The sequence below is a fragment of the Eutrigla gurnardus genome, assembly GCF_963514095.1.
Source record: "Eutrigla gurnardus genome assembly, chromosome: 16".
Classification (NCBI taxonomy): Eukaryota; Metazoa; Chordata; class Actinopteri; order Perciformes; family Triglidae; genus Eutrigla; species Eutrigla gurnardus.
The window spans coordinates 1,545,134-1,614,621 of NC_139927.1; the positions used below are offsets into that span (position 1 = coordinate 1,545,134).

Here is a 69,488-nt window from a genome sequence, read left to right on the forward strand (position 1 = left end):
TCTGACTGACTTTTTCGTGAATTTTCGACATGCTATAGCATGACCTTTTTTTAACAATATGATCAAGGCTTTTTTTTTTAAAGACTATTTTCTTGCATAGACACCTTTGTATTTAGTGGTGGATAGAGAGGAAACATGGGAGAGAGAGGGGGATGTGACATGTATCAAAGTATCTCCAGCCGGGATTCGAACCTGAGGCTGCTGCATATATGCAGACATGGGTAAATGGCATGCACTCTAACCACTCAACCACCTGCCTGCCATGAATAAGCCTTTTTATAACTATTTTGCACTCACTACACTCAGATTTTGATTGACACGAGATATAGAAGCATATGTTAGGACTTTTACATCATTTTTCCAACATTTTATGAATTTTGTCGATTTTTCACTTTTTTTCCGACATGCTATAGTATGACTTTTTTTTTCCCTGAAAAAGTTGACCATGGCTTTTTATGGCTGTTTTGGACTCAGTACACTGAGACTGTCAGGTACGAGACAGGAAATGACACTGATATGGAAATTTGTGATAGTGGATATGTTCTCCAAATGTTTGCAGGCAGTACAGGCAGCTGCTTCTATAGTGTTATTTCACCCACTGACACTTATGGTGTCACATGTCACACCAGCGCGACATCTTAGTTGTATGACTATCCTACTGTCACAGCCACATCTCACTATAGAGAGATGCACTACATTAAACCCATCAGCCCTGCTACCAAATGAAACAGATGGAATAGCACATGATTGTGTAGGAGAAACTAGTGCTAGAGTTTTACCAAGACCAGATCTCACCGATGTACCACTTGATGCTGCTGATATTGTGATATTTGTAGAGGACTCATGTAAAAAGAATCCTGACGGGACAAATGTAAGTGGATATGCTGTAGTAACATCTGACAAAGTTTTGAAGTCAGGCTCCTTACCGTCGCATTTCTCTGCGCAGGCAGCAGAACTTGTTGCACTTACAGAGGCGTGCAAAATAGGGAGAAATAAAGATATAACTGTATATACAGATAGCCAGTATGCATTCTCGACACTTCACGTGTTTGCAATGAAAGTGTAGACTCAACGTGTTGTGAGACAAACATGATATTTATCCATCTTCTTGTGGGTGTGTTTGAAATAAAGGAGCCACAAAGACAGAAACGGGGATTTGGGAGAGCCTCGACGGAAAGCCTATACTACCAAAAAATGTATTTAGATTTGCTGCGATATTGAGTCATGGGATTACCCATGTCTCAACAGGAGGGATGGTATCCACAACAGAGAACATTTTTACTACATATGGATTTCACAATTACACAAAAAAAAATGTGTGCCTCATGATTGATATGCTCTAAGCATAATGCTCAAGGTAGACTACGTCCTAAACCAGGTAAATTCCCAGAAGTGACATACCCATTCCAATGTATCTGTATGGACTTTATTGAATTAAACAGAGCCGAAGGAAAGAAATACTGTTTAGTGATAGTGGATATGTTCTCCAAATGGGTAGAAATTACACCAACAGTGAACAATGATGCAATAACTGTGGCCAAAATTTTGGCTACAATAATAGCTCCAAGGTATGGTTTTCCAGAAAAGATTTATTGTGATACGGTCCTCATTTTAGGAATCAAGTAATATAAAAGCTATCTGAAATATTTTCAATCCAACTCAGGTTCCATTGTAGTTATCATCCACAGTCAGCAGGACTGGTGGAAAGAAACAATGGAACTATTAAAGCAAAACTGAGGAAGGCTATGGAAGAAACAGGGAAGAGTTGGGTAACATGTCTACCAGCTGTAGCATTAAGCTTACACATTCAACCTAATAGTACAGGATTATCACCATTTGAAATATTATATGGAAGGCCATTTAGGGTACCGCTAATAGATACAAAGGGAGATGATACAAGATTGACTGAAACAATCGTTGACTACATGTCAAAAATGATGAAGAACAAAAGTGTTATGTCTACAGTATCTCCTCCTACAGATCCAGCACCAACAGGAGGGCCAATAAACCCAGGAGATTGGGTGTTTATCAAAGTCCTGAGGCGGGAGAATTGGTCAGCTCCCCGCTGGGAAGGACCCTATCAAGTGTTACTGTCTACACCAACAGCAGTCCGCATAGCTGAAAGACAGACTTGGATCCATCTCACACACTGCAAAAGAGCACAAATACCACTGTCAGATAAGTAGAAGCATTCACCATGCCGGATTTAAAGCTATGCTTGATGACTGTTTTATGTGTGACCACAATTGCATTCCTTATTTCAAATATAGTGACACAAGGCCAGGTATACGATAAAATGAGGGAAAGAGCTGTAGGAATACAATCCAGGTGGGACACTAGTAGAGGTGTAGTGATAATAAAATGTACTGAAGGGATGAATTGCATTGCTCAGATTGATGCATGTCAGGTTTTCCCCTGTTCAGGACAACACTTTCACTGGCCGGAGACAGAAAGTTATATTTGTGTCACCACGGAGGTATGCACCACATATAGAAAAGCGTGGGGTAGAACTGTTCATATAGGTGGGTGTGCGTGCGAGAAGTGGAGTTGGGTAATTGCTAATACAGGACCACAGGATTGGGGATACAACCCAAATTCTAACTTGAAAAACCGACTGAAAATGATCAAGTTACTTGCAACACAAGATATTTGCGGAACAATTGTAATCCTGTAAACGTATGCCCTAGAAACAGGATTCACAGACTCAAATGTATGGCTACAATGGATCGTTCACACAGCTCGAAACAGCAAGTTATCTTCTTCCAATTGTCTAGCATGTGCAGCAGCCAGGCCGGGGTTAGGCACAGTGCCTTTTCCCCTTAATCCAGATAATGATCCAAAAGGTTTTCGTTGCATGCTAGAATTATACAAATCAGAGAGTGATACAAACTGCACCACTTTGAAACTTCTGTTCCCCCCAGTGTCACCACAGATTAAACCACCTTGGTTTACGCCATACACCGGGAATTATACCTGCTTGACAGGAAGCAGAGGTACTGTGTCAGTAGGAGTATTGACAACCTGTAAAACCATCATTGATGTAATTAAGGGCGAGAGCAATGTCACTGATGACATAGTGAATGATCAAACCATGGCCAGAGCTGATGTATGGTGGTTCTGTGGAGGTAAGATACTCAGAGCAAAATTACCAACTGATTGGAAGGGAACTTATGCTATGGTACAATTATTAATGCCGACATATATTTTACCATATGACACGACATTAGAAAAAGTGACGACACATAATTCACGAACAAAGAGAAATGCACCAGCAGGATCTTTTGACAGCAGAGTTTATATAGATGCAATTGGTGTTCCTCGAGGTGTTCCTGATGAGTTTAAAGCCAGAAATCAGGTTGCTGCAGGATTTGAATCACTCCTGGCTTGGTGGGTAACCGTTAATAAAAATGTGGATTGGATAAATTACGTCTATTATAACCAACAAAGATTTTTAAATTACACTAAGGAAGCAATTGGGGGCATACATCAACAGTTAGATAAGACTAGTTTAATGGCATGGCAGAATAGGATGGCGTTAGATATGCTGTTGGCTGAAAAAGGAGGAGTATGTAAAATGTTTGGAGATATGTGTTGTACGTTTATTCCTAACAATACAGCACCTGATGGCAGCATCACTAAGGCGTTGAATGGATTAACCTCTCTATCTGCAGAGTTAGCTGAAAACTCTGGTTTTGAAGATCCTCTGACAGGATGGCTCCAGGACATTTTTGGGAAATGGGCAGGCTCTATAAAAACTATGATGTTATCTGTAACCGTAATGATTACCATTCTAATCGTTTGTGGATGTTGTTGTATCCCCTGTTTGAGAGGACTGTTACAGAGACTCATTGACACTGCTGTGACTAAAACAACTATGCTGTATGAAAGGATCCCCACCACCGATGATCACCGAGGGGACTATGAGAATGCAGCACAAGAAAATGTTACTTCTGATCTGACAGATGATGATTTATATGGTAACCTCTTTGATGAAGATAAGGACACCACGGACTAAGGATGTGTTTATTCTACTGATTATGATGAGGCTACAGAAAATCTAACTGAAGTTGTAGTTTTCTGAATTGGCCGACTAGAGCCACTTAGGAGAAAAATATTCACAGCATTTGTACATATTGCAGGTGACCCCATTGCTTTTGTTCTTTTTACGTGCAAGGGATAGTTTAACTAGGTAGGGATAGGTCCGTAGCCAAGCCCGATAGGTTGACTAGCTTGGCGAGGACATTTATGTTTTGTTTTTGGGGGCAACAATGTAATCAAAATGCTTTTGAATTTATGCTTATTTTTATATAATTTCTGTGCCTTGTTAAATGGAGTACCTGCGGGTGGTTGCCGGGGCAGCGGGACCGTGAGAGAGTTTCCCTTTCTAGAAGGATAATGGATAATAAGAATGTTTTGAACTGCCTGATAGGGTTTTCGCTCTCACACTTCACAAAATGTATGTTATGATTATGCTTAGAATCAGCATAAACAGGAGGGATATGATATGGAAATTTTGTACTTCTTGATGAGAGATATCTGAACTGAAGACTTACACATGAGAAGGTTTGGTGTGAATGTAAATGTGACCTGTGACCTGTGACCTGTGGCCATTTGGGTGTGTTTTGCAACCCATGTGTGCCTTGCGACATAGTTGTGGTTTATGACCCAGGTAGGGTTTGTGACCCATGCAAGGTTAAGTTAAACATTTGAGTTTACGACTTCCATCCCTGTGAACTGAGTGAAAACACACCCACAAGAAGATGGATAAATATCATGTTTGTCTCACAACACGTTGAGTCTACACTTTGCAACAGACCAGCATGTTGCTCTGTGAATTCTCCTCTTGATCAAGATTAAATCCCTGTTTGGACCTTGAGCTGACTCCGATCTCCTTCCTCCAGTTCTATACCAACGGGTAATTATTATAACAGACACGAGCGGACCTCCCGAAGGCTGCGTGGAGCAGACGTAGGGCGGCCCCCCGTCGGAACAGGAACGGGTGACGAGCGGACCTCCCGAAGGCTGCGTGGAGCAGGCACAGGGCGGCCCCCCCGTCGGAACAGGAACGGGTGACGAGCGGACCTCCCGAAGGCTGCGTGGAGCAGGCGCAGGACGGCCCCCCGTCGGAACAGGAACGGGTGACGAGCGGACCTCCCGAAGGCTGCGTGGAGCAGGCGCAGGACGGCCCCCCGTCGGAACAGGAATGGGTGACAGGCAAACCCCCAATAGGCTGCGAGGAGCAGGTGTGGGACGGTCCCCTGTGTGGGCGGAGGACGATCCTCCGCCGGGACTGGTGACGGACGGGCCGCCGACTGAAGACCACTGGAGAGTGTTGACCGGGCCGCCGACTGAAGGCCACTGGCCAAGGCGTGGGCTGGTTGCTTGGCTGTGACCGAGGCGTGGGCTGGATGCTTGGCTGTGGCCGTAGCGTGGGCTGGATGCTTGGCTGTGGCCTGGGCTGGATGCTTGGCTGGAGCTGAGGCCTGGGCTGGTAGCATGGCTGGAGCTGAGGCCTGGGCTGGTAGCATGGCTGGAGCTGAGGCCTGGGCTGGTAGCATGGCTGGAGCTGAGGCCTGGGCTGGTAGCATGGCTGGAACTGTGGCATGGGCTGCTAGCTTGGACGGGCGGGCCTCCGCTGGAACTGGTGACGGACGGACCCCCCGTTAGAACCGATGTGAGCAGCATCGGGGCGGCTCGCTTCCTCATGCCGCACCTCCTCCTTGAGGCCGGCAACCGACGAGCCAACTGCCGGTTAGCCAGCTGGATGCTCCTTGGCCCTCCCAGGGCCAGACGAGTACCCCTAAACGGGTTCGGGCAGGAGCTGGGAAGCTGTGCGGTGGCTGAGACATGGTCTGGTGGCATGGCTGAGACTGCGGCATGAGCGGTTAGCATGGCTGTGACAGGGGCTGGTGGCTTAGCTGCGGCTTGAAAAAACAGTTCGCTAGCAGCAATTTGGCGTGTCCTGCTAGCAGGATTGGTAATGAAGGAATGTATGACTCTAAGCCCATTGACTGCTGGGTCCTCTTTGGGTTGGTTCATTCTGTCAGGTTCAGGGCAAAACGTGGACTTGAAAAAGAGGGGAGGCGAGGACCCAAATGCAGTTAAAAAAATGAAGATTTATTTAAATAATAAACGAGAACCAAAACTAAGACTAAAACAAAGTATCAAACAAAGAAACCACAAAGGCAAAAACGACCATTAAAGAAACACTTACAAAAAGGAACCAACAGGGGAAACACACAGACTATATACACAGGGAGGCAGGGAGCTGACGAGGAACAGGTGAAACACATCAGGGCAGGCATGGTAATCAACACGAGAGGGTGGGGGAGTCAAGACAGCGGAAACAACAAGGACCAGGAAGTACGAGACAGGAAATGACACTGAGGACAAAATAAAACAGGAAATCAAAACCAAGGAAACAGAACATGCCAAAAACACAGATCATGACAGAGACTAGGCGCGTCAAGCGAGATGAGCGATTTTTATGCTTTTTTAACAATTTTAAATATTATTTTATGAATATATCCTGACTGACTTTTTCGTGAATTTCCGACGTGCTATAATATGACTTTTTGGGGGGGGGGGGGGGGGGGATATGACTAAGCCTTTTTATAACTATTTTGCACTCACTACACTCAGATTTTGAATGACACGCGCTATAGAAGCATATGTTAGGACTTTTACATCATTTTTACAACATTTTATGAATTTTGTCGATTTTTCACTTTTCTTTTCGACATGCTATAGTATGACTTTTTTTTCCCTGAAAAAGTTGACTATGGCTTTTTATGGCTGTTTTGGACTCACTACACTGAGACTAGGCGTGTCAAGCGAGATGAGCGATTTTTATGACTAAGCCTGAGCGATTTTTATGCTTTTTGAACTATTTTAAATATTATTTTATGAATATATGCTGACTGACTTTTTCGTGAATTTCCGACGTGCTATAGCATGACCTTTTTTTAACAATATGATCAAGGCTTTTTTTTTTAAAGATTATTTTCTTGCATAGACACCTTTGTATTTAGTGGTGGATAGAGAGGAAACACGGGAGAGAGAGGGGGATGTGACATGTATAACTAACCCTAGGCTAACCCTAACCCTATAATAATAATAATAATAATAATAAGTGTAAAACTTATGTTGAAAATCTTCTAGCGCATAATTTTTTTTATAGCTTTGGGACTTTTCATAGTATCGAATGTGGATATCGTATCATTTTGAAAAAAAAGTGGTATTAAAAAGTATAGATACTTTGATAATTTTGATAACAGTTGACTGAACAAAAATAACAAATGACTGAATACGGTTTATTTTAGTTATGCAGAACAGCTGCACTGTTGAAGACTCGGGCACATATGATGTTGAATATTCTTTTAATAATTTTGTTTTTAGATGGCAGTTATGAAGGACTTTCGAGCTATTCCAAATATGGAACATCCAAACAGGAAATGAGGAACAATAGAACAACACTGGCTCTCCAGATACTGCAAGCATCAGGTTTGTAAGGATAGTGTTTGTCTGTGGTGTGGAGAAATACTAACCTAAATACACTTTACAATTTATACCATTTTTACAAGCGGAGCTTAATGGAGCTAATATTGTCACAGTGTGTAATGCATGTTAAGAGCTGATTTAAATACATACCACAACTACAGAAAATGCTGGGGTTTCAAATTATTTGGGTCTCTATATATTTGTGGTTAAATTATTAAAAATAACAAATTTTTCAGCTTTTGCAGTACTTTGGTGACACACACAAGTTTACCAATTACAGACCAATCTCAATAATGCCACAACTGTCAAAAATCCTAGAGAAGCTATTCAACAATAGGCTCGACAACTTCATCAACAAACATAAATTGTTATATGACAGCCAATACGGCTTCAGAAGGAACCATTCGACTGCTCAAGCTTTAGCAGAGTCTGTGGAAATCATTACCGACGCTATTGACCAAAAACAATATTCCATAGGAATTTTCATAGACCTGAAAAAAGCATTTGACACCGTTAACCATGATATTTTAATAGCTAAACTGGAGAGATATGGCCTTAGAGGTGTAGTACTGCAGTGGGTCAAGAGCTATCTACACAAGAGATCCCAATATGTTAAAATCGGTGATAACACATCTACGAACTTGGACATAGTCTGTGGGGTCCCACAGGGGTCAGTTCTGGGTCCAAAGCTGTTTATATTATACATAAATGTAAAGTGTCAGATACTCTGAAATTAATAGTATTCGCGGTTGACACAATATTTTCTGCTCGGGGAGGGACTTGAACCAACTTGTGGAAACAGTAAATCAGGAAATGGCTAAACTTCAAGTGTGGTTTAATATAAATAAATTATCACTAAATCTTGGTAAAACTAAATACATGCTATACGGTAAGAGAGGCTGCAACAACAGTCCCAACATTCAAGTAAACGGAGTTAATATTGAGAGGGTCTGTGAGAATAAGGTTCTGGGAGTGATTATCGATGACATGTTAAGTTGGAAGCCACACATAGCACAATTAAAAAGGAAGTTGGCCAGAGTGTGTCCATACTTTGGAAAGTACAAAAAATACTAAATCAAAAAGCACTTCATCTGTTATACTGCGCACTAGTCTCTCCACACCTGCAATACTGTGCAGAGGTGTGGGGACACACATATAAAGGCTCCACACAGCCCTTGTTAACTCTCCAAAAAAGAGCCTTGAGAATCTTACACTACGCCAACTACAGGGCACACACAAATCAGTTATTTATCGAATCGAAAATACTCAAACTATATGATTTAATAAACTATCGCACAGCACAAATGATGTACAAAGCATCAAACAGAACTCTCCCCCAGAACCTGCAAAAATTCTTCACACAGAGAGAGACACAATGTTAGAGGGGACTTGATTTTCAGGCAAAGGAAGGTACGAACTACGTTAAAATCCTTTTCCTTATCGGTCACAGGCGTTAGACAATGGAATGTGTTAGAAGAAGTAAAAAAATCAGCAACACTAAGTGGCTTTAAGAAGAAGTATGTATATTCAACACTTGACCGGTACAGATTATTACATGGGAGTTGATAAGGGTCTGAGGCATGAAACACACACGTAATCTGTATGCACTGGACTTCAGCTCTCTGTACCACCTACTGCTGTAACATAGTATGTCAAATGTCACAAGTGAAAGAAAATGTTATGTCAAGCGAAAAATGCAAAAGACAAGAAAAGACTATGATGTTGATTTTTTTATTTTATTTTTATTTTCTATTTTTTATTATTATTATTTTTCTTTCTTTTCCCCCCTGTGGGTAATGGGGGCGGGACTAGATAAGCCTCGGCTTCTCCCGCTTTCCCTTTGGGCCATGTGTATTTTTTACTGTGTGAGCAAGATGTGTGATGATGATTTAACGGACATGCCCGAAATAAACAAAATAAAAAAAGAATTTTAAAAAAGACTGCCCTTGCATGGACCTGTCGGTCACTGTCGAGGGCATCACAGTATTACCTTCCTCAACTGCGAGGAACCTGGGTTTAATCCTCGATGACCAACTATCCTGCACCCCCAACATCACTGCTGTGGCCCGATCCTGCAGATTTGCCCTCTACAATATCCGCAGGATTCGGACCTTCCTCACAAAGGATGCAACGCAACTCCTGGTCCAAGCACTGGTCATCTCCTGCCTTGACTACTGCAACTCTCTCCTGGCTGGACTCCCAACCTCGGCGACTTAGAGGGTTTAATGCAGTTCCAGTCTGCTTTCCACCAGATCAACCGTCAGAAATCTTTCCACACCTGCTAATGATAATAACAAATAATAATTCTGTCTTTTTAGTCCCCTAACCCAACTAGACACACAAACTCATGAAGAAATACAGGTCATTAGGAAGGAGGAACTCCTTGAAATGAGGACAACTGGACCATGGTGCACTATGGAAGGAAGCAGAAGTGTTTCCATGAACACACCTGGGACCAGGGTGATGGGGACGCAATTCTTCAGATAATTGAGTTTTATTAGTTATCGTTCAAAAGGAAACATAGAGACATTAATGTTGGCAACCACAGAGACATACCACTTTAAAATCAGGAAGTCCAAGAGCTTCAAATTAAGCTGAAGTCAAAAATTAATGAAGCAAAACAAGAAAAGTCGAAGGTCAGTTCAAGGTTAGATGAAAAGGTCAAAAGTCATCAGGTTGGGGAGAAACGTGTGGCATCGTCTCGTCGTCTCTTTTGACTCTGATGCTCGAAGAACTGACGGATGTCATCAGGAGTCACAACCTATCAGAGAACAGTAACATGACATCATCAGGAATCAGTCACAGCCTATCAGAGAACAGTAACATGACATCATCAGGAGGGTTGGTCATCTTCAGACTCACCTTTCCTTCTGCGGCAAATCTGTGTAGGAAGTCTTTCAGTTCAGTTTTCATGTCATTGTACCCTGAAACAACGACAACAGATAGAGCTGTAACTGGAAGACAGGTGGTTCCATGTGCAGTACTGGAAGTTTTAGTTTCGTCTTAGAACTGGTGCTTCTGTGTGTTCGTTGTACGAGTACTCTTGTGTACCATGGATGATCTCCAGCTGCTGCACACGGTTGAGGTTGTCCAGCACTGACATCAGAGGGTCTTGTCCCTGCTGTCTCTGTTCATTGCTCTTCCCTTTGTTCTCATAGGCCAGGACGGTGTCCGTCTCATCCAACAGGAAGGACAGTCCAGCCTCAGACAGGTTCTCCTGTGACGTACACAAAGACTGGTGAGCACTTCAGCTGTTGTCCTTTGAAAAACCCTGACACACCAATCCAACGGCCGATCTTCGTCAGAAAAGGCAGTCGGACTGATCAGTGGGATCCCGTCTCCCCGACACGGTCAAAAAAGTGCCTCGCACACACCTGAACGACTACCGGCTCGAGCGTACGTTTTGCGCTTGCGCGTTACGTAATGTCTCCATAACAGCAGGTGGCGCCAATCTGTATTGTCGCCCAAAAAGAAAAGAAAACCAGAAATGACGGAACATCTCTAGACCCAAACACAGAGCATGCATGTGCATGTGTTACCATCGTCTGCGCTTTATCTGGTTTGTTTACCATCACATCCGGTCCTCTCGTTCACTGATTCGCTCATCAAGGGCTAGCACTCCACCGATAAGATTGGTCAGACTGAACCACTTGGTTGTGGCCGATTCAACACATGGAATCCCGGCGGCTTTGACGACGGCCGATGGCACAAAACACACCGAACAGACTTTTGTCACCGAAGTTGGCAGACTGTCCGATGGCCAATAATCGTCTTGGTGTGTCAGGGCCTTTAAAGAGTATTCAGACAGGTGAGTCTTACCTGGCAGGTGTTACAGGAGCAGAGTTTGGAGCGCCATGCAGACGGCCAGAACACGGCTCCTGATTGGACTCTTTTCTGACCAACCGCCTGCAGCTCCTTCAGTTTGCATTTTAGTGTTGCCTCCTCACGGCTTCGCTTACAGCTAGGCTCCATGATATCGTCACCCTGAGAAATGATTGATTATTAATTGATCGGTGTGAACTGTAAGGTCATTGTCCGCCCTGCTGCCCTCTTTTAAAGCATGTCGTTGCTCTCTCTCGTCTCTTTAACTCTCACGGTGTCCTCCGGCAATAAAAAGCTGAAAAATTACTTTAAACAAATTAATGTGTTGCTGAGATGTATTTTCATGGTGTTTGACAATATCAGCCTCATTCGTTCCGCTGCAATCCCGACGGTGTAAAAAATAAAATAAATATAAAAACAGAATTCAAAGTGGTCAGTAGGCTGTATGTTGACACAGAAAAGTCTTTCCCTCCGATGAGAATCTGGATCTCTCATAAATATATCCGCGCACCAAGAGAGCTGATTGGTCAGTCGTCGGTGTGTTTCTCCACGTTGATCTCTTATCAGGAACATAACCTAACCCACAGCGTAAGTTACCATGGTGATCTACCCCGGTAAGAAGTGAGCCAGCGTCGTAGGATGGAAAACCCAGAGTTAAGGCTTAAGTTACCTCGCTAAGCACTAGGGATAGACCGATTATCGGCCGGGCCGATTATCTGCGCCGATATTCAGCATTTTGACACAAATCGGCATCGGCCTTTTTCTTTAATCCGACGGCCGATAAGAGATCAATTTAAAACTAGGTTATTTTGGCTCTGATGGAGCCGCGCCTCTCAGTCTGCAGCCACTACTGTGTCTCCAGCATTGTCCCACCCACAGCACCATCTGATTGGTTACACACAGAGCGGCATGGCATGGGTAACAGCCAATCAGCAGTGAAAGCTGTGCATGCTCAGTGCTGCTCACACACACGGCGGCGAGGAGAAACAGTTTCGCCGAGTGGAGAAGCTGCGGAGGGCAGATATACGTTTCGAAGATAAGTTAACGCAGCAGACTCTCCTGAAATTCTAATAAACATCCCAGTCCTTTACAACTCATAACTACTAGTAACGTTACCATGAGCCCAAAACACAAACATAAGCGGCAGCTCTGCTCGCTCGCAGTCCCTCCAGAGGTGTCTGTTAACTGAGACCCATTGTAGCGTAGACGCTACAAAAGATCATGTTGTCTTTAGAGCGTCATAACTCCGTAATGGTTTGCGCTAGAAACATGCGGTGTTTTTCCTCTTAAACTAGAGAAACGGGGCTAAATAACGGTACCAGGCTTGCCCATGTGATCAATTTATTTCTGACAACAAAACAGTTGGTCAGACGGTCAAAAAGTTACTGTAGTGATAGAGAAAGTTAAATACATGAATGGCACAGAAGAAGTACACTATATACACACATATTTAGGGCAGGGAGAGGAAAGGACCATTGCTGGCAAAACAAAACGCCCATGGACACTACTCAAAACTTAGATAACAAAGATGAGTAGAAGATAAAATAACATTTCAGTTATATTGAAATTTTGGAACATTTTATTCACTGTATAAAACTTCAGGGAGATATTTATTTGTTTAAGTTTTCATTTATCCTTAAGACATGCTGCTGAGCCTGGGAGCTTCCTGCACTTTTTGTTAAAATTTTAAAACAGATGTTTATTATCATTATATTATACATGTTGCGATTCTGAAAAGCTGTTTAATAAACATATGCTTAAAGGCATTTAAAAGAAGTTAAGTGTTGGTGTTTGTATTATTCAAAATTTTGATACCAGTATTTTCACTTTTACTGCAAATGAATATCGGCTCCGAATATCGGTTATCGGCCTCCTTGACTACTAATAATCGGTATCGGTATCGGCCCTGAAAAAACCATATCGGTCTATCTCTACTAAGCACAAATCCTGCTTCGTAGTCCAGGCCTCAGCTCTATGTGTAAAGTGTCCTGGGGTAGTTTTGTTGTGATATGACACTATAAATAATATTGAATAGATGGACACTAGTATTCCAAGGCAATTTCCAATAAGTACATTTGTTGGAATAGTGCAACAGTATATATGTCTATATACACTGTGTATATCTCTATATAACCTGTGTATATCTCTATATAACCTGTGTATCTCTCTATATAACCTGTGTATCTCTCTATATAACCTGTGTATCTCTCTATATACACTGTGTATCTCTCTATATAACCTGTGTATCTCTCTATATACACTGTGTATCTCTCTATATACACTGTGTATCTCTCTATATACACTGTGTATCTCTCTATATAACCTGTGTATATCTCTATATAACCTGTGTATCTCTCTATATAACCTGTGTATCTCTCTATATAACCTGTGTATCTCTCTATATAACCTGTGTATCTCTCTATATACACTGTGTATCTCTCTATATAACCTGTGTATCTCTCTATATAACCTGTGTATCTCTCTATATAACCTGTGTATATCTCTATATAACCTGTGTATCTCTCTATATACACTGTGTATCTCTCTATATAACCTGTGTATATCTCTATATAACCTGTGTATCTCTCTATATAACCTGTGTATCTCTCTATATACACTGTGTATCTCTCTATATAACCTGTGTATCTCTCTATATACACTGTGTATCTCTCTATATAACCTGTGTATCTCTCTATATACACTGTGTATCTCTCTATATAACCTGTGTATCTCTCTATATAACCTGTGTATATCTCTATATAACCTGTGTATCTCTCTATATAACCTGTGTATATCTCTATATAACCTGTGTATCTCTCTATATACACTGTGTATCTCTCTATATAACCCGTGTATCTCTCTATATAACCTGTGTATCTCTCTATATAACCTGTGTATCTCTCTATATAACCTGTGTATATCTCTATATAACCTGTGTATATCTCTATATAACCTGTGTATCTCTCTATATACACTGTGTATCTCTCTATATAACCTGTGTATCTCTCTATATAACCTGTGTATCTCTCTATATAACCTGTGTATCTCTCTATATAACCTGTGTATCTCTCTATATAACCTGTGTATCTCTCTATATAACCTGTGTATCTCTCTATATAACCTGTGTATATCTCTATATAACCTGTGTATATCTCTATATAACCTGTGTATATTTCTATATAACCTGTGTATCTCTCTATATAACCTGTGTATATCTCTATATAACCTGTGTATATCTCTATATAACCTGTGTATATCTCTATATAACCTGTGTATATCTCTATATAACCTGTGTATATCTCTATATAACCTGTGTATCTCTCTATATAACCTGTGTATCTCTCTATATAACCTGTGTATATCTCTATATAACCTGTGTATATCTCTATCACTACAGTAAAGATCATATATCAACCGTCTCTCACATTAGCTGTAAAGTCAGTGAATCATTTCAAATTAATTTCACATAATATGATCAATACCAGCTGTAGTGCAGTTACCATGGTAACCAGCGGAGTTAACTAGCTCAATCCTCTTACCTTATCTTCTTTGTTAGGAAGGTTTTTGTTTGACTGGTCCACTTCTGTTTCCTCCGTCAGCTGATCTCCTCCACCTGAAACTAAACAGGGAGAACATGACCGTTTACCTGCACTGCTCCTCATATCGACCTGATCCATCTCACACTTGGTCAGAGACATTTCAAGACGTTGCTAATGCTTACTGTTGAAGATTGTGAAGATGCCTTTAGCGCTGTTGCATCGGCGATGTTTTTCTCCCCATAAAAGAGGAAGTGATATTTCCCCCCTTAGAATTCAGTGGTTTGCTAGAATCCAAACGCCATGAAATGTTCTACACCTGTCAAGCATGATGAGTTTAAATCTCTGATATGGCTATAATGACAGGGCGTGGCAAATTTAGCTTTAATTCTGATTATTATTACAACTCTTGTAATGGCTTTTTGGAGCTTTTACCATTAAATGTGCCTTGGGTAAGGGTGGGGGGGTTTAGCGGGTTGGCTGGTAACTGCAAGATTGCCGGTTCGATCCCCGGCTCCTCCTAGCTGAGTGCCTGGTGTCCCTGAGCAAGACACCTCACCCTGATTGGCTGTCGCCCTGCGTGGTTGACACCGCCGTCGGTGTGTGAATGTGTGTATGAATGGGTGAATGACAGCCATTACTGTAAAGCGCTTTGGAGAAAAGCGCTATATAAATGAGGCCATTTACCATTTATTTACCATTTAAAATTGGTGTGCACATGGTGAGGGTAAGTGGACAGTTTACCTGCCAGGTGAGCAGCATAGGTCCAGAGGAAAGGGTTTTTATTCATACAGGATTCACAGATCATCTCCTGCAGCTCCACACAGTCTGGAACCAAACGGCCCAGGTGCTGTCAACACATACACAACTTCTTTATTTTTAATGAATGATTGAGTCATTTCTTGAGCAACACTTCATGTCACCGTCTATTAAAAATACAGGTAAATTATTACGTTTCTGTTCATTTCAGTAGAAACTCTGACTCATAACAACTTGCACCCAAAGACTCACCCTGCCATGCAGCCAGTCCTCACACACCACGCACTGGATCATCTCATCATCCACCTGGAGACAAAACCAGCCAATCACAGAGGGACACACTTATTACTGGATTCACAGCATACCTGGTGTCAAGGTCAGCCAAAGGATGAGGTGAAGGTGAGATGAAGGTCATTTGAGGATCAGGTGAAGGTCAGGTCAGGTCAGGGTCAGATGAGTCAGGTGAAAGTCGGGGAAAGGTCAATCTTGTATTTTTTTGTAGATAGAGGAAAGCAGATTCAAATAACTTGAATAACTAATGAATCATTGATATCGTGGAAGATTTTATCATGAAACATTTCCAGTTGGTTTTGTGGCCGAACTCGAGATCAGGTGGGACTCACCTGGTCGTCTGGGTCGGGGTAAGGCCGGCTGCAGGTACAGTAAAGTCCAAAGAAGTTGTGACTATATTTGTTCAGACTGTTGACCTGCTCCTTCTCCTGAAACACACACAATGGAAATATATGCTCTTCTCACAAACATGCTGCAGTCGCATAAGCTTCCAAGGATTTAGATCATTACTATGGATGGGAATCGAGAACCAGTTACCATTGAGAACCGGTTCCTAGTTGTCCGATTACTTGGAATCACGTGATGCAAATTATCATATTTATATTATGATAGTCAGCCGCCTTAATCAATTACGGGTTAATCATTTTGAAATACGCTGGATAAAAATGGTTTCAAAACACAGACATGACTCTGTTCGGTGTAAAAAGTTAACCTTACTTGAATGACAAGCTAAATATACAAATCAACAAGCTCATTTAAAGTTGTGGAGCTCCTGTCCGTCATTATTCAACAGTTGGCCCAATAACATCGAAAGTATGACACACAACAACTTTTAAAATGCAATGCCATTGCTCAAATACACTTTATACTCGGAGCAGGGGAGTGCTCATGTTCCCAGTTGCTTCTATACTAATTATTTGTAATTTAAAAAAAGATAAATGTTATTCGCACTGCCCGAAACCTCCGGGCACAAAGTCACATCATTGCATTGACTTTATTTGCAATTTACGAGTTGCCCACAGTGAGAGGCTTGTGATGGGTGTTGGGACTGAGCGCACAAATAATTGCGTTTTCCCCAGGGAAAAAAGGGGTTGCTTTGATGATACTGCAAGTCCCTGAGAGGAAGTCCCTGAGAGGAAGTCCCTGAGAGGAAGTCCCTGAGAGGAAGTCCCTGAGAGGAAGTCCCTGAGAGGAAGTCCCTGACTGTAATTTGTGGTTATGCACCATACAGCAGCTCCGAGTACCTGGGTGACTGCCAATCACTGGAGACTCTATAGTTCTGGTGGACATCAACAGTGAGGGAGGTCGTCAAGCTGATGGAGACCTTTCAGACTTGGCTGTCCCCGGGGTCTCCAGAAACAGCAGACAGTTACCATTTGACCAGAAGGGTTGCAGTTGCTGCGGTTGCCAAAACAAAAAGCCAGGTGTGGCAGGAGTCCAGGAGGCTAAGGAGAAGAACTTTCACATGGCCTCAAGAATGTTCTGGCAAACTGTTAAGACAACACTTTGAGAAACTCCTGAACTCGACCAACACCTACAGCTCCAACAGAGGTCGCTGAAGCCACCAGACCTGCTTGTGGGATCATGTATTCCTCAAATCCAAGGAGGCGGCGCAAATGGATGGATGGATGGATGGATGGATGGATGGATGGATGGATGGATAGATGGATAGATAGATATACCTGTGAATATCGATTCCTCTTATCAATGCTTTCAGTCCTTTTTAGCATGGTGCTACTAGACCTTTATAGACTTTTATTCCACCCAACAATTATCAGGAATCATTAAAGACTCTGCTTAATAAGAGCAATCTATGTGGATAACATGTTAATTCTCATCCCTATGTATGAGTTGAAATGAACACAGATAACAGTCAGTCATCAGAACCCTTAAATAATATTGAATCGGATGTAAACTCACAGGGTAGAGTTTACACTGCAGCTCTTTGAACTTGGTGTTTCCACAGTCACAGCGGAAGTTCCTACACAAAACACAAGAAGAAGAGTTTGTTGATGGAAAACAGTTTCAACATAGAAGAGGGATTCAGACTGACATCATGTTTGGTTACAGACTTTTACAATCGGAGATTCAATTAATTCATTATTTAATTAATAATTAATAAGATTATGACTTGTGTGATTATATGAAATGGCTGAAGGCGAGAAGGCTGCATTAACGTTAATCAACTCATTGATTGATGTCTGAACACTCTTCATTGACTTTTCATTCAAACACTTTAATGAGAGCATGAGGTCATCGAAAAACTATGGGCCCTAGTTTCGTAGACCAGGCCAGTCAGCTCTCAGCGCACCTGCGCCGCGCCGACGGGGTGTGTCCGCTCGCGCAGGCACACCTCCCGTCACTCCCACCCGCGCAAGTGGGAAAGAGGAAAAGTGCGTGTCCACAGGCAGCGGTGGTTCCCCGCGTCCCATTCATTGTCTATGTGAAAAGCCGTGCAATGCATTCTGGTAGCGTCGCGGCGAATGTCGAGAGACGGCGTGCGAGTTGGCCGCTCCTCATTTGCCTAAAGTTGAAGTCGAATCTACTTTATGCTAATCAGAGGCGCCGGGCTCGACTCGCCGCCTCGGGAACACTCGCAAAAATGTGTTGTTTGAAGGAGAGCGCCTGTCAATCATCCTCTAGTGGCAGCCCACCAAGCGTGCAATACTGCACAGGGGCGTTTAAAATCGCCCCTGTGCAGGTGCGTGTCCACAGGGGCGATTTTAAACGCTTTTAAAACAGCTTTTCACATAGACAATGAATGGGACTGCCTGTGGACACACACCTCGAGTGGGAGACGAGGAGGAGTCGAGGCGTGGACTGGGATTAATACAGCCGATTCAGATCTTCACCAATCAAATGAGCTCCTCTCCTCTCCTTTAATGCGTTAGGGGAGGTTCAGTGCAAGTTCCGTCACTTGACAACCCGATGACAGAAGCAGCGCCGGCGCTCCCACCACGCGCATCACGCGCTGTGCGTGCGTATCATAATAATAACAATGCCCATATTATAAAAAACAGGAGAGAGAGAGGGAGATGTTTTGGTCCGAGAGGCTGAGTTTCAGTTACGCGTGCCATCCGCCTTTGATCTGCCGTCAGATGTGACGGGACAATCTATATAGATATAAATTCACGTGTTGATTTAATGAGTTGCATTAAATAGTGTTTGTTGTGATTGTTTATTGCATTTAAATGTGCCTGGAACTGTGGAAACCTGCCTGTGAGGTCTCGGTGACGTGTGCGCACTGCGCGCCGTCAGCCAAACTTCCACTCCGCCAGCTGTGATTCGCATTGAATGAATGGACTTTATTTACGCCTTGCGCCAAAAGTAGACCAGGTTGGAGCTGGCGAGGCTTTCAGCGCAGTCTCGGCGAGGCTTTTTGCCACGAAACTTCCGCTACGCCAAGCTGAATGTGCGACGCCTCCCCCTGCTGCCCCACACCCATCTTGGCGCAGGCGATCCACCAAACTGCCAAACTGACCGTGCGCAAGACTGCGTGGGTCGAAACTTGCATTGCGCCGGCTCCGCCACCCTGCGCTGCCCTGTGCTGCGCCACGAAACTAGGGCCCTCCGTCATATACTGTCAATATAACAGCATCACATAATTAAAAACTGTTAATCGGATTACAGATGTAATATCCATTTTAAAATAAAGAAGGTTATACTACCATGAAAATGAGCTCACATTACTGCACTTTGCAACATCAGTCTCACAGAGTGATGTAATGTTAAAAACTAAAGTTTTATCCAGCTGTGAATAGATACATAGGAACGTTACATTTAAACTAGGGATGCACTAACAATGATACCAGTCTTGAGTATTGGGTCCGATTGTGTTATAATGTACTAACAACATGTATACTAATAAATCACAATCACAATCAAATTAATTACCAAGAAGCACTTTACACCAAAGAGGAATTTGTCTTGGTGACTAAGGTGCATACATTGAGGGCAATAAACAAACAGTGACTATAACAATATAAACACACAGACAGATAAAGTGAGGGATGATGGATAAATAAAGATGGAAGAGCTGTACAGGAATCTGCAAAAGATAAAAGATAAAATGTCACCAAATTAACAATGTGACTGGTCTGGTACGATGACGTAGTGCTCAGCCCCCAATCTGCAGACAGTTTGTTTGTCTGACCTATTTTATCTGGCAAGACCACACCCTAATAATCAAAACCGTATAATAAAATGAAATCAATGATCTGATAAATGTGCATCTCTTGATTTTCCTCTCGAGAGCGGAGCTGATGCCTTGATGGCTGGTAGTTGCCAGAGATCTCCGTTTGGCCCGTTATATATTGTATCAGAAAAATGATTCATAATGTGATATATTAAAGGTCAGTGTTAACCTCTTAGTGTAGAGTTCAAAGAGGTCGTGACCTTCATGACACGTGTACGAACAGGCCAGACAGACTCCTGCTGCCTCTCCTCCTGCCGGAGTACAGCTGCTGCAGGCGTACACCGCCTGACGCTTCACGTAGCCCTGAAACACACAGAAACACAGACATGTCATTCAACAAGGATTTCAGACTAACATGGCTTCCTGTCAAAGACTACAACAAGGATGATGACGAGGCAGCTGAGAAGGAAACATAAAGTTTCCAATGGGATTTAACGTCTCATAGAAGCCTGTTGGCCCAAGCGGACAATTCCATCAGCGTAGTGATACAGTTGGCAGATCCCAGTCCTGGTTCGGAGTTGATGCCCTTCTACAGTCCTGTCCGTAGAAGGGCACAGAATGCCTAACCAGCTGCTGTTGGGAAACATTACAACTATTCTAAACTGCCGTGTTTCATTTGTCTGTTTGGTGCAGGCCTAATTTGGGAATACATAAATATAATATATAATAATAAACCACTAACCTGAGGGTATGAGCAGTGATCAGAGTCACTTCCTGCCAACACGGCTGAAGCTTCTTCCTCGAGTTCTTCATCTTCTTCTAGAACATCAACCAGAGACACCGTCTGCTCCTCTGACATCCTCCCTGTTACCACATTGACCAACAACAACAAAAACTCTGTAACTATGGAGAACATCTATAATGTTAATCTGAGTGGTGTCTTAAAGGTGGCCATTAAAAATGAAGAAACCATATGGAGAGATGACTGCTCTGTGAACACCAACATTTGATTACATACGTCTCAAATTAAATGTACACCATCATGTCACCTAATGTTTTGCACTAATTAATTACAAGTTCCACATACACTTCATTTAAATGTAAGAATGCCAAATAATTTAATAATACAATAAATACATAAAGTGATTACAATGTTGACGTTATTGTTAACAGATGATGATGATACCGTTATCATTACAAGTAGCAGTCATTTTGCTCAGATGAATTTCATGTGACATCATGTTTTCACGGTTTCTTGGTGTTATTTTATGGTAAAACATGGACAGAAACGCTCGCATCGATATGAACTAACTTATTCTCGTTGATAAGGGTCTGTGAAGCCGATTACAAATACATTTACTCATCAATCAGTTTGATCAGCTACTGACTGATCGGCAAACGATCGAAAAACAGTGCGTTAGCAGCTAACATCAGTTAGCTTTGTCCGAATGCATTTTTTCCGCATTCGTGCTGCGTAATCTGCATGAAGGAAGCACAAACTTACCGAGGCAAAGTGTTTACACCGTCTGAACCGAGTGGAGACCAGCCAACAACCGGAAAGAGAACTATCAATAACCAATAATCAGCTCTGTCTCACCGAGTCTTTGTTATCGAACCGCTAGCTGCTGCTAGCTGCTAGTGACAACTTCCGCTTCATTTCCGCAGATCGTATTTGGCGGCATTCAGGGTTCAGACGTCACCGTGTTTAAAAACTCCGCTGGCCCATTTTCCTGTAGGTTCCTACCAGAGGGCAAGAGAGAGAGGACGAGACGAATCTCCATTTAGCAACACCCTCGCAGATATTCCTATCTTCAGACTGGGTGTACCAGGTCATGTTGTCTAACTATAAATGAATCAAACACGGAGGCTCCACAAGACGAACAGCATCTCACGTTATTGACTCCACAGCGCCACCTCAAGTCAACGTGTTCGGGAGGAACAGCAGTTCGCCTGAAAAGTAGACGAGATCACGTGACATTAGCAGGAGGCGGAGACTCCAAAGAATTTACAGGAAGTGATTCAAATAGTTGCATCCTGTAGTTTGCGACCGTGTTCGGATTATACAAATAAAAATGTTCCGATGTATTTACTGTTCGTAAATCCCTGTGGAACTGTGTGTATCTGGCTCTGATTCTGTCCTTTGTTCTTGTAATGTCTGCATCATAGGACATGTTGGAATTGCTCTTTATGCTAAGGGTTTAATAAATAACCTTTATTGTCATCATCATTCTACTACTAATGTGAATTCAACCGTTTGATTTGCTGTGTTTACCTGTTAAGAAGCAATATAGGCCTATAATAAGTCATTGTTATTGAACTAACTCTCCCATTTATTGCTGTAACACTGTAAATGACCCGCCGTTGGACAAAAAAGGATTATCTACATTTACAAATAGCAGACGCTTTTATCCAAAGCGACTTACAACAAGTACATTTGTTGGAAGAAAGTGCAACAGGACAGCGCTATCAGTATCAGTACACATTATCTGATGTTAAATGTGGACTCCATGACTTGTATTTAATTAACAATCTGATGAATAAACAATGTAACTAATGAGAGTAGATATCTATGATTATATAGATAAATGTTACTGTACAAAGTGAGCAAACAGGTAACTATAGTGACAGGTAACTAGGGTAACAGGTAACAGCAAATACAAGTAAAACATTGATCATATTTATTAATAATAATATTAACAGTTGTTTATTGTGTTTTGTCCTCAGGTGTTTCAGGTTTTGGATCTTTTAGTTGGAGGTTGGAAGTCAGAGTTTTGAGGCTTATTGTCTTCATCACTGTCCTCGTCTTCTTCATCACTGTCCTCGTCTTCTTCATCACTGTCCTCGTCTTCTTCATCACTGTCCTGGTCGTCTTCCTCGCCTGCAGCAGGTGGATAATAAAAAAAACAGTGTGGCCACAGTCTGTTTGTTTAACACAGGTAACAGTTTGTAAGTTTGTTTCTTTACACGGGTAACAATCCGTCTGACTCGTTAGCAGCAATTAGCTCACCTTCTGCGCAGTCTCCGCGGGTTTTTTCCCGCTCCACCAGCTCGCTGAGGAGCCGCGACGCGTTCGCGTTCATCTCGTGAACTCCGCTGATCAGAGAAGTCAGATTATTTTCCACTTTAACGCAGATATTCTCTCTGTGTCCGTCTCTGAGTCTCAGCTCTGCTAACACAGCCACGGCGGCCATCTTTACTATAGCTTTGTTTGTCGTCCAGTGGCGTGCACAGGTAGACACTAGGTGGTGCTAAAGCACCTGCCCTTGCCCTCTGGACCAAGCAAGTGCCCTTTTGAAAGTTCGTTTTTTTCACACAAAGAAACACGAGACAATCCGGTCAATTTTCAAAATAAAAGCAGTGTGAACGCGCCTCAGTTGCCAAGCTGCAACTTGCATTTATTGGTCTCTGTTGTGATGTAGCCGGTCTCAACGCCACACAGCTGGGCATAAATTATTGGCTGCTCACCTGCTTAACAAGCTAGACGCTACCCAAAATCAGTAATAGATATGACATGATGATGACCACCAGTAGAGTTTGTCATTGGTATCCTACAGCATGTGAATCTATCTGTATACTTACTTAAGACGAATATTTAGTAGGCTATTGTGTAGGTTTACATTAGGCTAGGCCTACATAATTAACACTTGCAGTCATTTATTTGCTAAATGACAAACAGGCAATACCCAATTGCCTGCAGAAAAAGTAGCCCTGTGCCTTGTTGAAATATAACCAAACAGTCTTATATATATTGTTGGTCTCTTTTTATTTACCAATTGCAGCATAATGCCTAGAAAGGAGAGGATAAGAAGGGAAAAATAAAGGGAGCTACAGCAGGCAGCCCAGGGGAGCAGCTCTGTGGGAAATAAAACAATAGCATATAACGTTCAACATGTGCCTGTAATGTTTATTTATTTTTTAAATCTCACACTGCTATAATAAGGCAGCCGTCAGTTCTACATGCCGCATAAAGTGCCCTTATTTTTCACTGAGCACCTGCCCCCCAAAATGTCTGTGCACGCCACTGTTGTCGTCATTACCATATGTCTATGGTCATTACGCTCGCTGCTCCATTTCTTCTTTTCTGGTGTTTATTCGCGGTTGGTAAACTATCTTAATGATTCTTTAACGCCACCTACTGGCATGGAGCGTGCAGCACGTCATTGGCAGGATTGTGTAAATGCAGAAGTCTTGGGGTGCAGTCGAATAGTCCAAAAATAAGGTCCTAACTCCTATTCCTTGACCTCTGGGGAAAACGTCACGGGGTTAAGGAAAGGCGATAGGAGAACTCCAAAGGAGTTAGGAAAAGTCGACCACGGTGCTCAGAGAATCCGACGAGACTTTCACTAAGCTACGTCATTATAACGCGGCCGCTGATGATTGACAGCTGGTGATCGGCACCAGCGATTGACGTGCGTCTGCGCTGGATAAACTACAATAATGGACTACAAAAAGTGCATCTTCCACTTCTCCACATGTTGGTTTTATAAACAGCTGGTTCACTGACCGGCTTCAGGTCCAGCAGCTCCTCCTTCCTGTTTGACCGGTTGCTTTATTTACGTTTCATTTGTGGTTTTAGTTTCATTTTTGTCAAACATTTGTAACATGATTGAAATAAATAAAAAATTACTATATGTCTGCATGAAAGTAATTGTTAAAAATATGTAAATGCACATATCGTTTGTTTTCATGAACGGCCGAGGTGTGCGGCACTTTGTTGTTCTCTTTGACTCTTCACTTTGATGTTGCTCTCGCAAAGAATTGTGGGTCGGCGTAATCTCCTTTCCTTTGCATTTAGAGAATCCGAACGGCTCTTATCATGGCGGCCACTTGTTTACTTCCGGGTCACTTCTTCAGTTAGGAACCTTCCTAAGCAAAAAAGACTATTCCACTGCACCCTCGCAGTCTTGTCTTGTTCAAGTTTGCTTAGGAAGGTTCCTAACTGAAGAAGTGACCCGGAAGTAAACAAGTGGCCGCCATGATAAGAGCCGTTCGGATTCTGTAAATGCAAAGGAAAGGAGCTCCAATGCTTCCTTTCAGAGCTCCTTTAGCATAGGATGCAACGGACCTTCCTATGCGATAGGAAAGGAGATCACGCCGACCCACAATTCTTTGCGAGAGCAACATTTAAAGTGCCGCACACCTCGGCCGTTGGTGCCATCTTTCCTTCTGCCATCTTCCTTCCATCCATCCATCCATCCATCGTCTACCGCTTATCCTGTATTCAGGGTCGCAGGGGGGGCTGGAGCCCTTCCCAGCTGTCATTGGGGAAAGGCAGGGTACACCTGGACAGGTAACCAGTCTATCACAGGGCCAGACAACCATTCACACTCACATTCACACCTACAGGCAATTTAGAGTCATCAATGAACCATACCCATCCTGCATGTCTGTGGACTGTGGGAGGAAGCCGGAGAACCCGGAGAGAACCAACACCTACACGGGGAGAACATGCAAACTCCACACAGAAGGACCCCGAACCACCCGGGACCCTCTCGCTGTGAGGCGACAATGCTACCCACTACACCACCGTGCAGCCCCCTTCTGCCATCTTCTGATTTATAAAACAAATTATATTGGTTTGTAAATATCTGTGGGAATATGTATCTGGCTTTGTAATCTTTTCTTTCTACTTTTTATGTCTGCCTCGTAAAGCACACTGGAATTATAAATAAATAGCTTCATCATTATCACCACAACAGATTGTTAACAGATTAAAACTTTATTGCACACCATGAGACTAATAGCCCACAAGAAAGTCTTAAATATTAGAATTACACAGAAAATTAGCATTTTCTACTTAACTAGTGTTTGTTGAGGTGACAGCCAGGCGTTTCCCATCACACACCGGGGCTTGCAGTCGGTGGAGAGCAACTGTGGTGCCTTGCTCCAAAAACTGCGGCTGACTTGATCTCGTGAGATTATCGTTGCCCACCTGTGCATGATGTCAGAGCAAGTCGGGATCAAGTCGGACACAAATCTACCCAGCATGCATTGTGCGGCGATCGATTGTTCTCCAACAAGACCATTTGCACGGGACAGAGCGATTATGTCATCCCCGGCACTTCAGTGTTGTCGTTGGTAACCGTGTTTCTGTCTCCTCCTAAAATAAAAATAAAAAAACTTTATAAAAACTTCACATTGTTAGTTTATTTATTTAATTAATTGATTAAGTTTTCATGATTAACAGTGTCATATGACTCAGCTTATTAAATACAACAAAGTCATGTGATTTCCCAGCAGCTTCTGGTCTAAATATTAAAACACACACACACAAAATCCTCCAGCCAACTGACAGCTGCTGACTGATCCGGTCAGAGATTGGAGGACAGCAAGGCACGTAGGAAGTGACATCACAAAAAAAATTTGGTTGACTGAAGAACGGACCTCTCCGATTTGTTGTCCTCTACCTGTTTATGAGAAACAGGCCTCTCTGATTCGTTGTCCACTACCTGTCTTTGAGAAACAGGCCTCTCTGATTCGTTGTCCTCTACCTGTCTTTGAGAAACAGGCCTCTCTGATTCGTTGTCCTCTACCTGTTTATGAGAAACAGGCCTCTCTGATTCGTTGTCCACTACCTGTCTTTGAGAAACAGGCCTCTCTGATTCGTTGTCCTCTACCTGTTTATGAGAAACAGGCCTCTCCGATTTGTTGTCCTCTACGTGTCCATAAGAGACAGGCTGCTTTGATTGGTCGTCCTCTACGTGTCCATGAGGAACGGGCCTCTCCGATTAGTCGTCCTCTACGTGTCCATGAGGAACGGGCCTCTCCGATTAGTCGTCCTCTACGTGTCCATGAGGAACGGGCCTCTCCGATTAGTCGTCCTCTACGTGTCGATGAGTGGCGGGCCTCTCTGATTGGCTGGTTTACGGGTGGCATGGCGGCTGCAGAGCAGGGCAAGGCAGACAGGAAGGACGCAGTAGCCGACAGCTTGAGGGTTAGCTCTTGTACAGGAGAACAGGAAGAGGAAGAGCTGCAGGTATGGCAGCAGGAAGACCAATGCCCATATCCAGACAGGAAGTGGCGGCAGGTGGGCAACAACCCTCTGAGACCAGTTGATGGTGAGAGGTGGAACCGACGGGCCAGCGCCACCTCTCTGCACGTGCTCCAAGCTGAAGCTGTGAACCTCAAAGACATAGTACACCGCCATGATGCTGAGCAGCAAGTAGACAGCCACGCCCACCCATCCCATCCGCTGGCGGAAGTTCATCATCCTCCATACTGTGAGGGAAAACAATAAGTCATCATCCTTCATACTGTGAGGGAAAACAATAAGTCATCATCCTTCATACTGTGAGGGAAAACAATAAGTCATCATCCTTCATACTGTGAGGGAAAACAATAAGTCATTATCCTTCATACTGTGAGGGAAAACAATAAGTCATTATCCTCCATACTGTTCAAACAACATATCATAAATACTAAAGTCAATATCCATACGTCAATTGAAAAGTCAAATTATTAATCAATCATTACACCCTCCATCAGTCTGTCTGTTAAAGACTCCAGCTACACTCCAGTGTGTTAGCAGCACGTTAGCGGTCTGTTAGCAGCACGTTATGTTAGCAGCACGTTATGTTAGCAGCACGTAAGCAGTGTGTTAGCAGCACTTTAGTGTGTTAAAACAACGTTAGTAGTGTGTTAGCAGCACGTTAACGGTCTGTTAGCAGCACGTTAGCGTGTAAGCAGCACGTTATGTTAGCAGCACGTAAGCAGTGTGTTAGCAGCACGTTAGTGTGTTAAAACAACGTTAGTAGTGTGTTAGCAGCACGTAAGCAGTGTGTTAGCAGCACGTTAGCGGTCTGTTAGCAGCACGTTAGCGGTCTGTTAGCAGCACGTTAGTGTGTTAAAACAACGTTAGTAGTGTGTTAGCAGCACGTTAGCGGTCTGTTAGCAGCACGTTAGCGGTCTGTTAGCAGCACGTTAGCGGTCTGTTAGCAGCACGTTAGCGGTCTGTTAGCAGCACGTTAGCGGTCTGTTAGCAGCACGTTAGTGTGTTAAAACAACGTTAGTAGTGTGTTAGCAGCACGTTAGCGGTCTGTTAGCAGCACGTTAGCGGTCTGTTAGCAGCACGTAAGCAGTGTGTTAAAACAACGTTAGTAGTGTGTTAGCAGCACGTAAGCAGTGTGTTAGCAGCACGTTAGTGTGTTAAAACAACGTTAGTAGTGTGTTAGCAGCACGTTAGCGGTCTGTTAGCAGCACGTTAGCGGTCTGTTAGCAGCACGTTAGTGTGTTAAAACAACGTTAGTAGTGTGTTAGCAGGCTGCTAACTGGTAACACGGGTTTGTATCCTCTCTTACCTTCTTGCGCGCTGATTCTTTCAGATTAAAATGCTCCTGTTCGGTTTTAAATTAACTGTCGAACCCGGGAGTTCCGGAAGTCTGATTGAAGGTCCTAACGTCTTTCATAACCACTGTTCCTTGACTTCGAGGGAAACAGTCATGAGGTGAAGGAATGATGAGGAGAACTCGTCAGGCTTTAGCTACGTCATTGTAATGCGACAGATGATGACTGACAGCTGATGACTGACGTGGGTCTGGTGGGGAAACTACGTATGGGTCTGTCCGATGGTTAGGTCCATGAGGACTTGCTCGCGGACTGTTCACGCCCCCTTTCTGCAAGCATCGATGCCGACTTCCACAGTTCAAAGCGTTGCGATGTGAAACACGGAAACCAGGGGAAATGATAAAAAACGTAAATAAAGAAGACGGCGCATGTGTGGAATATTACATGTACACAGTAATCATTAACCATCCATCCATCCATCCTCTACCTCTTATCCTGTGTTTAGGGTTGCAGGGGGGGGGTCTATCGCAGGGCCAACATGTAGAGACAGACAACCATTCTATCACAGGGCCAGACAACCATTCTATCACAGGGCCAGACAACCATTCACACTCACATTCACATCTAAGGGCCATTTAGAGTCATCAATGAACCTATCCCCATCCTGCATGTTTTTGGACTGTGGGAGGAAGCTGGAGAAATATGCCGCTCTGCTGCCGTAGACTGATCCATGTTTGTGATTGGTCAAATGCTGCAAACCCTTCCTCTTTCATGTGCACGCGCTCACAGCTGGAAAGGGAAACCCTGGTTGACTTACCGAGTTGTTAACCAGCATTGTGTGACCTCTGACCTCTGAATGCCTTTGTTAGGGTTACTGAAGCTGGAGAACAGGAAGATACCTGGTATGTTAAACTCACTGAGTAGTACAGGCCCCTGGTGTTGACAAGAGCTGGACCTACGATGCAGACAACAGGACCCAAGAAATAGTTGCAAAAACAAAGTCTAGAGTCAAAGTCGAGCTGGAGTGGGACAGAGGTGGTTGTTTGGGGGGGGCTGCAGGCAAAGGCAGGAACTGAAAACCGAGAACGCAGTCAGGATTAGCAGGGAGCAATGCGTAGCAGTCAAAGCTACAAAGTCAGTGTACATCACACTACCACAGAGGTTGCTGACAATCTGGCTATGAGTGGTGAACAGAACCAGGCTTCTATCCAGGGGAGAGTGGAAGTGGCTGATTGTTGGCAGGTAAGTGGTTAACTCCAACTCTGCCTAGCTCCAGACAAACACACACACACAAGACAGGGAAAATCAGGAAAACACTAGGATCCTGACATCAGGGTCTAAGGCTTTAGGGGGGGCGCTCAGACTGGGCCCTGCATTTCAAAAACCGTGTCCACTTGTTCCCATGTTGTTGGTTCTGTGAACAGAATGTATGGTAGTCAACAGAGAGAGACAAATAATGTTGTCATCCTGTTTGAATTGTACCATGAATATCACGTTTGTCAAGTTTAAAGAGAATTTCACACGTCGGTCTCATTTTGTGGTCGAACTGTTTAAGTATAAGACTGATGAAGATGACACATCCAGAAGTGTGGAAGTGACATCTTTCTCTGTTGTTTGTGGGCAGGTGCCACAAATGTCCACTATCATAATAACCCTCATGCCCTGTTAAAAAAAAGTTACGTTGGTATTGTTAACTACAAGATTTGTATTTTGAACTTGCAATACAATTCAAGATCAATCACTTTCCAAAATAAATGTCATTGTTGTTAATGACTGGGTTCTTGTTTCATTTATATCATGATTTAATTAATCACAATTAAAAATGAACCCGTTTGATGCCAGTTTTGGCATCATATACCACTAACCTAAATACCACTAAAATTCCTATTTTTTTCTGGTTTGTGTCAGGCATGAGGCATGTTTGTACCAGTGGAAAACAATATGAAATGCAAATCAATCAAAAATGTGAGGCCTTTCCTTCAAAATGAATGCAAAACATGATGAAAATCCAGATGTTATCCTACCATGACCAAGGAATAAAACATACCAGTTTTATGGCTTTCTGTGAGTTTATTAAATAGCATTTTTTTACATAAGGATTTCAGTTTCTGTGGTTTACACACAGACACACTCCTGGAAAATATTGTTTCACTTCAACCATTCTGACTAAAAGAGGTCATCACTAACTACACATCAAAAACATTTTAGTTGAAATGTTTAATTTTTTTTACTGGTTTGAAGCCATGAATTATACAACAATGCCAATTTGTAGTAGAGGTTCACCATAGAGACCCATGGGGGAGGGGCTAAAATGGGGAAATTATCTGCAGATAAATGAGAAATAAAAATAAAAATCATTTTTCACTTTAATGGAATGGAATGGGGGTCAAAAACGTGGTTATAATGAAAGTCTATGATACAAATCCTGTAGTTAACAGTACCAGTGTAACAAAAACATCAACAACAACAACACACTTTTTGTCAACTATAATAACAATAATCATAACAATATAGTCAACATGCTAGCAAGTAGCATTAGCAAATTGAAAGGGAGTTAAAAACAGTATAATCTGGCTACGTCTTAAAATAACCTCCATCAAAGTTGCTATATGATTTCCTACCTTATCCAACCTTAGCCTGGATACTTCTGTGACCATGGCGATGTGTTGAAGGTGCCTTTCAGGTGTCAGCCTATCAGATGAAAGGCGATTATCAGAAATATTCAGCAACACAAACACTGCTGTTCAAACCGTCAACATCAATTACTACCATTAAAAAAATACAAATGGATGTATTAATATAATAATAACAGCTGCTGGCTCCGCCCACTATCTCTGTTCATCCAATAACATCAAAGATAAACAGTCTCGGCCTATAAATACAGTCCGACTGCTGCACAAACACAAACTAACACTGTTATTTCACTGCTGCTCTCCGCAAATGTCCCTATCTTGCAGGGGGTTGTGGTCCTGGTGTTGCTGGTCCTGGTCTTGCTAGGCATTCTGATCCTGGTGTCTCTGGTCCTGGTGATCTTGGTGGATCTGGACCTGGTGTTTCTGGTTCCTATCTTGCAGGGGGTTGTGGTCCTGGTGTTGCTGGTCCTGGTAGGTCTAAACCTGGGGATCAGTGAGAACATGGAGCGTCGTCAGAGTCTGGAGGATCAGCTCAGGTGCCCCATCTGTCTTGACGTCTTCACAGAACCACTAATGTTACAGTGTGGACACTCCTACTGCAGGTCTGTTGGATGAATGGAACACACTTGTCAAGTCCCCACCTGTCCTGTCTCCACATGTCCTGTCTTGACCTGTCCTGTCCTGACTTCACCTGTCCTGTCCTGTCTTGAACTCACCTGTCCTGTCCTGTCCTGTCCTGGCTTGAACTCACCTGTCCTGTCCCCACCCATCCAGGTGTTGTGTCACCTCCATGACGATGGACCTGCTTGGTCAGCTGCAGTGTCCTGTGTGTCGCTGTGCTGTAGACGGAGACAGTCCTCCTCCCAATGTCAGTTTGGCTCGAATCATTGAGGCTCTGCAGGTAAGAACACCTGTGAAACCAGTCAAGAAGGTTTTGAATAATTAAAAAAGGTTTTATCTGGTGGAACATCTGACACAGTATTTGAAAAGTTTCCTTCCTCCTGACAGGAAGTAAGTATTTCAGGCAGTGCTCAGCCAGAATCGTGTCCTCAGCATCACAACCCGCTGAGCCTTTACTGCGAGGATGAGCAGACGGTGATCTGTGGTCTCTGTGGAAGCATCGGAGCTCACCGGGGACACAAAGTCACACCTGTGCACTCCGTCTACAGCCGCATGAAGGTACGACTATCACCAAGGTCACAGCGGTTCGCTTAAAGTCACGCTTGTTAGCTTAAAGTCACATGTGTTCACACCTGTGAGCACAAATCACATGTTAGTATTAAGTCACATGTATTAGCCATCAGTCATACGTGTCATCATGAGTTCTATACATTTATAAGAAGACAATCATGCTGGCTATTCACAAAGTGTCTCTAAATAAACCATCTGTTGGTATTCTGTTCTCTAAGGTACAAACCTTGTTTCACCTTGGGTTTATGTGTCATGTTGTTGGGTTGATCTGATTGCCTGGCAGTTAAAAGCAGTTTGGTGATGTTGACTGAGTGTAGATAAACAACCATTAACTCCCATCATATCGTCAAACAGTGAGATTACGTTGAGTGTTCCACACAAAGCAGATATCAGCTTGGTGTTTTCACTTGAACAACAATAGGGTCACATGTTCATGAACGTGACAATAACCCTGGTGACCTTCACCAGGGTTACTGGTGATCTTCACCAGTGCCAGCCTCTGGTTTATAGTGTTTACTTGCTGTTTGGATTCGGTTGGTCACCAGTTATTTACAACCAGTGCGCTGTTTGTTCAGATGTCACAGCTCAGTGACATCACCAGTTATCTCAGTCCTGCAGGTCCTCTGCTGGTCCAAGTCTGAGTCTTGATTCCTTCAGGTTGGAGTGAGTTGCTGCCCTGAGCGAAGGAGTGCAAGAACGCAGAATCAAATCGACAATTAGATGGATGTGGTGTCAGCAGTAAGGAGTGTATGAGACTATGGTCGTTCAGAGAGCCCTGATCCTGAGGGTATGGCTCCATCAGTCAATCTCAGTCCTCAGCTGTGGTCCTGGTCTCTATAGTTTATCTGCTGAGTATTAGACAAGGAGAGGAGCTCAGACCTTGAGATGGTTCAACATCTGATCAGGACCCCCTTGGATCTGCCTAGCATCGGGGAGATCCCGTGGTTGACCGAGAACCAGAGGGATCGTGTATCTCACCTGGCCTGGGAACGCCTCAAAAGAGGACCCTCAAAGAGGACCTGGAGGATGCTGCTGGACTACCCTGTTGAAGTGTAAAGATGATCTGGTTTTAATTGTGATATTTAATAGTTGTATAATTATTTTTACATGTCTGTCTCCCAGGAGGATATTTCCTGTCTGATGACGGAGTTCCAGCATCAGAAACGTAAACTGGAGGATCAGATCTGTAAAATGGCATACAACAAATCCAGGATCACTGTGAGTGATGTCATAGTTAATGAATCCTCATCATAAATCTGTTTTATCACCCTCTGTCATGCAAAGACCTGAAGACTCACTACTTCCTAGTACCATTACCAAGGCCCCGACTACTGCCAGGGAGGGTCTAATTTAGGAGCTGACCTGACCTGATCTTATTATTTCTTGACGTGTTAGCAGTTGTATTTGTTGTTTTGTCTTGTAGCTTTATGTTAATAAAGCACAATGAATTGAATCGTGCCTGCTGCTCTCTGTCCCATCAGAATGAGTCTGACGTGCTGAAGTGGGTGGTGAGGAAAGAGTTTGGTGAACTGCGGCGCTGCCTGGAGGTGGAGGAGGCAGGGTTCATGCAGCAGGTGGAGACGTCCACTGCCGTCCTCATCTCGTCCCTCCAGAACCAGACAGACCAGTTAAACCTGAACCTCAACTGGCTGCAGGAAGCCCAGAACACGCTGCAGGACATGAGCAATGAGGGACACCTGGACTTCATCATGGTACTGTCGGTCTGTAAGGGACTGTACGTTATTTATTTTAACATCCACCGGAGGGCTTTTCAGACCTCTGATCACTTAATCACACAATAATCCCCCCGGCGATATCATTTTGACATGACGCTGCAATCGACATGGCAGAATTAATATGACCCCCGGACATTTATCAACTCAATAGAGTGGCGAAGTCCTGCCTTTCTATTTTGAAAATTTGAAAATATTTTCTGGTCCCGTTTGAATTGTGCCATGAATTTCACATACCGGTATGTTGTTTGTGGTTTTTAAAGATAATTATTCATGCAAAAAAAAAGTTTTATGGCGAAGCAGTTTGATAGTAGGGGAATTGGACTTGATGCAGCCGCCTGCAGTGCGCTACCTAACGTGATGGATTGTGGGTTGAAAGCGATGCATGATGGCTAGAATCGTGTCCGACTTAGCAGCCGACTGCAAAGACGTCACAGGGTCGCGACCATATCACGTGACCCAAAACATCGCGGGAACAAGTTTTTAAGAGGCGCTTCTTGCGGCGCTTGGCAGCGCGGTCCACGGTGGCTGCAACTGGCTTGTCCACACCTCCGCTACAGCGGAATGGTTCTCATTGGTTAAAAGTTCAATGACGTGTGTTCAGGTCCGCACTCGGCGGCCACCTTGTGGTGAAATGATTTGCCTTGTTACTTTGGTCGCTTTGATCTCATGGCTTGATCTAAAGTTCCGTGCATTGTGTTGTGAGTCGGCCTATTATATGTGAGGTCTGGTTAATACAAACATAGAATGATAATACAAATATACTGAAAAAAAGAATGCCTTCCACATGTTGCCTTGCATGTGTGTGTATATATATATATATATATATATATATATATATATATATATATATATATATATATATATATAAACATATCCTCTTTGGTTTGCTGCTGTGTTCTATCGCTTGAGCACCATAGTCACGTTGACTTTGTTGTCCGACTTGACGGCGTTTGGCTACGGTCTCTTTTAAAGCCCGCCCCCTCAGACTCGTCGGCGTGGTAAGTCAAGTCAAGCCAAGACCATCCTGAACAACGGCTAATGGTAGGTTTTGTGTGAGGCCGCTTTGTGAACTACAGCTCTTTGCTGCTCTCGACGCGAATGATATCTGTCAGTTTGAGCCAGCGATTCCTCGTCTTCTCATCGGACGGGAACTGAAAGCATGAACAGCTGTACCTGCTGGAACATTCAGGAATAAAACACACCGGATCTTCGTTTGATCGGCACTGAAGCAATAGGCGCGTTTCCAATCATGCATGCGCATGCATTTGCCTCGCAAAACAAGGCATTCTGGGATAAAAACGTCAGAAAGGCTGGTGATAACTTCCCTTTGCGACATGTCACATGACTTTAAAAACTTGCGGTATCTCCAGGATACGTCCCTCTGCATGCTTTTCTGTGCAGTTGGTCTGAAATAAGTGCGGACATAAGACACTCCCCTCAACGTTGCCCTAGTTGGTTAGAATTACCACGTGGTATTTCCCACGTGAGAAAATGCCAGTATGTAGCGAGGCACATCTGGACTTGATCGTGGTTCCGTCGGTCTGTGATGAGTCCAGTACGTAATAAGGTAAGGTAGTGTCCCCTACTGTTGGTTTTTTAGACGAAGTCACTCCAGACAAAATCAATCAATGTTTGAATCCCCAATCGATATCATCGACATTGCTCATATCATGATGTGCAACATTAACATTGATTAAACCATTAAAACAAATATAAAATGATCAAGTATGTCTCTCTGTACAACAGTTATGAGAGATTATTGATCTGATCTGAAATTAGGTTTGTTCTCTGTTTCTTTATACAGAAGTACGGATTGATTGCTCCAAGGTAACAAACAAAAACCAAACATGTCATCATTTTACTTCTTTATTGATTAAACATACAGTGATGAGTATGAAAGTCTTCCTCCACCACCACCAACCCTCCACCTCCATCACCATCCCTCCTCCACCTCCTCCACCCCATGCTTCTCCTCCACAACCTTCTCTTCCTCAGGTTCAGACAGATTCAGGAGCTCCAACAGAAGGAGGAGAGAATCTTCAGCTCTCTTAACTTTAAAACTGGCTTCAACCACAATGACATTAAAGTGACTGTGTGGAAGAGACTGCAGAGAAAAGTCTTGCCAGGTACACCTGAACCTGTTTACCTGTCTGTCTGTTTCTACCTGGTGATAATATCATCATCTTCTCCTTCATCCTCTTCCAGCACCAGAGCTGTTGAGGCTGGATCCTCAGACTGCTCACCCCATGTTGGAGCTCCGTCATGGGGACACGGTGGTGGTCTGTGGGGCTCTGCTGCGGAGGCTTCCTGATAATCCAGAGAGGTTCAGTTATAGTTACTGTGTCCTGACCAACCGAGGCTTCTCCTCTGGGAAACACTACTGGGAGGTAAATATGTCAGAAGGGTCACATGACTAAGTCATACAGCTGTTTCGAAAATGTTCTGCTTCCTGTCACATCCAGGTGGAGGTCGCTAACAAACCTAAATGGCGTCTGGGTTTGATCAAAGGAACGGCCAATCGTAAGGCCAAGCTGGGGAAGGATCCAGAGAGTGGAGTGTGGTTGATTGGACTGAAGGATGGGGTTTACGAAGCCTTCACTTCTCCCAGGTTGATCTTGCCGGTGTTGTCTCCCCCACGCCGCTTGGGACTCTTCCTGGACTATGAGGGCAGAAGTCTGACCTTCTACAACAGTGACAGTCCTGATGAGCTCGGTTTCATCTTCAGCTTCAGACTGGAAGTCCAGGGGAAAGTCTACCCCCTGCTGGACGTCTGCTGGCATGACCGAGGCCACAACAAACAGCCCTTGGTCCTCCCCCAGCTGCCCAGGGAGCCCCTCCTCCCCCAGCCACCCAGGGAGCACCTTGCCCAGCCCCAGAACCAAAACGATAAGGGTAACAGCCCAGAAACACAACAGGTTTAAAGGCGTTAGAGTCTGATTCTGGTTTTGTGAGATCAGAAATCGTAAACTGCAGGAAATGTTTTTTTTCTTTTTTAAATTTAGACCTTTTTTTGTTTATGATCAATGTTTGTTAACTGATACTGTTTAATTCCCAAACTGGTGAAACAATCTATTCTAAAAGTTTATGCTGAAATAAGACTGTAAATATAAAAAATAAAACAAACAAAATAAGATCAAATAGCTTTTTCAGTTACAGTTACAACACATGGCCACACATTCATTTAGTTAGTTTCAGGCTTCTGTTGTAAAGTCATGTTGTCTCAATAAATATTACGCTGCCCTGTCAGAAGCTGTTCCATCACTTCTTCCTTTGCTGCTGCTCTGTAGCAGCTCTGTGAGCATCACTGGCCGGCTGGTGAGCCAATTACACCTGTAGGTGACTGTGGAGCTTTTCAGCTCCTTAAAGCAAGATCATCGCTTCACATTCATTTTAGAAAGTTAGAATCTGTGTTGTCACATTTTAAAAGTAAAACAGGAAATAAAAGCCTGTTGTGTGCAAGACCAGTCTCTTACAGTTTTTTACGATTGCTATGACAATTTTTTCAATAATTTTAACTCTTAATTTTTAAGTTTCCTAAACTCATTGCAACTGCAACATCCGTCTGTGTAAGCTATACCATTTACACATTTCTGCTTTGACACAAAATTCATACAGTTAACACAAATTTCAAATGCTTGAACTTCTTTTACACACAAGCTCAAGGACAGGGACAAGGAAGAGGAAGACAAGTACCCGGACAAGGAAGAGGAAGACGAGTACCAGGACAAGGAAGAGGAAGACGAGTACCAGGGAGAGGAAGACGAGTACCAGGACAAGGGAGAGGAAGAAGAGTACCAGGAGAAGGGAGAGGAAAACAAGTACCAGGAGAAAAGAGAGGAAGACGAGTACCAGGACAAGGGAGAGGAAGACGAGTACCAGGAGAAGCAAGAGGAAAACAAGTACCAGGAGAAGGAAGAGGAAAACAAGTACCAGGAGAAAAGAGAGGAAGACGAGTACCAGGACAAGGGAGAGGAAGATGAGTACCAGGAGAAGGAAGAGGAAAACAAGTACCAGGAGAAGGGAGAGGAAGACGAGGACCAGGATAAGGGAGAGGAAAACAAGTACCAGGACAAGGGAGAGGAAGACGAGTACCAGGAGAAGCAAGAGGAAAACAAGTACCAGGAGAAGGAAGAGGAAAACAAGTACCAGGAGAAAAGAGAGGAAGACGAGTACCAGGACAAGGGAGAGGAAGATGAGTACCAGGAGAAGGAAGAGGAAAACAAGTACCAGGAGAAGGGAGAGGAAGACGAGGACCAGGATAAGGGAGAGGAAAACAAGTACATTTACATTTACATTTAGGTCATTTAGCTTTTATCCAAAGCGACTTACAATAAGTACATTTGTCAAAAGAAGGAAACAAAGAAACCACAACGTATCATTGCCGATAAAGTAAGAGCTAAAAATAGAACAAGTGTTAGATCCTCATCTGATTAACGTAGTACCTTAAGAGCAACAGTGCTATGATCAGAGTGCTATAGGTAAGGGTTTTTCTGTTTTTTTGGGGGGGGGGGGGTGTTAGTGGGTCATGCTATGTAGAGTCGAGGTGAAGTCTGAACAGGTGAGTCTTGAGCCTTTTTCGGAAGATGGCAGTGACTCTGCTGTCCTGACATTGGTCGGGAGTTCATTCCACCACTGAGGACCAGAACAGAGAAGAGTCTGGACTTTGCTGAGCGACATTTGTTTGATTTCAGCGATGGTGGTACCAGCTGGCCAGCTGAAGTAGAGGAGCGAAGTGCTCGCTTCGGGGCATGAGGTTTGACCAGTGTTTGAAGGTAGATGGGTGCCGTTCCATTGATGGCCCTGAAGGCCCAATTCATCGTCTTGAATTGGATGCGTGCTGCAACAGGGAGCCAGTGGAGGTCACGGAGGAGGGGGGTCACATGGGAGAATTTGGGTAGATTGAAGATAAGGCGTGCTGCAGCGTTCTGGATACGCTGCAATGGTTTAATCGCAGAGGCCGGGAGTCCGGCCAGGAGAGAGTTGCAGTAGTCAAGGCGGGAGATGACCAGTGCTTGGACCAAGAGTTGCGTTGCATCCTTTGTGAGGAAGGTCCGAATCCTGCGGATATTGTAGAGGGCAAATCTGCAGGATCGGGCCACAGCAGTGATGTTGGGGGTGCAGGATAGTTGGTCATCGAGGATTACACCCAGGTTCCTCGCAGTTGAGGAAGGAAATACTGTGATGCCCTCAACAGTGACCGACAGGTCCATGCAAGAGCAGTCTTTCCCTGGGATGAAGAGGAGTTCGGTTTTGTGAGTGTCAGAGGTCGGGGGAAAAGAGAGGAACAGCTGGGTGTCATCTGCGTAACAATGGTAGGAGAATCCATGCGATGTGATAACAGAACCTAGTGATCTTGTGTATAGTGAGAACAGAAGCGGTCCTAATACTGAGCCTTGAGGGACACCCGTGTCCAGAGAACAGGGTTTGGACATAGAGCCATTCCATGTGACCTGAAAGGTGCGATTTGTCAGGTATGATGTAAACCAGGTGAGAGCAGAGTCGGTTATGCCAAGTTCAGCCAGAGTGGAGAGGAGGATTTGGTGGTTGACTGTGTCGAATGCAGCAGATAGGTCGAGGAGAATGAGAACGGAGGAGTGGGATGAGGCTCTGGCGTCTCGCAGGGACTCGGTCACTGTGAGGAGGGCCGTCTCAGTGGAGTGAGCAGTCCTGAATCCTGATTGATTAGGGTCTAGGAGGTTGATCTGTGAGAGATAGGATGACAGTTGGTTGTAGGCGGCACGTTCCAAGGTTTTAGAGAGGAATGAAAGAAGAGATACAGGTCTGTAGCTTTGGATGTCAGTAGCGTCTAGGGTGGGTTTTTTAAGAAGGGGCTTCACGGTAGCTGTCTTAAAATCCACTGGAATGACACCTGAGGTGAGGGAGGAGTTGATCAGGGTGGTGAGGAATGGCAAGATGTCGTGTGAGATGTCCTGGAGAAGAGAGGAGGGGATCGGGTCGAGGGAGCAGGTGGTGGCACGGTTAGATGTAACAAGTGCGTGAACGTCTTCAGAGGTGAGGGGGCTAAAGCTGGTAAGACCATCCGAGTTGAGAGTTGGGGGAGATGTCTTCTGGGAGGGAATAGGCGTGAATGAGGAGCTGATGTCATTTACTTTCTTGGTAAAGTAAGTTGCAAAGTCATCGGCAGTAAGGGAGGAAGGGGGGGAGGGGTAGGAGGGGTGAGGAGAACATGGAGAAGAGTTTCCTGGGGTTGGAGGCAGAAGAGTTGATCTTTGCCAGGTAGAAGGCAGATTTAGCTGCCGAAACAGTTGAGGTGAAGTCAGAGAGGAGGTGGTGGTAGTGAGCAAGGTCCTCGTGCTGGCCTGATTTCTTCCATTTTCTCTCTGACGCTCGCAACAATGATCTGTTGGTTCGCAGAGGTTCAGACAGCCAGGGAGGAGAGGGAGATGATCGCGCAGGTCGTGAGATTGGGGGACAGAGAGTGTCCAAAGAAGAGGAGAGTGAGGACATCAGGATGGAGGAGGCTTCCTCAGTAGGCATTAAGGAGAACTGTTCTGAGGATGGTAGCGAGGAGATAACAGTTGAGGAGAGAGCAGAGGGAGTGAGGGATTTCAGGTTGCGGCGGCTGGTGACCATTCGAGGCGTAGAGGGGAGGGATGTGGTGGGCTTCATGGGGAGGGAGAAAGTCACAAAGTGGTGGTCGGACATGGTGAGCGGGGTAACAGAGAGTGCCGAGATGCCACAGGATCTTGTGAAGACAAGGTCAAGTTGGTTCCCGGCCCGGTGAGTTGGTGGAGAGGGGGAGAGCGTAAGGTCAAATGAGGAAAAGAAGTCAATGAATTCAGATGAATGCAGCTTTCCCGGATGGATGTTGAAGTCACCGAGGACGACGAGTGGTGTGCCATCATCAGGGGAGCAGCTCAGGAGGGCATCCATCTCATCCAAAAAGTCACAGAGAGGACCGGGTGGGCGATAGATCACTATGATGTTGAGTTTGAAAGGAAGGGTGACAGAGACGGCGTGGAATTCAAGTGTAGATCGGGGTAGGTGGTCCAGAGGAAGGACCTGGTAGGACCATCGGGGTGAGATGAGGAGACCAGTTCCTCCTCCTCGCCCTGTTCGTCTTGGGGAGTGTGAAAACGAGTAGGCAGTTGAAAGGGCAGCTGGAGTGGCAGTGTTTTCTGGGGTGATCCAGGTCTCCGTGAGGGCCAGGAAGTGGGGAGTCTGCAGGGAGGCATACGCTGAGATGGTGTCCGCCTTCTTGACTGCAGACTGGCAGTTCCACAGCCCCCCCTAGTACTTTAAGTACCAGGAGAAGGGAGAGGAAAACAAGTACCAGGAGAAGGGAGAGGAAGACGATTACCAGGAGAAGGGAGAGGAAGACGAGTACCAGGAGAAGGAAGAGGAAAACGAGTACCAGGAGAAGGGAGAGGAAAACAAGATATCTTTTGAGATATTTCAGTTTGAGGGCGTTTAATAATATTCGGTGGACTGGAGTATTAACAGCATGAAGTCATTAGTACCTCATCGGAATAGATTATAGATTAATGATCAATAAGAGGAAGCAGTGTGTCAGCAGCTGAAAGTAAAACTGTCAGACATGAAATCATAAAAACTCTTGCATCACTGTGTGAATATTGATCCAACTGATCATTAAAATGCAACCCTAGGACAATATGAATTATGTTAAAATAAAACATCAGCTTAGCAGATATTAATTAATTAATTGATTAAATGTATAAATCCACCTCAGTGGATAAACTATTAACCAACAAGTTTCTACTTTTAGCAAAGTATAACCTCATTTTATAGCTTTATCAAATTCTCACACTGGTGAAGTGAAAAGGGGACCTGGAAAGACCTGGAAACATCTGGGAACATCTGGGAACATCTGGGAACACCCAAAACATGTTGGAAAAATTCTGGATTTACATGACAAGAAAAACAATTTACTGAAAGATGAAAGAAGAAACAATGAAAGGATTCATCAGCCTGTTCTCAAAATACATTAAATGTCTAATACTAATTAATTATAATCAATACTGAGCAATACCCTCCCTTCTGTAAACCAGATGAATCATCAAGTTTTCTTTCAGAATTCACCCACAGATCCTTCCCGGTGCTGCAAGTAGCGGATCAGACTTCCAGGCAGAGGCAACTTCTTCAGACGGCGACATCCAACCAGCTGCAGAACCTGAAGCCTGCAGAGCTGCAGCAGTGGCCGTGGAGGCGCTGAAAGACCACAAGACACACATCACTGGAATCTACAAAACAAACGGCACTGGAAAACTACACAAAAATGGTGCCAAGTTAGCTATGATGGTATGAGACAAACCACTAACATCACTGGAAACTATGAGAAGAACTGATAACATCATCTTCATCAGTTACTGACCTACCTGCTTTGTCCTTGATGACGCTCCAGTCAGGGTAACTGTCCAGGTGTTCCATAAGTCTGGAGCAGAGAGTCACATGACCAACGTAGTCCAACAGGACATCAATAATCGGCCCCGCCCATCGACAGATACTCGGGGCCGAGATCATCTCACAGAACTGTCAATCACAGAAATGCCAATCAATCAATCAATCAATCAATCAATCAATCACAGAAATCCCATGTCTTTTCACATTGATACATTTGGTAACTCTCTAGTAAAATAAAGTTGAGTTAAATTTAAACTGTTTAGACGTTTTCGACCTCAACTTTTTCTTCACTTTGTTGAGTTCTTAAACCTTTTAAACAGACTGGTCACCTGAATGCCTCCCATTTGCTGGGGGACTCTGTCAGTGTCCCGCTCTGATCGCGTGGTTTTCATTGATGGATGTGGTCTATTACCGTAGACACAGTTGAAGCAGGACAGGGCGGCGCCTCCGTGGTCCAACAGGTACTTAAATATAGGCAGGTACTTCATGGAGAACATGTAGACGGCGGGGAAAGTGGTGGGGTGTGTGGGGATGGAGGCGTTGATGTCAGCGCCGTGCTCCACCAGCAGGGTGATGGTCTGGATGCAGCCGTGCCTCGCCGCCACCATCAGAGGCCTGAACACATCCAGGTTTGGGTCGGCACCGGCTGCCAGCAGCATTCGTACTGCATCGATGTTGTTATTGATGACGGAGAAATAGAGTGCCGTGGTGCGGCGATCCTGGTACAGCCTGGATCTTTCTTCAGACAACTGAGTGTTAACGTCAAAGCCTGCATTGATCAGAACCTCCAGGACATCATCACGGTTACGGTCCGCTGCCAGGTGGAGCGGGCTGATGCCGGTCCGCCGGACTCTGGTCTTACTGGTGACCGGGATCAACATGGATACGATGCTGGAGACAGGAACGAACACAGGAATTAACCTAGCCCAACTCCCAACTCTGAGCTATCAATAACACGAATAAACGCTTGGTTGACATGTATAGTATTCTGATATTAACACGAGAGACTAATCAACCAATCAGGTTGTTTATCTTATATAACAACCGCCCATGGCTGAGCACCACCGATCCAGCTATTCCGAACTAACAGGGAAGACTGAAGCATCACTTAAGAATCATATGCAGATTTTGCTCTATTGTCCAGGACGAAAACGCTAAACACAACAGTATATGAATCTAATGTCAGCCATGTCATGCAGTGTGCACTGAAATCGGGGACTTGGCTTGGAAGCCGGAGGGTTGCTGGTTCAAATCTACACGTACCCAGTATAGAGTGTGGACTGGTATTTTATTTGGTAACTAGTGTCAGATCCATTCTATTATGTTAGTGGTTCACATTTTTGTGATGTAATAAATTGTAGGCTATCCATTGTGTAAGGACAGTGGTGTCATATCCATCGTATTAGTAATGAGATCACTTTTGTGGTATGACACTATAAATACAATTTAATTGAATTCCAAGGTAACTGCTGACCTGCTTTTGGTCAAATCCATTCGTAGTGATGCAGTGGTTTGTCTTGTTTGATTTTGTCTCTGCGGCCCGGTGCCACATGGTCTGCAGACCCGGTACCGGGACCACTCTTCTAATCTATCAACCTCAAATTTCTGTCATGCTCATACTCCATCCATCCATCCATCCATCCATTCTCTACCACTTATCCTGTATTCAGGGTCGCTGGGTGAAGGCGGGGTACACCCTAGACAGGAAGCCAGTCTACCACAGGGCTGACATGTAGAGACAAACAACCATTCATGCTCACATTCACACCTACGGGCAATTTAGAGTCATCAATTAACCTATCCCCATCCTGCATGCCTTTGGACTGTGGGAGGAAGCCGGAGAACCCGGAGAGAACCTACACGGGGAGAACATGCAAACTCCACACAGAAGGAACCCGGGCCGACCCGGGAATCGAACCCGGGACCCTCTTGCTGTGAGGCGAGAGTGCTACCCACTACACCACCGTGCAGCCCATGCTCATACTCGATTTGCAATTTTCTACTTTTCAACTGATATTTTTAAATGATCAAACATTACACATGACATCCTGCTCTTTATAGCTGCTGGTTCTGATGACCCTCTTTGCTGGCTCTGGTCTGGGGAACTTTCCTCTTACCCCACAAAGACAGTCTTTAAGAATAGTTCTGTTGTTCCTAAAACAAAGGAGACAACAGTCAGCGTGCCTACATGTCACTTCCTCTCTGAGCTGCAATGTGAAGCGCCAATAACCCCGTCTTTCCAGGTTTGTTGGCATCAGCGTTCTCAGAAAGGAGGAGCTCCACAATGTCTTCATGTCCATTTTTAGCAGCTTCATACAGAGCGGTGGCTCCATCAGCAGCCTGACTATTAATGTTTGCACCTGTAGAGAGACAGGGAAGGGTTCAGGGTTCAGGCTTCAGGGATCATGGTTCAGTGTTCAGAGTGGAGGTAAGTCTTCCTGAAGTGAACTCCAGGATTTGTCAAGATACAGTTGTCATTTACAGTTTTTCTCAATTGTTTACACACAAATACTGGTACTTGAGACACAATGACCACAACATGTAACTCATGCACCAACCCCCTGAACTAACTGCTAAACTGCAAGCACAATTCCTGCTTTACACTCAAATTGCAGTTCTAAAACACTACACACAATTCTCTGCATTTGGAGAAGAAAATCTCTTGTTTTCACAAGGAACACACTGCTATTCAAAATTCTAAAGTTAATTTCCCTACTATGCACACTGACTCATCACATGGGAAAACACCTGCAACACAGTTTTACAATTTGCAATCAGAGCATTAGCATAAAAGTGCAACAGGTGAGCTCTTCTGTTTTGGAGCAATGGATGCCAACATTGGCAACAGAGGCAGAGCCAGAGGAGTGAGAGTACGAGGAGGAGCCTAGCATGGATTTGCCATGCTAGGCTATATTTCCCCCGCTGCTTGGCCATTGCTTGCATTGCCTGTGATGTGGATGAGGTGCTGTGGCCGAAACAGAAGAGAGGATGCGGGATAGTTGTTGTTTTTTTGTTTTTTTTGTAAATGTTTACAGTAAATTCTTCTGGTTTTGTATGTAGACCACTGATTATGCAACTTTGTGTTGGTTGGGATGAAAACTGTGTACATTATAGTATTCTTGTGGGAAAAATAACATATATAAAAACAATATTCTAAAATATTTTACAACACATTTATGTATGTACTGTCTGTAGTGAGTGTAACACTGAACAAAAAAAGGCCTAAGTCATTATGGTAAATGGAGAAGAAGTGTTCATCGTGTTTTACATTGAGCACATCAGTGTTCAACTGGTTCTTATAAATGTCTATTCATATGATGGTTTGTGTGTGTCATTTGAAAACAAAATACCATTTTGAGAAGAAATAACATTGTTTTGAATGTAAAGTTTCATTTTGCAGGAGAATTGAGGGGTTTTGCCCATTGTGTGTGTGTTTTTTGATTTGTGTGTAGAGTTCTGAGAGTATGAGGCATGCGTTCACAAAATGTGTGCAAACAATCGAGGAAAACCGTAACAAAGCTTAACTTCGACCCAAAAGACCCACAAACCAGGTCCAGGAGGAAGTATATCTCTCTAATCTCTTATAGAACACCCTTGCGGTTGAGGTAGTCTGCAGTATCTACAAACTAATAATGATAATGATAATGATAATGATAATAATAATAATGATAATGATAATAATAATAATAATAATGATAATAATAATAATAAGAAGAAGAAGAAGAAGAAGAAGAAGACGAAGAAGAAGAAGAAGAAGAAGAAGAAGAAGAAGAAGAAGAAGAAGAAGAAGAAGAAGAAGAAGAAGAAGAAGAAGAAGAAGAAGAAGAAGAAGAGCAAGATGAAGCATCTCTTTGACGTACCATGTTTGAGGAGGAGGCGCAGGGTGGCGAGCTGCCCGCTCTGAGCCGCGTTGAACAGCGGTGAGATGCCGTGCATGTTGTGGATGTTGTGTTTGGCTCCGGCCTTCAGCAGCATCTCGCAGATCTCCACGTTCCGATATGCAGCTTCGTGCAGGGCGGTGCAGCCCCAAACACAGGCGGTGTCCACTGCCGTACCGTGGTTCAACAACACGGCCACCATGGCAGGACTGCTCCTCTCACATGCTGCAGGGGAAGATGGGAAATATCTTCACTACCTTACCCAGCTTCTGTCACACCAGCTGAATCCAGATAACAACTTCTTCTGGGGTTCATGTTCATGTACGTTTGAAGACATTTAAAGGTAAACCCAGAACATTAGCTGTCAGGTGCCTGTGAAATGAACACATGTGAACATGTGCTAATCAATAAATGAAAAGCAGAATCATAAACATGAAATAAACAACCATAATACCAAAACAACATGATTTATTGTTCTACGACCACCAGACAGCTGATTTATTATTTGGTAAAACCAGAAACTGAATCCTCACAAGACGCAGGTGAACTGTGATGTGTTCAGATATCCCTGACTTACCTTTGTAAAGAGGAGTTTCTTTGTCATAGTTCGGGATGTTGGGGTCGCCTCCGTTTTCCAGCAGTACCTGAACGCATCCCAGGTGGTCTTTGCTGACGGCCACCAGCAGCGCCGTCTCACCGCGGACGGTACGCTTGTTGATAATCGCTGGCTGAGCTGAAAAAAACCCACCGGAAACATCTTCTTTGGAGTCTGTGGTAGTGTGTGTGTTTGTGTGTGTGTGTGTGTTTGTGTGTACGTGTGTGTGTTTGTGTGTGTGTGTTTGTGTGTACGTGTGTGTGTGTTTGTACATGTGTGCGTGTGTGTGTGAGTGTGTGTGTGATAGTGTGTGTGTGCGTGTGTGTGTGTGAGTGTGTGTGTGCGTGTGTGAGTGTATGTGTGATAGTGTGTGTGTGTGTGCGTGTGTGTGTATGTGTGATAGTGTGTGAGTGTATGTGTGATAGTGTGTGTGTGTGTGTGTGCGTGTGTGTGTTTGTACATGTGTGCGTGTGTGCGTGTGTGTGTGTATGTGTGATAGTGTGTGTGTGCGTGTGTGTGTTTGTACATGTGTGCGTGTGTGCGTGTGTGTGTGTATGTGTGATAGTGTGTGTGTGTGTGTATGTGTGATGGTGTGTGCGTGTGTGTGTATGTGTGATAGTGTGTGTGAGTGTATGTGTGATAGTGTGTGTGTGTGTGTGTGTGTATGTGTGATAGTGTGTGAGTGTATGTGTGATAGTGTGTGTGTGTGTGTGTGTGCGTTTGTGTGTGAGTGAGTGAGTGTGTTTGTACATGTGTGCGTGTGTGAGTGTGTGTGTGTATGTGTGATAGTGTGTGTGTGCGTGTGTGTGTATGTGTGATAGTGTGTGTGTGCGTGTGTGTGTGTATGTGTGATAGTGTGTGTGTGCGTGTGTGTGTGTGTATGTGTGATAGTGTGTGTGTGTGTGCGTGTGTGTGTATGTGTGATAGTGTGTGAGTGTATGTGTGATAGTGTGTGTGTGTGTGCGTGTGTGTGTTTGTACATGTGTGCGTGTGTGCGTGTGTGTGTGTATGTGTGATAGTGTGTGTGTGCGTGTGTGTGTTTGTACATGTGTGCGTGTGTGCGTGTGTGTGTGTATGTGTGATAGTGTGTGTGTGTGTGTATGTGTGATGGTGTGTGTGTGCGTGTGTATGTGTGATAGTGTGTGTGAGTGTATGTGTGATAGTGTGTGTGTGCGTGTGTGTGTATGTGTGATAGTGTGTGTGAGTGTATGTGTGATAGTGTGTGTGTGTGTGTGTGTATGTGTGATGGTGTGTGTGTGCGTGTGTATGTGTGATAGTGTGTGTGAGTGTATGTGTGATAGTGTGTGTGTGCGTGTGTGTGTATGTGTGATAGTGTGTGTGAGTGTATGTGTGATAGTGTGTGTGTGTGTGTGTGTATGTGTGATAGTGTGTGAGTGTATGTGTGATAGTGTGTGTGTGTGTGTGCGTTTGTGTGTGAGTGAGTGAGTGTGTTTGTACATGTGTGCGTGTGTGAGTGTGTGTGTGTATGTGTGATAGTGTGTGTGTGCGTGTGTGTGTATGTGTGATAGTGTGTGTGTGCGTGTGTGTGTATGTGTGATAGTGTGTGTGTGTGCGTTTGTGTGTGAGTGTGTGTGTGTGTTTGTACATGTGTGCGTGTGTGAGTGTGTGTGTGTATGTGTGATAGTGTGTGTGTGCGTGTGTGTGTATGTGTGATAGTGTGTGAGTGTATGTGTGATAGTGTGTGTGTGTGTGTGTGTGCGTGTGTGTGTGTGTACATGTGTGCGTGTGTGAGTGTGTTTGTACATGTGTGCGTGTGTGAGTGTGTGTGTGTATGTGTGATAGTGTGTGTGTGCGTGTGTGTGTATGTGTGATAGTGTTCGTGGAACGAACTCCAGACTAATGTCAGGACAGCTGAGTCATTTGCCATTTTCCGAAAAAGGCTCAAGACTCACCTGTTCAGACTTCACCTCGACTAGCATGACCCACTAACACCCCCCCCCCCCCCCCCCCCCCAAAAAAAACTACTCAGATGAGGACCTAACACTTGTTCTACTTTTAGCTCTTACTTTATCGGCAATGATTCGTTGTGGTTTCTTTGTTTCCTTCTTTTGACAAATGTAGTTATTGTAAGTCGCTTTGGACAAAAGCGTCTGCTAAATGACCTAAATGTAAATGTAAATGTAGTGTGTGTGTGCGTGTGTGTGTATGTGTGATAGTGTGTGAGTGTATGTGTGATAGTGTGTGTGTGTGTGTGTGTGCGTGTGTGTGTGTGTACATGTGTGCGTGTGTGAGTGTGTGTGTGTATGTGTGATAGTGTGTGTGTGCGTGTGTGTATGTGTGATAGTGTGTGTGTGTGTATGTGTGATAGTGTGTGTGTGTGTGCGTGTGTGTGTATGTGTGATAGTGTGTGTGTGTGTATGTGTGATAGTGTGTGTGTGCGTGTGTGTGTATGTGTGATAGTGTGTGTGTGTGTATGTGTGATAGTGTGTGTGTGTGTGTATGTGTGATAGTGTGTGAGTGTATGTGTGATAGTGTGTGTGCGTGTGTGTGTATGTGTGATAGTGTGTGTGTGTGTATGTGTGATAGTGTGTGTGTGTGTGCGTGTGTGTGTATGTGTGATAGTGTGTGTGTGCGTGTGTGTGTGTGTGTTTGTACATGTGTGCGTGTGTGAGTGTGTGTGTATGTGTGATAGTGTGTGTGTGTGTGCGTGTGTGTGTATGTGTGATAGTGTGTGTGTGTATGTGTGCCATCTACCCGACAGCAGGACCCTCAGACAGGTATCCTGACCGAACCAGGCCGCCTGGTGGATCGGGAGCCAGTCTGGTTTCCGGGGCAACATCAGGTTTGTTTCCAGACTCCCCATCAACACTTTCACTCTGCTGACATCGCCAACACGCACAGCTTTGAACAGAGGCTCCTCCTCCCTGCAGGGTACATACTCATTAACCTCACGCTCTGACCTGACCTCTCCTGTCTCACCTGACCTCACCTGTCTCACCTGTCTCAACTGTCTCAACTGTCTCACCTGACCTCTCCTGTCTCACCTGACCTCACCTGTCTCACCTGGTCTCACCTGACTCACCTGTCTCACCTGTCTCACCTGACCTCACCTGTCTCACCTGTCTCACCTGACCTCACCTGTCTCACCTGTCTCACCTGACCTCACCTGTCTCACCTGACCTCACCTGTCTCACCTGACCTCACCTGTCTCTCCTGTCTCTCCTGTCTCACCTGACCTCACCTGTCTCACCTGACCTCTCCTTTCTCACCTGGTCTCACCTGACCTCACCTGTCTCACCTGACCTCACCTGTCTCACCTGGTCTCACCTGACTCACCTGTCTCACCTGTCTCACCTGACCTCTCCTGTCTGTGCTTAATATTTGAATATTTGGAGGACTTTTGGTTCTTAATGATCATTCAGTTCAATGTTCTCTGTTACGTGTGTCCATTCACACTTGCCTTGCACTAACCATCACCCCCCCCACCCTGTAACAGATCAGTACATATACTGAACCCAGTTAATGGATGTCACCGTTGTGAACCTATCCACGCCGTTTTGTCAACTTAACCTGAGTGAGATCTGACAACAACCAGAATCTATTTGCTCTGAACAACTATGGGAACACATGCAAGGAGTTTGACTGGTTAGGAGACAGGAGGATTCAGACCCTATGTGACATACTGGCTCATCTACACTCAAGACTGCATTAGCCCACCGTTTTCAGTCCTGACCCCTATCTGGATCAGCTGGACTGTGTTTTTGGTTGTGACCTGATTCTGACCTACATGTTGATTTCATCTGTCTCTGACGGTCTTTGTGTTTGAGGGCTGGTCAGATTCACCAATGGATCATGCAAAATGAATTATGATGCTTTCACTTGATGAAATATGATACAGCTGGTTCATGAACACATCACCACTCACTCTTCAGGTTCTGGAGCGATGTGGACCAGACTGCCGTCGGCCCTGCGATACGCCACCATGCGTTTCCCAGAACCTGTCATGAAGCAACTGACTGTTCCATCAAACGTCTTCCTGCCACAGCGATGCCAAGACAACAGCCAATCCGAGAACAGAGACACACCCACCACATTTTAATGACCTGTCTTACTGGATGTCCCGCCATCCTGTCAGACGCTTTTATTCTTATCTTATATACACATCTCAGTTCAACGGTTCTTCCTCTCATGTGACCTCCTTCCTCTCAAGGAGACTTGAAGCTTCATTCAGATGTAAATAAAACATCATACTAGTTTTGTTGAGACTTAATCTGCCTGTATAACGATCACCAAAAAAGAGTGTCAACTCACATCTGGATTCACATCTGGATTCAACTAGATAACAGATAAACAAAGGAACAGAAAACCGGTCAGGTTACATACGGATCAGGAGGCTCTTCACTCGGAGGGTTAGGGCAACTGTAATGTGCAGTCGTGTGGGCAGGAGGAGGATTGTGAGAGCTGTAGTTTGACGGTGGATTGTGGGACCTTATCCCGGGTTGGTCACTGTTTCTCCTGTCAGGTTGGAGAGAAGAGTTGGCGGCAGCGTTTGCCGCGTTGCCGAGGGTTTCAGTCAGACTACGCTCGATGGCGATCTGAAGCAACTCATCATCATTGAGCTCACTGTAGAGAGAATAATCGTCCAACGCTTCAGAGGGAGAAACGCTGGAGGCCATGATGGAGCTGTGAGGTCAGAGGTCAGAGGTCAACAGACAAGTGTTATAACATTTAACAGACAGTAGTACTTAATACCAGTCTGTAGATATAAACATTAAACAGACAGTAGTACTTAATACCAGTCTGTAGATAGAAAACATTAAACAGACAGTAGTACTTAATACCAGTCTGTAGATAGAAAACATTAAACAGACAGTAGTACTTAATACCAGTCTGTAGATAGAAAACATTAAACAGACAGTAGTACTTAATACCAGTCTGTAGATAGAAAACATTAAACAGACAGTAGTACTTAATACCAGTCTGTAGATAGAAAACATTAAACAGACAGTAGTACTTAATACCAGTCTGTAGATAGAAAACATTAAACAGACAGTAGTACTTAATACCAGTCTGTAGATAGAAAACATTAAACAGACAGTAGTACTGCAGAATAAAGCCAGAATGTGAGTGAAATTTAAAAATACTTACATGTTTTTAAAAGTGATGTTTTATTAAATCCAACGATTAACACAAGTCCACGTGTTTTATACATCAGTCTGTTCGTCTGTGTCTCTGTAATGGACAATCTGTGTGTGTGAGTGTGTGTGTGTGTGTGGGGGGGGGGGGGGGGTATTTTTAGGACCTGAGCTCTGAGCGTTTTGATCAGCTGACTTCTCATGTTACAGACCTTCCTGAATCTACAGCAGCATCACATTAACTGAACAAACAGGATTAACACCAGATATCCAGGTTTGGTCTGTCCCAGATCTATCTTGGATTAGTAATAGGTGTGTCTCCAATAATCCATGAACTATCATGGATTAGTACCAGGTCTGTCCCAGTTTAATCCCAGAACTATTTTTGATTAGTAAGAGGCATGTCTCAAAATAATCCCTGAACTATCCTGGATTAGTACCAGGTCTGTTCCAGTTTAATCCCACATATATCTGGAATTAAACATAGGTGTGTCTCAAAATAATCCCTGTAATATCCTGGATTAGTACCAGGTCTGTTCCAGGTTAATCCCAGATCTAGTTTGGATTAAAAATAGGTGTGTCTCAAAATAATCCCTGAACTATCCTGGATTAGTACCAGCTCCTTTCCAGTTTAATCCCAGATATATGGGGAATTAAACATAGGTGTGTCTCAAATTAATCCCTGTAATATCCTGGATTAGTACCAGGTCTGTTCCAGGTTAATCCCAGATCTAGTTTGGATTAAAATAGGTGTGTCTCAAATTAATCCCTGAACTATCCTGGATTAGTACCAGGTCCGTTCCAGTTTAATCCCAGATATATGTGGAATTAAACATAGGTGTGTCTCAAATGAGTCCCTGTAATATCCTTGATTGGTACCAGGTCTGTTCCAGGTTAATCCCAGATCTAGTTTGGATTAAAAATAGGTGTGTTTCAAAATAATCCCTGAACTATCCTGGATTAGTATTGAGATTTTTTCAGGTTAGAGGGATCGTTATAGATGGGAAGAGAAAATTGGACCCAGGTGAGACTACACCAGAGCGGAGGACATGTGTGACCAGAAACGTATTTTGTGTGTAAAGTCTTGCGTGTTTGGGCAGACCATCCACACGGGTCCTGCGTTTTTGGTGGCTGAAAACGCACTTTTTTGAAACCAGGTGTGTTTGTCTAGACGCAAAATACGCATACCATGATGTAATCGCCTCGCCCCTCGACCCTCCAGCCTGACTTCTTATCCCTGCAATGTCTCATAACAACAACAATGGCGACCTATGTGCCTGTGATTTTGCTGGAGGAGATATTCTGCTTACTACTGTTTGAAAAAACACAGAGCCGAGAGAGAGGGCAATATTCAGAGAAACAAAGCCACAGATTTGCAACTTTATTACGATGCTAACAAACAACTGGCATCTATGCTAGCTAACTTCCCATGAATGTACGCATTTATGTTTCTAATTTATACATCACACTGTCCAAGTAGCAAATTTGCTACTTTAAAACTAGCAAATGTGTGACTTTCTAAAGTAACAAAATTGCTACTTTATAAATTCGTAACTTTTTTTCTCTGAACATTAGAATTAATAATAGAATTTGGGAAAGGATAAAACGGTAAAAAATATAAAACTGATTTCAAACATCGCCATGGTAACTGAGCTGCAGAGTGTGTATATGTTTATATATATACATATATACAGGCATGTGCAGAGGGGGGGCGGAGGGTGCTGGAGCACCTGCCCCTTGATGCCCAAAGTGCCCTTTTGTCAAAGTGATTTTTCCCCCCAAAGAGTGTGTGTGTGTGTGTGTGTGTGTGTGTGTGTGTGTGTGTGTGTGTGTGTGTGTGTGTGTGTGTGTGTGTGGCCCAAAAAAATTATAAATAAAACAAAATAATAATAATTTAGATCTACCTTGGTCGGTCGTGCCCTCACTCTGCCGTCACTGCCCTGACGTGCCCAGACATGCCCTGCTGCTGAACTAAGCTGCTGGAGACAGCCACTGCTAGTCTCGTGAAACCTCACTTTTTGACAGACAGGGAGTAAACAACTTGTCTGGTGAGTAGGTTTTGCAGCGGTATTCCTTTGTGCACGGTCTATTCTTGCAAGATGACTGACGAAGTGAAGTGAGCAATGAGCATCCTCTGTGTTGTCCAACTCTGCACACACACCTCTCTCAAGTTATAGCCATTAACCACACACAGCGTGCTGTGGGGGGAAAGTATGTCTTTTTTTTTTTTTAGTTTCTGTATGTTTCTCTTGTCACGGGCAAAGTGCATTAGAGAGATAATATGTGTTATTTTACTGTCAAGCTGTTTTTTCCTGTTTCTAGAGGCAATGAGGCAAAGACTGTTATTTCACTAAAACTATGTGATATACATATTCACGTAATTTTGGACTATTACAGTATAAATACAACAATAATAGAAGAATTAGAATTTTGATTTTCTCAACCTCTCATTTAACAAATTAAATATAATATGCATACAAATGATATAACTTTTAGAACCTTGCTGTCTTGCGCAAAGTCGATAGTCAAACTGAGTAAAAGCACAAAAATATTTAAGTACATGATTTCAATATCATTTAATTATTTTTTACTTTAATAATTTAGCACTAGGAATAATAAATGGCAGATTATGAATGGATTAAATTCGTGGCTATACAGTACAATTTTTGAAAAGGTATGAAATGTCACTGTGTGTGTGTGTGTGTGTGTGTGTGTGTGTGTGTGTGTGTGTGTGTGTGTGTGTGTGTGCGCGCGCACTGGCCATATATGAGGTGTGGACAATGACATGGTGTGTTGTGATTCCATCTTACGTTCTTTATGAATATGGGTTTCTACCATTCAACCGGTTATATTGCAAGGTATGTTTCTGTATGGTGTTTCAAATTCGTGCTCCATGTGCCCCCTTTTAACTTTGAGCACCTGCCCCTTCCAAAGGTCTCTGCACGGCCCTGCATACACTAGTAACCGCTAGTAAAGCGAGACGGCTTTGGAATGAGTTGAGTCAGTCAGCCGTTTCCATGGAAACCGGTTCGGCTGCTGCAGTGCGGGGGTTCGACTCCAGCTAGCTCGGTCTACTCCGTTTTGAGTCCGGTTACGCTCCGGTCTCAGCGTGGTTCGTAACTCAGTTGCTCAGCGGCTTCACAAGACTCCATTCATATTTCTGACCATTCTATTGACTGACTGTCCAGTGAACAGATTTCATTCAGCTTTGCAGGACGTGGAACCGTGACAAAGGTTGTGATCTCGAGGTTTCATCGGAATCAGGAATCTTTAGATCTTGATGGATGCTGGACTCCTAGAATGTGTGACCCTGCTTGGTACCGCCCTCCGTGTGGGAGCGACCAGGCGGACCTAGGTTCACAAAGATCCACATTTGATTGATCATTGCCTGTTGGTTTACTGGCCGTTTTTCTAGAACATGTCTCTTTTTTGAAAGGTTTTAATTTACGCAGCGAGGTTGATGGATGAGCACAGGCGCAATCATGTAACGCAGCCCGGCGTGACGCTCCGACCGAACAGGACGGAACCGTGAACGGGTGTAGTCGCTCAGGATTTCATCGCTGGCTGCATGGATGTAGGCTACGCCGAAGTGAGAAACAGATCGTACCGCTGTGTTACATGTGGGACATTTATCCGGACTCTTGTTAAATAGGAAAGACATTCTTTAACGCGAGTTTACAACCGAATCTGGTGTAACGTGCCTTCTTCCGCGCAGGAGCGAACAGGCAGCGGCTGGACCAGATCGAGGATTTGAAGGGCCCCCGAGCTGCATGGAGAACCGAATCCCCACCGAAATGAGAAGGAATTTGGTTGGTGTCTGGTCATCTTCTGTTCAGATGACGTTCACTGACAGCGGCTGGTCGCGGATCTGTTCCCGGCTCTTACAGTAACGAACCAGGGTGATCTATTCAACAGATGATCCTCAGAAAAGTGGAGATTTCACTGGAATAATCGCAGCTCGGAGGACTCCAAGGGCACGGAACAGAGGAAGAGACGGGCTGATTCATATGTACTTCATCTTTCACACATTCCTACATTTGGAGATGAGCTAAGCATTTACATATCAATAGAGGTTTGAACGGAGTCTGGCGTGACGTTTCCTCCGCCACGTTCGGATCGAGCAGGGATCTCCTTGGAAACGGTTGCTGACAACCCCCTCCTCCTCCCTCTCCTCCTCTCATCAGGGATGGTTGCTACTGACTTTCGCCTCTCCAACTGACAACCAGTTTCATACTGGGACGTTTCCAGTGAGCAGATGTTCTCCAGCAGCAGGATGACTGTGAACCAGTCCAGCCTGCTGTACGGACAGCTGGAGGAGCTGCAGGAGCTCGCCTTCATCGAGCGGCCAATCCGCAGGAGCCTCAAGGTACGTCATCATGTCATAGACGTGAAGCTGTGTATGGAGTCAGAGGGGGTCATGAGTGGAACATGAGAAGTGATGATGATGATGATGATGATGATGATGATGTGGTGTTGTATGAGTCAGTGGAGGAAGATTAGCAGCATCCATGCAGGAAGCAGAGGGGAGACCCTCTATCTGCGCAGCATGACGCAGTTTCTGTCTGTCTGTCTGACTGCAGACAGACAGACCGCTGAGGATGTCCTCCTCTTCCTCTGTCTCTCAGTGGACATCCTGTCATCATGTGATTAATGCAGCAAATCAATAAGCACTTTCTAAACAGTAATAATTCGTTACATAAATCAATTATTTATAGAATCAATAATACGTTTAAAATTGTATATCTCTGTAAAGTGAATATGTTTGAGACTTCAACTTCATGTTATCAACCGTCATTACTTATAATCAGAATCTGAACATAAATGGTTTCATAAATGAATGAATTCTATTTTGTATTATTTTTTTAATGAAATATATTATATATAAATATTATATATATATTTTTTAAATATTTATTTTCACGTCTCCACGGTGATAGTGAGCTAGCTATTTTTTTTTTACAAATATCTCAATCATGGAAATTTACCATGATACACTTTTTGGAAGTGGGTTTTTTTTTTATTATCATGATCCATATAAAATCCTATATCGTTTCATCCATTGTTATTCCTGAAAATTATTATTGTTGTTGTTGTTAATCAGAATTATAATTATAATTAATTCAAATTATTATGATTATTATTTGTCAGAATTATGAATACTTTTTATAAAAACTGAAGTGGGTGGGCCAACAGGTGACTTGATGGAGTGGATCATTTATCATTTTCTGCTTTTTCCTCATCGTCTCCTCTTTTTCTTCTTCATCCTCTTTTTCCTCCTTTATGTTCCTTTTCTTCTTCATCTTTTTCTCTTCTTCTCCTCTCACATGAAAATGTGTGGGCGGGTGAGCAGGCTTTCATGATAATGATGTTGGGGGTTGGGCCTAGGGAGCTTCTTATGGGAGAAACCCCTACGTCATGACGACGCAGTTGCACACCCCCATCTCCCCCCCCCCCCCCCCCCCACACACACACACACACACAAACGTTTTTCAGGCATATGTCTTTGCTGCTTCTTTATATTCTATATATATATATATATATATATATATATATACACATACTGTATATACAGTATATACACACACATGTATGATTTAAGAAACTGTTACAATCTGTAGGTTTTTATTATTTTAAGGCATTAAACATTTTTCTCTAGGAGGAAATGAGTTGAAACAGAATGATTGAATCTGTCTGTTGCAGACAGCGGAGGAGATTGATCAGCTCACTGTGGATGAAGACCTGAATGATATTGAAAGAGCTGTCTACCTGCTCAGGTAAGAGCAGCTTAGGTGAGAGCTGTCTACATGCTCAGGTAAGCACTGTCTACCTGCTCAGGTGAGAGGTGTCTACCTGCTCAGGTAAGAGCTGCATACCTGTTCAGGTAAGAGCTGTATACCTGTTCAGGTAAGAGCTGTATACCTGTTCAGGTAAGAGCTGTATACCTGTTCAGGTAAGAGCTGTATACCTGTTCAGGTAAGAGCTGTATACCTGTTCAGGTAAGAGCTGTATACCTGTTCAGGTAAGAGCTGTATACCTGTTCCGGGAAGAGATGTATATCTGCTCAGGTAAGAGCAGCTTAGGTGAGAGCTGTCTACATGCTCAGGTAAGCACTGTCTACCTGCTCAGGTGAGAGGTGTCTACCTGCTCAGGTAAGAGCTGCATACCTGTTCAGGTAAGAGCTGTATACCTGTTCAGGTAAGAGCTGTATACCTGTTCAGGTAAGAGCTGTATACCTGTTCCGGGAAGAGATGTATATCTGCTCAGGTAAGAGCTGTATACCTGTTCAGGTAAGAGCTGTATACCTGCTCAGGTAAGAGCCGTCTACCTGCTCAGATTAGGGCTGTCTACCTGCTCAGGTAAGAGCCGTCTACCTGCTCAGGTAAGAGCTGCATACCTGTTCAGGTAAGAGCTGTATACCTGCTCAGGTAAGAGCTGTCTACCTGCTCAGGTAAGGGCTGTCTACCTGCTCAGGTAAGAGCTGTCTACCTGTTCAGGTAAGGGCTGTCTATCTACTCAGGTTTGACATACTCAGATAAAGTCAGTGATATAATATATGATCCATAAATGAGAAATGGCAGATGATCCATTATCCAGACCATGCTCATCCAGATTACAGGCGTCAGTTGTGGAGTCCCCCAGGGGTCAGGTCTAGGTCCTTGTTTTTTTATTCTATAAATAGTCACTTGAAATATATATGTTGTTTTCTCAGCTGTCTATCTCTGTGTCTTCCTCTTGTGGTTAGTGTGGGTCAGGAGGTGCAGAGAGCAAGCGTCATCAGTAACCTACCAAGCCTCGTCCGTCAGAATCCAGCTGAGACGTTTCGTCGGGTAGTACCTAAGGTCCGGGTATGTACACAGTAACATCAGTCAGACTTTATGTCAGTGCTGTGATTACTACCCTGTGTAAAGGTTGTTCAGAAAAGTGGCTTGTACAGGTGTCATTCAGGTAACCTGTTCTGGGTGTCTGACTCAGGAGGTCCTGAATGGAGCCGGAGCAGAGATTCAGATGGCAGCAGCAGCATCATTCTTAACAATACTGCAGGATGACATCATCCTGATTCACACCCACACCTTCTCCATCCTGAAGACCGTCCTACTGCACCTGAACCACCGAGACAAAGGTAGCACCACCTGAACCAAAGGTAGCACCACCTGAACCACAGAGACAAAGGTAGCACCACCTGAACCACTGACACAAAGGTAGCACCACCTGAACCACAGAGACAAAGGTAGCACCACCTGGACCACAGAGACAAAGGTAGCACCACCTGAACCACCGACACAAAGGTAGCACCACCTGAACCACCGACACAAAGGTAGCACCACCTGAACCACCGAGACAAAGGTAGCACCACCTGAACCACCGAGACAAAGGTACACCACCTGAACCACAGAGACAAAGGTAGCACCACCTGAACCACCGAGACAAAGGTACACCACCTGAACCACAGAGACAAAGGTACACCACCTGAACCACAGAGACAAAGGTAGCACCACCTGAACCACAGAGACAAAGGTAGCACCACCTGAACCACCGAGACAAAGGTACACCACCTGAACCACAGAGACAAAGGTAGCACCACCTGAACCACAGAGACAAAGGTAGCACCACCTGAACCACCGAGACAAAGGTACACCACCTGAACCACAGAGACAAAGGTAGCACCACCTGAACCACAGAGACAAAGGTAGCACCACCTGAACCACCGAGACAAAGGTACACCACCTGAACCACAGAGACAAAGGTAGCACCACCTGAACCACAGAGACAAAGGTAGCACCACCTGAACTACCGAGACAAAGGTACACCACCTGAACCACAGAGACAAAGGTACACCACCTGAACCACAGAGACAAAAGTAGCACCACCTGAACCACAGAGACAAAGGTACACCACCTGAACCACAGAGACAAAGGTAGCACCACCTGAACCACAGAGACAAAGGTAGCACCACCTGAACCACAGAGACAAAGGTAGCACCACCTGAACTACCGAGACAAAGGTACACCACCTGAACCACAGAGACAAAGGTACACCACCTGAACCACAGAGACAAAAGTAGCACCACCTGAACCACAGAGACAAAGGTAGCACCACCTGAACCACCAAGGCAAAGTCAACTCAACAGAAGTCAATGAGGACTAAATCTGGTGACTTTTCATTGTTTTGCTGAAACATTTTTCAGAATCATTCTCAACCAAATTCTCATAGAATACATTCTGCTGAAAACAAACTTATTTTGTGTTGATGGTGATGTAGATGTTAATATTAATATTGACCTTGATGTTGACAATGTTGGCGTTGACATGAATGTTTACGTGATATTAATGTTGCCGTTGATGTTGCCGGTGATGTTGGGCTCGTGTTGTTTATTCATAGTGGTGAGCAACGCCTGGTTGGAGACTTTGTTGTTGGCCATCAACGCCCTCCCCAAAGAGACCATCAAACAGGAGGTACAGAGGCGAGGGTATTCGATTAATACTTGATCTGTTGTAAACCATGTATTATTGATTATTAATCAGTATGAGAAAAGTTCAAAGTATGATATTAGAAAATGAAATTAGAATGATCTGGGACATTAAATGTTCAGCTTATCTCTCTACCTGTCTCTCTACTTTGTCCTGTTACTTGCATTCTCTTCCACATCCTGGACCGTCGTCATTCTGTCTTTCTGCCTCTGCCTCTGTGAATGTCGGTCTCTCACTGTCTCTCTCTGTCCCTGTCTGACTGACTCTCACTGTCCCTGTCTGACTGACTCACTGTCTCTCTCTGTCCCCATCTGACTGACTCTCACTGTCTCTCTCTGTCCCTGTCTGACTGACTCTCACTGTCTCTCTCTGTCCCTGACTCACTGTCTCCCTCTGTCCCTGTCTGACTGACTCTCACTGTCCCTGTCTGACTGACTCACTGTCTCTCTCTGTCCCCATCTGACTGACTCTCACTGTCTCTCTCTGTCCCTGTCTGACTGACTCACTGTCTCTCTCTGTCCCCATCTGACTGACTCTCACTGTCTCTCTCTGTCCCCATCTGACTGACTCTAACTGTCTCTCTCTGTCCCTGTCTGACTGACTCTCACTGTCCCTGTCTGACTGACTCACTGTCTCTCTCTGTCCCCATCTGACTGACTCTCACTGTCTCTCTCTGTCCCCATCTGACTGACTCTACTTTGTCCTGTTACTTGCATTCTCTTCCACATCCTGGACCGTCGTCATTCTGTCTTTCTGCCTCTGCCTCTGTGAATGTCGGTCTCTCACTGTCTCTCTCTGTCCCTCTCTGACTGACTCTCACTGTCCCTGTCTGACTGACTCACTGTCTCTCTCTGTCCCCATCTGCTGACTCTCACTGTCTCTCTCTGTCCCTGTCTGACTGACTCTCACTGTCTCTCTCTGTCCCTGACTCACTGTCTCCCTCTGTCCCTGTCTGACTGACTCTCACTGTCTCTCTCTGTCCCTGACTCACTGTCTCCCTCTGTCCCTGTCTGACTGACTCTCACTGTCCCTGTCTGACTGACTCACTGTCTCTCTCTGTCCCCATCTGACTGACTCTCACTGTCTCTCTCTGTCCCTGTCTGACTGACTCACTGTCTCTCTCTGTCCCCATCTGACTGACTCTCACTGTCTCTCTCTGTCCCCATCTGACTGACTCTAACTGTCTCTCTCTGTCCCTGTCTGACTGACTCTCACTGTCCCTGTCTGACTGACTCACTGTCTCTCTCTGTCCCCATCTGACTGACTCTCACTGTCTCTCTCTGTCCCCATCTGACTGACTCTACTTTGTCCTGTTACTTGCATTCTCTTCCACATCCTGGACCGTCGTCATTCTGTCTTTCTGCCTCTGCCTCTGTGAATGTCGGTCTCTCACTGTCTCTCTCTGTCCCTCTCTGACTGACTCTCACTGTCCCTGTCTGACTGACTCACTGTCTCTCTCTGTCCCCATCTGCTGACTCTCACTGTCTCTCTCTGTCCCTGTCTGACTGACTCTCACTGTCTCTCTCTGTCCCTGACTCACTGTCTCCCTCTGTCCCTGTCTGACTGACTCTCACTGTCCCTGTCTGACTGACTCACTGTCTCTCTCTGTCCCCATCTGACTGACTCTCACTGTCTCTCTCTGTCCCTGTCTGACTGACTCTCACTGTCTCTCTCTGTCCCTGACTCACTGTCTCTCTCTGTCCCTGTCTGACTGACTCACTGTCTCTCTCTGTCCCCATCTGACTGACTCTAACTGTCTCTCTCTGTCCCTGTCTGACTGACTCTCACTGTCCCTGTCTGACTGACTCACTGTCTCTCTCTCTGTCCCCATCTGACTGACTCTCACTGTCTCTCTCTGTCCCCATCTGACTGACTCTAACTGTCTCTCTCTGTCCCTGACTCACAGTCTCTCTCTGTCCCTGACTCACTGTCTCTCTCTGTCCCTGTCTGACTGACTCACTGTCTCTCACTGTCTCTCTCTGTCCCTGTCTGACTGACTCACTGTCTCTCACTGTCCCTGTCTGACTGACTCTCACTCTCTCTCTCTGTCCCTGTCTGACTGACTCACTGTCTCTCACTGTCTCTCTCTGTCTCTGTCTGACTGACTCTCACTGTCTCTCTCTGTCCCTGACTCACTGTCTCTCTCTCTGTCCCTGTCTGACTGACTCTCACTGTCTCTCTCTGTCCCTGTCTGACTGACTCTCACTGTCTCTCTCTGTCCCTGTCTGACTGACTCTCACTGTCTCTCTCTGTCCCTGTCTGACTGTCTCTCACTGTCTCTCTCTGTCCCTGTCTGTCTATCCGACTGTCTCTCTCTGTCCCTGTCTGTCTATCCGACTGTCTCTCTCTGTCCCTGTCTGTCTGTCCAACTGTCTCTCACTGTCTCTCTCTGTCCCTCTTCTGGTGTTTAAACCCCAGGTGTCTCTCTCTGTCCCTGTTTGTCCGTCTTTCTGTCTACCTGTCTGTGTCTCTGCAGGTGCTGAACCCTCTCCTCTATCAGTCTCAGCTGTCTCACTCTCTTCAGGCTCGCCTGGCCAGCTGTCGCATTTTAGGACAAGTTGCCGTCAAGTTCGACCCTCACATGTGAGATGAATTACTACTGTAGTACTACTACTACTACTACTACTACTACTACTACAACACACTGTATATTGAAATACTACACACTGTATACAGTAATACTACACACTGTATACTTCAGTACTACTACTACATACTGTATACTGTAATACTACACACTGTACATTGAAATACTACACACTGTATACTTCAGTACTACTACTACATACTGTATACTGTAATACTACACAATGTACCCTGTAGTACCAAAACTACACACTGTAGTACTACTACACACTGTATACTGTAGTACTACTAAACACTGTTTACTATTATACAACTACGACACACTATATACTGTATACTACTCCTACACACTGTATACTGTAATACTACACACTTTATACTTTAGTACTACTACTGCACACTGTATACTGTAATACTAAACAATATTGTAGAACTACTACACACTGTATACTGTAGTACTACTACTACTACTACTACACACAAAAGCAGAATTCAGATATCCAGATAAAGGACTAAGCTGGGTCCAACATATCCCAACTAGACCAGTGTGGTTTAAGTGGACCAGGATGAACAGCTGACTAAGTCAAGTGAAGTGCAACTAGTCCTTCCTCAACTAGACCCCAAGATCATCACTGATCCACTGATGCAGATCCCAGGATCACCATGAAGACGACGCGTGCAGCAAACTTCTTACAACCTGACCAGAGCCTCTGATGGAGGCGTATGAGGAGTTCAAGCTCCTCTGTAAAAAGAAGAACTGTGTCTTAATGAATCAGACGATGTTCTCTTGTTACTGTAGCGCTTTAATCTGGAGCTATATGAAATACTATATGAAACAAAGTTGACAGGTACAGTGGCTGAGGAGGAACACAAAAGCAGAACTCATACTTTACATCAGCGCCCCCAGTGGCTGATCAATACATTACACCAGAATCACAGAGAGGGAGTGAGGGGGGCTCACAGTCTGGTTATCGGACCGCCGGTCTTAAACTGATGAACATTTACTGAACAATATGAACAGCTGAACACAATTATAACCGTAACCATGACAACCACATGTAGAGTTTAATAACATGTATGAATATAGGCTGAATTAATGTAAGATAATGGTCACAGTGTTTAAATAATGACAGCAGGCTACTTCCTGGATGCTACATGTAACGAGCAGTGGGATAACTGGAATGAACACATTGATTTCCCAACAAGAGACTGAGATCCAGGACCTGATTTATAGATCCTGGATCTGAGCCTGGTCTGGAGCAGGATTAATCTCCATGGTAACTTATTCCATAATATATGAGACATGCTTTCATGCTACCGGATAACGGATAACTTCAGCAGGATGAAGGGAAACCCCGACTGAATCCCTTATCTAGGTTTTGTGCAACAGCCCCCTGGTCTTGTGTATTAGACCTGGTCTTGTGTCCCAGACCTGGTCTGGTAAATGGACTGGTATTTATATAGAACTTAAGACTACATGTCGACATAGTGCCACCTGCCCATCGGGATAGAACCAACACATTCACACACTGACACTTCGACATATGGACTGGAAGGATCCAATCTTCAAATTGGAGAACTCACTCTACCTCTGAGCCACAGCTGCCCACTGTACTAACAGTGTGTTTTATACCAGCTGTAATGTCTTAGACCTGGTCTGGTACTAACAGGTGTGTTGTTGGACATGGTCTTCTGTCTTAGACCTGATCTGGTACTGAGGTGTGCTCTCTGTGTCTCAGAGTGAAGAAGGAGCTCCTACCTTTGGCTCGGTCTTTATGTCAGGACGTGGAGTTTGAGGTCCGAGCCTGTATGTGCCGTCAGCTGGAGAACATCGCCATGGCAACTGGGTAAACTTCAACAAACACTGAACAACACAAACAAACACCCTGCACCCTGTGGTGAGACAGTGTGTCTCCTGTCCTTTAGGGTGGACGACATCAGGACAGATCTGCTTCCTGAACTGGTGGAGCTTGCCAGAGATGAGGAGAGCAGCGTCCGCCTCGCCGCCTTTGACACCATCATCAACCTGATGGAGATGATCAACAGTGGTGAGTTATGAAGGTTACCATTGACTGACAGCTGGACCTACTGCCACATACCTGAACCAAGTGAAAGACTCTGTCTCCAGTCTGTAAACCTTTCAAATCTCCTTCTCAGATGACAGACTGCACGTTGTCGTTCCCCTGGTGATGTCGGTGTGCGAGCTGTTGTCACAAGCGGACAAAACTGTTGTGGCATCTTTATCGTTCCAGTTTGGGAAGGTGTGCAGCGGACTGGCAGGTGAGACTCGGACCTGATATCACATAATAGAAACAGTAGAGACAAATTTGACTGAAACTAAAGCAGGACCAGTCCACATTAGTCCAGTGGTGATGTGGTTAGTACTGTTGCTTCACAGCAAGAGGTTTCTGGGTTAAAACCCGCCGCCATCTTGGGTTCTCCTAGAGTATCTCTGGGCCTTCTGGCTTCCTCTAAACCACGTTCCCGGGGCGGTCTTAAAGGGGTACTAGGACCATAAATTCTGTAGCACACAGTGAGATCTGTATTCTCGGCAGGAAGTCATTTACATTTACATTTAGGGCATTGAGCAGATGCTTTTGTCCAAAGCGACTTACAATAAGTACATTTGTCAAAAGAAGGAAACAAAGAAACCACAACGTATCATTGCTGATAAAGTAAGAGCTAAAAAATAGAAACAAGTGTTAGGTCCTCGTCTGAGTAAAGTAGTAGCTGTTCAGCAAGGATACCTTATGAACAACAGTGCTATGATCAAAGTGCTATAGGTAAGAACATGGAAGTGCTATTTTTTTTGGGGGGGGGGTTGTTACTGGGTCATGCTATGCAGAGTCGAGGTGAAGTCTGAACAGGTCTTGAGCCTCTAAGTCAAACATGTCTTCAGACTCATCACAGTCATCAGGTTGTGTGGTGGGTTGGCTCTGGTTGCTCTGGTGATTGAAGAGTGTCTCTGGTGGTTGCGTTTCAGGCTCTCTGTCAGATGAGGAGAAGGGCCGGTTGCTGCAGAGGTTTAAGGTTCTGTGTGTCGCTGGTCTGCAGACTGATGGAAACCAGACTGATAGCACCGAGTCGACTCTGATTCGTTGTAACTGCTGTTACAACCTGCCGGTACAATCAGAAACAATCATCCTCGGTAGAGCTTCAGTCCTCCAGATGGTTGATTTCACTTCCTGCCCTTTCTCTCTCCAGACCATGGTAGTGTTTGCTGATTCTGCTCACTTCCTGTCAGAGCTCTACCCGTCCTTCTCCAGTCTTTGCTGTGATCCAGAAGTCAGCGTTCGACGAAGTGCTGCAGCTAGTTTCCACCAGGTCAGATAACACCCGAGCCAGTGTATTACCACCAGCAGGTGGTGCTAGAGGAATCGACATGCCTCAGACACTCTAGAGAGGTTCTCAAAGTGGGGTCCAGGGATCCCTGGGTCTGCAAAATAATTTGCTATAAATTATAAAATTGTGCTGTATCATTAAAAAATGCATATCTGCAGATAGGAACCATTTGTGCAACTAAAACACGCATATTATGTCCATTACTCTCACCCATGTTAACTTTGGGCAATAGAAATCAATCAATCAATCAGTCACTCGCACAAGAAGTCATACTTCCAGCGCTGGTTGAAATGTGCTTAATCTGTGTTACGATTATGAGGAGGTCCTTGGAAAATGTTCTCCCCTGTAAAGTGTCCCTGGCCGTAAAATGTTTGAGAACCACTGCTCTAGACCCACCACTTTGTGCCAGGTGACATTTTTATCTCCTAAATGAATGAGATGGGACATTGAATAGAATCATCTGTTAGAATGATATGGACATCAGCATCAAGCTCAGGTTCTCGTTGGGGACATCCAATGTTAAAGATGGAAAAGGGAGAGAACTTGTTCAATTGTTTAATTTTAAGTCCGTTGAGTGTAAATTTGCTGAATAAAACAGCAGCTGTCCATATCAGTCTATGAAATGATCTGACTTTACGAGATTGGCCCCACCCCTTCCCTTGCAGGTGGTGAAACTGCTCGGTTCAAACATCCAGATGGTCTACAAAGAACTGCTGGATCTGCTGCAGGACGATGCACTGGAGGTGAGTCCACGCTCACCAATAAGGATGTTTCCTTCTCGTTGGATGGCTCTGCCTCTTGTAGAATAGTTGTCCTTTTATTTATTACTTTTATATTTATTTATGTGTACACTTGGCTGCACATAATCATATCTTCTGGCACACTTGATGGAAGACTCCCACATCAGACAGATGAACACATCACAAAAAAATGTATTCTAATATATTCAGAAGATGTTGTTTGTGTTACACTCGGAAGCTTTAGTTGTTGTTGTTCAGGTGTTGGACGCTCTTATGAATCACCTGGAAGAAACTCTGGAGGCATTTCTGTCCAGAGGAGACAACCTGGACAACAAGGTGAGAAAAGCAACCTCTTAATTATGTCTCCTCTCTGATATTTAGTCCTGTTCCTGCTGTCCTCTGGTCGTGTCCTCTGATCATGTCCTGATTGTGTCCTCTGGTCATGTCCCTCTGCTCGTGGCCGGTGTCCCTGGTTCCGGATCAGTTCCCGGAGCTGCTGTCAGCTCTGCTGTTGGTGGAGCAGAAGGTGGGCTGCTCTCTGCGTTGGCGACTGCATGAGAAGCTGCTGCAGCGTTACTGCTGTCTGGCCAGACTGCTTCCTGGAGAACTGCTGCACCAGAGCTTCTCTGCTCGACTCTTCACCATCCTCACCACCAACGTCAGCACACCACCACCAGACATGTCTCACTACAATGAGGAAACAGGTGAGCAGACAAGTAACTTCCACTTTGTCTGTTGGTGTTGCAGAAGGTGCTGCCGGTTCAGAAGGAGGCGGCTCGGACGTTCTGCACATTCCTGCGTTACAACCGTAAACAGGAGCAGCGTGAGGAGATGATGGAGCGACTGATCCAAGGTCAGAATACTGTGCTCCTTCAGGCTCAGCTGCTTTGATGTCAGGTTGTTTTTTAATCCATCACAAACTCAGTCAGGCAATTTGAGATCTATCATAATAATAATAATAATACGTTTAAACAACAGACTGTGATCACAATAGAACATTTTACTGGCTGTCAAACTAAACGTTGATGGTTCGTGTCCTGTTTCAGATCTGGCTCAGGGGCGGAGCTACTGGAACCGTCTGAGGTTCCTTGACATTTGTGAAACAGCCACTGAGATTTTCTCCAGAAAATACTTTAACACACACTTTCTGGTCCCAGCACTGGAGCTGGTCCACGACCCCGTTGCCAATGTCAGGTAGCCATGTCAGCGTTCTGTCGGGTGACAAAGGTCAAATGGCTGACATCAGACGTAACATACCTGTCTACCTGTTCACCTGTCGCTCAGGTACAAGCTCTGCCAGTTGATGCCCAGATTACGTTCATCGCTGCACCTGCCAGCTGACAAACAGCTACTACAGCAGCTTGAGTTCTGTGTCCAGAAACTCCTCTGTAGAGAAAAGGACAAGGACGTGGTGGCCACCATCCGCAAGGTAACATCTCCACTATCTGACTGTCAGGAAACAGGAAATAAAAGGTAACATCTCCACTATCTGACTGTCAGGAAAAAACAGGTAACATCTTCACTATTTGACTGTCAGCAAACTAAAAGGTAGAACACTCTGTGATGAGACTCTATAATAACCTGTAATGATTGTGTTCATAATGTCTTTCAGACAGTGTTGGAACTGGACAAACTGGACCTCGCTGAGCCTGTAAGCACCTTGTTTTCATAAAGGACCCTGATTTAAATCCCAGCTGAGTCTTTGTCTCACTCTGACTTCTATGTTGAAATCTATGTGTCTTGGTAGTTTCATAAGAGGCAGGAGAGGGACTTATTGGACCAGAAAAAAGAGAAGGAGGAGACTCTGCTGCTGGAGATGGTAAGTCTGAAGCTGAGAGAGAATCTTGAGTCTGAATACTTCCAGTTTGGTTTTAATGGTGTATCCTCTGTGGTCAGGAACAGCTGGAGCGCCAGCAGAGTGAAGGGAAACACATTTCTGAAAAACATACAGACAGAAAACGTGAGTTTGGCAATAAAGGAAGTGGTATTTGTATTTGTTAGTCCAATCTGTAACCGTCTTTCTTTGACAGGAAGAGACAGTAAGACCAGTCTATCTGCAATCAAATCCATGTCGATGTCGTCGTCTGGAGCCGCCGTGTCTCCCTCCGGTAAGACAGAAATATGACATATCAACCATGACCAACGGAAATTGATTATGTGGCCACTGAGAAGTTTCAACACAATGATCTTGCTTTTGTCTGGTTGGAGACATTTTTTAAGATCCATTAAAGGCTATAATCAAAATGTTTACTATAATATCATATGCAATATGTTATTATAGTAAAAACATAAGTGAAAACAGTGTTGTATTTCTCTGGTTCCCAACCAAACCCCAGAACAAAAAAACAAAACAAAAACTCAGAACACAACAGAAACCATCTGTTCTTCGCCCACTACACCACCAGTGTTAGCTCCACACCAGCTCCACCCAGGCCTGGTGGTCCCACCTCGGTCCCCTCCAAGTACCACCACCTTTAGGAGATCAAAGATCATGCTTTGTCTCTATCACCACACA

General features: G+C 44.4%; 6 protein-coding genes across 15 annotated transcripts in view; 2 read left to right on the forward strand and 4 right to left on the reverse strand.

The window, feature by feature from the left end:
* Positions 1-7,368: 7,368 nt before the first annotated feature.
* ubr7 (ubiquitin protein ligase E3 component n-recognin 7) lies at positions 7,369-24,253 on the reverse strand. Of its 3 annotated transcripts, none has more exons than XR_014598566.1 (13): positions 21,548-21,867; positions 20,786-20,907; positions 20,273-20,406; positions 17,829-17,889; positions 16,241-16,336; positions 15,870-15,923; positions 15,603-15,708; positions 14,862-14,941; positions 11,320-11,484; positions 10,552-10,717; positions 10,363-10,424; positions 9,905-10,261; positions 7,369-9,684 (listed from the first exon to the last, which is right to left on the reverse strand). XR_014598566.1 is itself a non-coding variant. In XM_084030955.1 (13 exons), exons 3-13 carry the CDS (start codon positions 20,900-20,902, stop codon positions 10,172-10,174), a joined length of 1,131 nt encoding a protein of 376 aa, XP_083887081.1. In that variant the 5' UTR covers positions 20,903-20,907; positions 21,548-21,643; positions 24,235-24,253; the 3' UTR covers positions 7,369-10,171. The 3 variants fall into 3 exon arrangements, 2 of the variants coding, with proteins under 2 accessions (XP_083887081.1, XP_083887080.1); XM_084030955.1 differs by adding an exon at positions 24,235-24,253 and having other exon boundaries at positions 7,369-10,261; positions 21,548-21,643; XM_084030954.1 differs by having other exon boundaries at positions 7,369-10,261.
* LOC311027119 (uncharacterized protein) lies at positions 22,721-23,256 on the reverse strand. Its single transcript, XM_084030956.1, has 2 exons — positions 23,051-23,256; positions 22,721-22,921 (listed from the first exon to the last, which is right to left on the reverse strand). The coding sequence occupies exons 1-2, from the start codon at positions 23,232-23,234 to the stop codon at positions 22,773-22,775; spliced, it is 333 nt and encodes a 110-aa protein (XP_083887082.1). The 5' UTR covers positions 23,235-23,256; the 3' UTR covers positions 22,721-22,772.
* Positions 24,254-25,405: 1,152 nt separating the features above from the next.
* tmem251 (transmembrane protein 251) lies at positions 25,406-28,548 on the reverse strand. 3 transcript variants are annotated; one of them, XR_014598517.1, is made up of 3 exons: positions 28,341-28,544; positions 26,428-27,261; positions 25,406-26,143 (listed from the first exon to the last, which is right to left on the reverse strand). XR_014598517.1 is itself a non-coding variant. In XM_084030427.1 (3 exons), exon 2 carries the CDS (start codon positions 27,251-27,253, stop codon positions 26,867-26,869), a length of 387 nt encoding a protein of 128 aa, XP_083886553.1. In that variant the 5' UTR covers positions 27,254-27,261; positions 28,341-28,548; the 3' UTR covers positions 26,165-26,763; positions 26,848-26,866. The 3 variants fall into 3 exon arrangements, 2 of the variants coding, with proteins under 2 accessions (XP_083886553.1, XP_083886552.1); XM_084030427.1 differs by lacking the exon at positions 25,406-26,143 and having other exon boundaries at positions 26,165-26,763; positions 26,848-27,261; positions 28,341-28,548; XM_084030426.1 differs by lacking the exon at positions 25,406-26,143 and having other exon boundaries at positions 26,165-27,261.
* Positions 28,549-31,460: 2,912 nt separating this feature from the next.
* Positions 31,461-36,807, forward strand: LOC311026751 (E3 ubiquitin-protein ligase TRIM50-like; the record flags this gene model as incomplete). The annotated part of the gene is made up of 9 exons (XM_084030449.1): positions 31,461-31,561; positions 31,734-31,860; positions 31,968-32,138; positions 33,273-33,368; positions 33,632-33,862; positions 35,691-35,713; positions 35,882-36,012; positions 36,092-36,273; positions 36,349-36,807. 9 exons carry the CDS (start codon positions 31,461-31,463, stop codon positions 36,805-36,807), a joined length of 1,521 nt encoding a protein of 506 aa, XP_083886575.1.
* A 4,581-nt stretch (positions 36,808-41,388) lies between these two features.
* Positions 41,389-51,941, reverse strand: asb2a.1 (ankyrin repeat and SOCS box containing 2a, tandem duplicate 1). Of its 3 annotated transcripts, none has more exons than XM_084031273.1 (10): positions 51,851-51,941; positions 51,086-51,385; positions 50,628-50,738; positions 49,457-49,626; positions 46,724-46,879; positions 46,129-46,371; positions 44,457-44,628; positions 42,598-43,159; positions 42,244-42,397; positions 41,389-42,076 (listed from the first exon to the last, which is right to left on the reverse strand). In XM_084031273.1, the coding sequence occupies exons 2-10, from the start codon at positions 51,376-51,378 to the stop codon at positions 41,937-41,939; spliced, it is 2,001 nt and encodes a 666-aa protein (XP_083887399.1). In that variant the 5' UTR covers positions 51,379-51,385; positions 51,851-51,941; the 3' UTR covers positions 41,389-41,936. The 3 variants fall into 3 exon arrangements, with proteins under 3 accessions (XP_083887399.1, XP_083887400.1, XP_083887401.1); XM_084031274.1 differs by having other exon boundaries at positions 42,240-42,397; XM_084031275.1 differs by lacking the exon at positions 50,628-50,738.
* Positions 51,942-54,889: 2,948 nt separating this feature from the next.
* The window catches only part of ppp4r4 (protein phosphatase 4, regulatory subunit 4), an 18,397-nt gene continuing 3,798 nt past the window's right edge, over positions 54,890-69,488 (forward strand). The window contains exons 1-21 of one of the 4 annotated variants that reach the window (XM_084030564.1): positions 54,890-56,203; positions 57,538-57,611; positions 58,580-58,682; positions 58,810-58,957; positions 60,217-60,290; positions 62,782-62,888; positions 64,631-64,738; positions 64,818-64,939; positions 65,049-65,171; positions 65,875-66,014; positions 66,096-66,215; positions 66,899-66,976; positions 67,232-67,309; positions 67,458-67,631; positions 67,721-67,826; positions 68,020-68,167; positions 68,258-68,402; positions 68,586-68,624; positions 68,721-68,792; positions 68,870-68,933; positions 69,004-69,081. In XM_084030564.1, the coding sequence (XP_083886690.1) occupies positions 56,093-56,203; positions 57,538-57,611; positions 58,580-58,682; positions 58,810-58,957; positions 60,217-60,290; positions 62,782-62,888; positions 64,631-64,738; positions 64,818-64,939; positions 65,049-65,171; positions 65,875-66,014; positions 66,096-66,215; positions 66,899-66,976; positions 67,232-67,309; positions 67,458-67,631; positions 67,721-67,826; positions 68,020-68,167; positions 68,258-68,402; positions 68,586-68,624; positions 68,721-68,792; positions 68,870-68,933; positions 69,004-69,081 (2,212 nt within the window). In that variant the 5' untranslated portion in view covers positions 54,890-56,092. Of the gene's footprint in view, positions 56,204-57,537; positions 57,612-58,579; positions 58,683-58,809; positions 58,958-60,216; positions 60,291-62,781; positions 62,889-64,630; positions 64,739-64,817; positions 64,940-65,048; positions 65,172-65,874; positions 66,015-66,095; positions 66,216-66,898; positions 66,977-67,217; positions 67,310-67,457; positions 67,632-67,720; positions 67,827-68,019; positions 68,168-68,257; positions 68,403-68,585; positions 68,625-68,720; positions 68,793-68,869; positions 68,934-69,003; positions 69,082-69,488 lie in introns of all 4 variants that reach the window. The other 3 variants (XM_084030562.1, XM_084030561.1, XM_084030563.1) reach the window with 3 other exon arrangements.

Coding starts and splice junctions, on each gene's coding strand:
- ubr7 (XM_084030955.1), bottom strand. CDS start 20,902: ATGTCAGAGGAGCAGACGGTGTCTCTGGTTGATGTTCTAGAAGAAGAT. Junction 15,709..15,869: donor AGGACTGGCTGCATGGCAGG/GTGAGTCTTTGG, acceptor ATGTGTTGACAG/CACCTGGGCCGTTTGGTTCC. Junction 14,942..15,602: donor CTATGCTGCTCACCTGGCAG/GTAAACTGTCCA, acceptor CTCCCTGTTTAG/TTTCAGGTGGAGGAGATCAG.
- LOC311027119 (XM_084030956.1), bottom strand. CDS start 23,234: ATGGCCGCCGTGGCTGTGTTAGCAGAGCTGAGACTCAGAGACGGACAC. Junction 22,922..23,050: donor CCGCGGAGACTGCGCAGAAG/GTGAGCTAATTG, acceptor CACCTGCTGCAG/GCGAGGAAGACGACCAGGAC.
- tmem251 (XM_084030427.1), bottom strand. CDS start 27,253: ATGATGAACTTCCGCCAGCGGATGGGATGGGTGGGCGTGGCTGTCTAC.
- asb2a.1 (XM_084031273.1), bottom strand. CDS start 51,378: ATGGCCTCCAGCGTTTCTCCCTCTGAAGCGTTGGACGATTATTCTCTC. Junction 46,372..46,723: donor AGAAACTCCTCTTTACAAAG/GTAAGTCAGGGA, acceptor CTTCCCCTGCAG/CATGTGAGAGGAGCAGTCCT. Junction 44,629..46,128: donor GCGCCTCCTCCTCAAACATG/GTACGTCAAAGA, acceptor GTCTCTCTACAG/GTGCAAACATTAATAGTCAG.